The sequence below is a fragment of the Helianthus annuus genome, chromosome 5, assembly GCF_002127325.2.
Source record: "Helianthus annuus cultivar XRQ/B chromosome 5, HanXRQr2.0-SUNRISE, whole genome shotgun sequence".
Taxonomy (NCBI): Eukaryota; Viridiplantae; Streptophyta; class Magnoliopsida; order Asterales; family Asteraceae; genus Helianthus; species Helianthus annuus.
The window spans coordinates 87,690,474-87,762,562 of NC_035437.2; the positions used below are offsets into that span (position 1 = coordinate 87,690,474).

Here is a 72,089-nt window from a genome sequence, read left to right on the forward strand (position 1 = left end):
ATCTTCCATCTTCCAAGCAACTTGTTGATGATTAATCAATTTCTGGCAAATCCTGAAGCAATAATGACCATGATGCGCGGCTAATTCGCTTGTAACTTCTACTCGGATGAACTTTTACATTGTTTTGCATTAGTTCTTGTTTACGGATTCGTATAACTGGTACAGCTTGACCACTCGTGTTGGATTCTTGGTAAACGTTCATTGTGTTTGAATTATTTGTCGTTTATTAAGCGTATTGGCAACTTTCTTGCGTTGTTAGCGGGTTGGTAAATTGGCGGGTAGTTGATACAATTGAACGGGTTATTAGGTGGCATAGTGAATCTTAAAAACTATCCTTGATAATTAATCAGATTCATTAATTCCGAGGCCATGTCTATGTGGTGTTTTGAATCGGTAAGCAGGTTTTGATGTTAAACGGGTAATTGGGATTCTGGGTAGAGGTTACTCTTTCTCGTATTGATTACAACTTTATTAATTAGCTTCCTAGTTTTTATAATCAAATTCACAAAACCCCCAATCTAGTTAAGTTAGTTCTTAGATAGAAACGTGACACTGACCACAAATTCCCCGTGGATACGATACCCTACTTACGCTATCTACGTAGCTTATTTAGGTTTTTGATTGACCCTTACGACAGTCATCAAAATGGCGCCGCTGCCGGGGAATTCGTGCGCTTAGTGTTAGTTTAGTAGTAGTCGTTTCTTTTATTGTTTTTGAAAAAAAAAATCATAAAAACCCAAAAATATTTCTTTTTGTTTAGTTTTGTCTTGTTCGGTATTACGCTTTGTTTTCTTGTTTACTTGTGTGCAGGTGATCTTTTTTGCATGCATACTCGGTTTTCAGGAAAATCTTCTCCGCTCTTGTTTGATCCCGAAATTGAAAAGACCGCACGCCAGAATCAGCTTCTTCGTTCAGCTTTGAAAGGAAAAGCAATTCAAGACACCATGAATCCATCAGAAAACCAATCCACTCCACAACAGCAAACACCACAACAAACATCAACTACTGAACTGCCACCAATGCCACCGCCTCCATTCACATCTGAACCACAACAACAGTCCACACCCATTGCACCATCATCAAGCACAACCACCCAGCCAACCACTGCTCCAACTGGAGAATTTCATTTTATTGGTGGACCACTCTATTCTTTAGAAAGCCGATTACCACCACAGCCCGATCCTTTACGCACCGTGAATCAACCAAACCTGGTGCCACACCCGAACCGGTCGGGTGCTATGTTTGAGCAAGTGGAGCATAGGGCAAGAACAGAGACATGGGATGATGGATACGGAGACGATGAATGGGGGATAAACGATGGGTATATGGGGTATCCAGCTGGGTACCAAAATCAGCCAGTTAATCGCAATCAACCGATGTATCAGCAACAAAGACAGCCACGGGGAGTAGATGCTTATCAAACCCCGCCACAGGTTCATAGGGCACCGGTTGCACCTCGCCAAAGACAAAGAGATCCTCGTTTTCCGGATCCGAATATTCGAGGGGTTGAGAGCCACTTCAGGCCACACATTGCTGAGCATGCATCACCGATAGTGATGCCAGTCGCACCGGGTAATGTAGAACGCTCGTTTGAAGCAAAACCACATATTCTGAACATGTTACCTACCTTTCACGGGAAAGGTAATGAAGAGCCATATGCACACATAGCAGATTTTGAGGCAGTTTGTGGTATGATTGCGGGACACGGTTTCACGCCAGATCAGGTAAAGTTGGTATTGTTTCAGTTTTCATTAAAGGATGCTGCGAGGGATTGGTTTACATCGTTGCCATATGCTAGTGATGTGTGTAAAATGCAACATATAAAACACATCAATTAAGGCATAAAACTAACCCTTTTTAAGTACTAATGTTGGAAAAAGAGTGTTTTTGTCTTCCTTTTGTATTTTCAGGATGAAATGAGCTCAAAATCACAAAAGAAGCAAAAAGACCACTAATTCTACCATAAATACAAGAAAAGGAACAAAAGTGGACTGCCCGGACCCTCAACGGCACCTCCCAAGGCAAAAAGATGGAAACAGAGTCTGAACACGCCCCGTGTCCAGCGAACACGGGGGCGTGCCCAGGAAGCAGCAGAAAAGACAAACCAGTAGAAGCTTCCATTGCCCACCACGGGGCCGTGTCCAGCGAGCACGGGGGCGTGGTGAAAGTACAGCAGGCGCATTAATTGTAATTCGCAATTACAATTAATGAGGAGAGAGAGTGTCAGGCGGGCACGGGGCCGTGTCCAGCGGACACGGGGCCGTGTCCAGCCTTCTGTTCAGCCTATAAATAGAGGAGCTTGGCTTCATTCTCTCTCATCCCTTGGCACACCACCTCTCTCACACTTCATCCACCACCCACCACCACCATAACACCATCATCCACCACCATCATCCATTGTCCATCGTAGAGTGTGTGAGTCGTCTCGGGATCCAAGATTGATCGTAAGAGTTCTTGACAATCAAGGCCATGGTTGCCTAAGTCTCTTACATCACTTGGTGAAGACAAGTGTTTAGTATAATACTTTTTATTTTTAATCTTTTGCACTTTTTATTTGGTTTTGTATTAATGACTTTAATAACTAGTTACTTATGTTGAAGGTGATCTTTCCTTATCGTTTGTCCGTGGTGTCTTGGCGTTATTTTACTGTCTATATAAAATAAAAGATTTTCACCATTCATATCTCCACGGTCTATATGGAGGTATGTTGGCTACCTGGTCGGGGGTTAAGGGAACGGTTTGGTAAGGGTCTTGCCCTTGTTCAGCGTTTAGAGGTCCTGCTTGGGACCTGGGTCAAATTTAGTAGGATCTCCTTCAATGCCCATAGGTATTGGATGGCGGGGATCCAAACTCTTTGACCCCCTCATAAGTTAACTACTATTAATACTATAACCCGGCTATTTAGGACTGTATCCCTGCTGACTCAGACTACTTAGCCGAGGGTAACGTCGCCGCCAAAAGCGGGGCCTACCATAATTTGCATTAATAACTTAATTCGTTATCTTTCAATAATCCGACCCTTTAGGATTGTATCCTTGCTGACTCAAACTACTGGGTTGAGGGTAACGTCGCCTTCAAAAGAGGGGCCTACTACAATAACTAAGATAATCTCTTAAACAAGTGCAAAAGTGCGAAAATAATCAAAGGTTATACTAATACACGTGTCGGAACCAAGTGATTCATCTTGTCTATCTGTTTTTATTTTATTTTTATTTTCAGCATTTAGTTAGTTTTTATTTTTTTTAGTTTAAAACATTTTTCTAACCTTTTTGATTTGATTAGACGTTGAGGATAAACCGGTATTAAAAGCTCTTGTGTCCTTGGACGACCTCGGTATCTTACCAACACTATACTACGTCCACGATGGGTGCACTTGCCCATATGTGTGTTTAGTGTTAGTAAATATCGTGTTTTATAAATTTAAAACTTGGCTAAAAGTGTAAAAAGGGCTCAAATATATATCTAAAAACATATATACACTAACACGCATCAAGTTTTTGGCGCCGCTGCCGGGGACACAAGGATTTTTAAGAAAGTTAGGAATCAACGGCCTAATCATATTTTTATTTTTCTTTAATTTTTTAGGATTTTTTTCTTAGATTTTTAGCTTCTGCAGAGCTCAACACGGGGCCGTGCTTGCTGAACACGCCCCGTGCTCAATCATTGGAACTGGCAATCCTGTTTTAAGTCAGACAGTAAGCTGAACACGGGGCCGTGTCCACTCAACACGCCCCCGTGCCCAAGATTCAGTTGCTGAAAACAGAACCGTTAGATCCCGGCGGTTGGTAATTTCTGATACAAACATGAGTGATAGTAATTCTTTTTACTTTCGGCACTCTTATGGTTTGTGGTGTCGAATATGTGGAGGCGAACATGAGGAATTAAAATGTTTCTTCCTCACTTATAGGCCCCACTATATAGACCCACCGATTCCTTGTAACCTTAAGAGGGGCGAAAGTAAAAATAAGCACTATTTCTCCCTCGAATGCGCCCAGCCAGATATTCTAGGAGAAATGCTCCTTGACGAGCTATTTCAACTAGAAAAACTACTTCTTAATTGGTCAAAAGAACTTAGGAAGGATTTTTTAGATCCATCCCAAGATGATGACCATGAGGAAATGTTGGAACCGCATTCCGACAACCTCGTTGCTCCCGAAAATACCTTCTTACCTAGACAAGACGCGGACGATAGTCGTCCCTGTGCCGATTGTGCCGTGAAGGACTCCCCATCGACTTCGTTCGGTGCATACATAGACCTGAGCGATTCGGCATACACCTTCTTTAACGAGAGCCCGGGAAAGGGTTGGACTTGTCCACCTAGAATGAAAATAGGAATTACCCTCACCGACAACCTCTTGCGTTCTCGCCTTAGTATAGGACAATTACGGTATCTTAGGCACTATGGGGTTGTTCCAACAAGTCAAGAGCCACCCGATTTAGATTAGCTCCTTAGTAAAGACAAAACTTCATAAGACAGCTTTCCGACACGGGGCCGTGCCCGGCCAACACGCCCCCGTGTCCACCAAAAGATTCCCTTCTGATCAGAACGTCAGAATACGGACAAACTGTGTCAGAATTTTATCTGCACACGGGGCCGTGTCCAGCGGACACGGGGCCGTGTCCAGCAGGCTGTCGTTTTCTATAAATGCAGCCAAAAATCCTGCACATTTGGACCAACTTGGGGACAGAGATTTGAAGGAATCTTCTCTCAAACAATCCTAGGTAAGTCTAAAAGAAGTTTCCAACAACCCATCTTGTCCTTTCCTCTTCTAGACATTTCCTTCTTCTTCATCTTTCTTCAAGAACTACCATGAGAAGTTTGAATTTTCAATCTTTGTGGTAGGGAACAATGAGTTTTGATCATAGAATCTTGGTGAAAACATGTTATTTAACATTGTTTAAAGTTATTTACTGTCAAAAAGCTTGCATGAACTCAAAAAGTAACTTAAAAACCCAAGATTCCTTGCTCCAAAATTCTGCAGAAAGATGAACACGGGGCCGTGCTCAGTGAGCACGGGGCCGTGCCCAGAAACTGTTTCGTCCTATAAACTATTTTTGGTTTATTTTCCGTAGAATGGCGAGTGAGAACAGCGAAACATCATCCGTTCATTCCTCAAACAGCCGAAGGGGAAGGAGGCCCTCCGTTGAAGCTACACTTGTGCACTACGTGATAGCGCTAAGGGAAGCTCTCGACGAAATGACGTCAGTGGAGGAGGTCCTTATTGACCGTATTAACGATCTTACAATGGGACTTGAAAGCAGCTTCCAAGAAATTAACCTTTTGCACCAAAGGTTAAACATTTTGGTAGCACCCCCTATGGAACCAGTCCTTCCACAACAAGACTGGAACTTGGCACTCGGTGTTAACAACCCTACCGGGTGGGGAGACTTTCCCGCAGAACCTCCTATGGAAAACCCACAAGAGGTCCCAGCGGAAGTTGAAACTCCTCAAACCAATGCAAATGAGCCCTCTTTTCTCCTCCCAAGGGAGGTAGAGGAGTGGCTTGCCGACATATGAGGAGAACCGTACCCGAAAGGAGGAGTTCTACAAAGCCTTATCTAACCAAGACTAGTAACTTCTTGGAAATTTTGCTAAATTAAAATAAAACATAGGGCTAGAACTCCATAAGCTTAATATCTTTGTAGTTTTTATCTTTATGTAATATCTCTCTATGATTTGCAATGTTATGATGGTTTTTATGATTGACGGTTATAAAACACACTCGTGGTGGTAATGGATGAAAAAGGGAAGGAGAAAAAATGGAACCATGCACGAAGAACAGAGCAACCCGACAAAAATCTCCATTACAGAAGGCTCAACACGGGCCGTGCCCAACCAACACGGCCCCGTGCTGAGCCCCTGCAGAAAAATCACCCAGTTGAGGTAACTGGACACGGGCCGTGTTCAGCGGACACGCCCCCGTGTCCAGGCTTCTGTTTCAATTCTGAAAATTTTGTTACTGGCACTTGACCACGGGGCCGTGCCCGGTGAACACGGGGCCGTGTCCAGGATGCCAGTAACAAAAATCTTTGCTTTTTAACACACTTTTATACATTCTAATCAACCAAAAATATTATTTTTGGACACATTGAGGACAATGTGTAATTTAAGTGTGGGGGGATGCTAAAACCTTGAAATTTTGCAAAATCCTAAACACAAGCCTTACACAAAACTCTATTGGAACCGCTAAACACCCCAAATTTTTTTCAAAAACTTTTTCATTTTTATTTACTTGTCTTAGTTTAAGTTGGGAAGAACAAGTCTAAAAAGGTTATATTTTTACAAGTTTACAACCGATAGCGTCGTGATAAAAAAGGAACCAACATAAGAAAATTATGAAACGGCATAACAAGTCTAGTTTAAAATTCGATTATATATGCTTGGTCACATTAAAAACCCATTCCCACAAAAGTGAGTTTTGAGCCTTTATTGAGCATAAAAATACACATATTTAGATTAAATGCTCATTTTTCGTTTCTTGTGTGAATAGCCGCTCGGTCCTTACAAATCTAGAACTTGCCACGACGATACATTCCCGGTCCTTACCAACTTAAACCCAAGTAAGTAAATGATGGAGGCATTAGGACTAACTTTTTTTTCTTTCAAAACCATTATTTTTCATTTTTTTTAACCTACCCAAAATCCCCCTAGATAGCCCCTTTAAGCCTAAACCTTTCATTTCATTACCCCAAAAAAAAAAAAAAAAAAACATTTTTACCCACCAAAAACCTTTTTCATTTTTTTCACCCTTTATTTTAGTAACAAGCTCGGTTTTTCGTCAACTTGCCCTTTCATGTGACATCAAAAAAAAAAATAAAAAAAAAAATAATGATGATGAAGTCAAAAAACAAACAAAAGCTATAAAAAGCTTGTTTGGAGAAATACTTCAAAAATAATAAGTCACTAAAAACAAGGTATTTTACGAAAACCGACGCTTGCTACGATTTTCGCCTTTTTACTAACCACTAACCAACCACCCACCTTCAAACCCAAGCCTTCACCCAAAAAGTCCTCTTGATATTTACAAAGGTAAAAAGTTAAAAAGGAGGAGGATTGATTGCTTGGCAAGCCTATGGAAAGACGTAAGTTCCGTGCCGCTCTCGAGTGATTCACTAAAATATACACCTTCGGCCGAGTGTTGAGTGATCTACCGTGAGGTATGTGAACTTGTATATAAATGGAATTTTAATAAAACATGTTATGCCCGAATAAGTAATTTATCTTGTGAAAAGTTCAAAATAAATCATAACGAATAGGATTGTAAATAACTAAAAATAAAACCTATAAAAACCTTGGATTCCCGACACTCTAGGACAAGCTAAAAAAACTTCTCTTCTACCTATTCCATTTGGGAGTGTAAGCCACATTTAAAGAGTTTTGCTTGAGGACAAGCAAAAGTTCAAGTGTGGGGGTATTTGATGTGTGTAAAATGCAACATATAAAACACATCAATTAAGGCATAAAACTAACCCTTTTTAAGTACTAATGTTGGAAAAAGAGTGTTTTTGTCTTCCTTTTGTATTTTCAGGATGAAATGAGCTCAAAATCACAAAAGAAGCAAAAAGACCACTAATTCTACCATAAATACAAGAAAAGGAACAAAAGTGGACTGCCCGGACCCTCAACGGCACCTCCCAAGGCAAAAAGATGGAAACAGAGTCTGAACACGCCCCGTGTCCAGCGAACACGGGGGCGTGCCCAGGAAGCAGCAGAAAAGACAAACCAGTAGAAGCTTCCATTGCCCACCACGGGGCCGTGTCCAGCGAGCACGGGGGCGTGGTGAAAGTACAGCAGGCGCATTAATTGTAATTCGCAATTACAATTAATGAGGAGAGAGAGTGTCAGGCGGGCACGGGGCCGTGTCCAGCGGACACGGGGCCGTGTCCAGCCTTCTGTTCAGCCTATAAATAGAGGAGCTTGGCTTCATTCTCTCTCATCCCTTGGCACACCACCTCTCTCACACTTCATCCACCACCCACCACCACCATAACACCATCATCCACCACCATCATCCATTGTCCATCGTAGAGTGTGTGAGTCGTCTCGGGATCCAAGATTGATCGTAAGAGTTCTTGACAATCAAGGCCATGGTTGCCTAAGTCTCTTACATCACTTGGTGAAGACAAGTGTTTAGTATAATACTTTTTATTTTTAATCTTTTGCACTTTTTATTTGGTTTTGTATTAATGACTTTAATAACTAGTTACTTATGTTGAAGGTGATCTTTCCTTATCGTTTGTCCGTGGTGTCTTGGCGTTATTTTACTGTCTATATAAAATAAAAGATTTTCACCATTCATATCTCCACGGTCTATATGGAGGTATGTTGGCTACCTGGTCGGGGGTTAAGGGAACGGTTTGGTAAGGGTCTTGCCCTTGTTCAGCGTTTAGAGGTCCTGCTTGGGACCTGGGTCAAATTTAGTAGGATCTCCTTCAATGCCCATAGGTATTGGATGGCGGGGATCCAAACTCTTTGACCCCCTCATAAGTTAACTACTATTAATACTATAACCCGGCTATTTAGGACTGTATCCCTGCTGACTCAGACTACTTAGCCGAGGGTAACGTCGCCGCCAAAAGCGGGGCCTACCATAATTTGCATTAATAACTTAATTCATTATCTTTCAATAATCCGACCCTTTAGGATTGTATCCTTGCTGACTCAAACTACTGGGTTGAGGGTAACGTCGCCTTCAAAAGAGGGGCCTACTACAATAACTAAGATAATCTCTTAAACAAGTGCAAAAGTGCGAAAATAATCAAAGGTTATACTAATACACGTGTCGGAACCAAGTGATTCATCTTGTCTATCTGTTTTTATTTTATTTTTATTTTCAGCATTTAGTTAGTTTTTATTTTTTTTAGTTTAAAACATTTTTCTAACCTTTTTGATTTGATTAGACGTTGAGGATAAACCGGTATTAAAAGCTCTTGTGTCCTTGGACGACCTCGGTATCTTACCAACACTATACTACGTCCACGATGGGTGCACTTGCCCATATGTGTGTTTAGTGTTAGTAAATATCGTGTTTTATAAATTTAAAACTTGGCTAAAAGTGTAAAAAGGGCTCAAATATATATCTAAAAACATATATACACTAACACGCATCACTAGCATTTATACATGGCAAGAGCTGCAACAACAATTTTTGGATGAGTACTATACCCCGCAAAGAACTAAAACGGGGAGATTAGCAATTAGAGAGTTCCAACAATTACCGGGTGAGCTTCTTTACGAGGCATGGAAACGGTTCAATCAATTGATCCGTAATTGTCCTCATCACGGTATTCAAAGATGGGAGTTGATTACTGCATTCCACGATGGGATTTCCAATGAAGATAGACGGGATATTAAGGCTATCACTGGGGGTACATTTTTGAAAAATCATGTGGATGTAGATTGGGATTATTTGGATATTGTTGCAGCAGATTCGAAGAGGCAGGCACAGTCGGATAGGAATAAAAAGTATCCAATTGTGGCACCATCAAGTACAGGAGCCTCTAATGCAAGGGTTGCTCAGTTAGAGAGAGAAAAGGAGGCATTGGAACGCCAGTTAGCGAAATTTCAAGGTTTGGGCGAACGGGATGCAGTGCATGCGACGCAAACCTTTCCAGTTTGTGATTCATGTGGAGATTTGGGACATACGGTGGATGCATGTCCGGGTCAGTTTGTAGCGGCTGAGGAGGACGTGAACATGGTTTATAGAGAGCAAAGGAATTATGATATGAATTCAAACACATATCATCCAGGTTTGCGTAATCATCCAAATTTTCGGTATAGTAATACTAATCAATTGAATCCTCATTTTCAGGTACCGAATCAAGGAAGCCAGCCGTACCAGAACCGTCAATCGAATTATAATCAGAATTACCTTCAAGGAAATTACAACAAGGGCAACCAAAGAAGTTATCAACAACAACAGGAGCAAGGCAAGGCAAATACTTCAAACGAGGAGGTCTCCAATCGGGAGATTATGGAAATGTTGAAGCAAATGAAAAAAGACCAAGAAGTGCAAGCTAAATCTCATCAAGCATTGGAAAAGCAAGTCGCCCAACTGGCGACCGAGATGGCACAAGGGAGAAAAGATTCGAGTCGATTACCTAGTGATACCACGAAGAATCCACAGCATCAAGGGAGTTCGTCTAACGCCAGAATTAATCAGGTAAGTATTCTTCGTTCTGGGAAAGTTTATGATAATCAGGTTGGGACTCCTCCACAGTTTGTTGAAGGTGTTGTGGAGGAGGTTGATGAGGAAAACGAGTCCGACGCGGAGCCGGAACCTATTAGCCCTAAAAAGAATAAAAAAAGAAAATCTTGAAAATAATAGGGTGATAGATACTGAAACGGGTGATAAAAAGGAGAAGGGTATGGAGGGTAATACCGTACCATTTCCTAAGGCTTTAATTAATTCGGAAACAAAAGTCGTTAATAAACGGGGCCCACAACAGGACGAGATGTGGGAAGTTTTTAAACAAGTGAAAATTAATCTCCCGTTATTAGACGCAATCAAGCAGGTTCCGGCATATGCAAAATATTTGAAAGAGCTTTGCACCCAAAAACGGCACAACAAATTTCCGAAAAAGATAGCTTTAACCGAAAAAGTTAGTGCCGTTTTGTCGGGTGAGCTTCCACCAAAGCTCCGAGATCTAGGTGCTCCTCTAATCCCCATTCAAGTGGGTGAATTTAAGATGAGTCGAGCCTTGCTGGATTTGGGAGCAAGTGTTAGCATCTTACCGGGAAGTTTATACGATCAATACGACTTCGGACCATTGAAACAAGCCGACACCACCGTGGTGTTGGCCGACTTGATGTTGAAACTACCCCGGGGGATCTTACGTGATGTCATTGTCAAAGTTGACGAGTTTTATTACCCAGTTGACTTTTTGGTTTTAGACTACGTGCAAATTGAAAATACTAAACAACCTAATGTCATACTTGGTAGACCATTTTTAGCAACCGCTAATGCACTAATCGATTGTAGAAATGGTACGGTTGACATCACGTTTGGAAATCGTAAGGTCCGATTAAATGCTTTTGCCCGAGCATCTGATTCTCTAGTCAATGATGAATGCTTTATGGCGGACATTATTGACGGGTGTTATCCTCACGAAAGTGGGGAATGCACTATAGAGACGTGTTTTGTTTGTGACAGGGATTTGGCGGAAATAGAGGTGGAATTGGAATATGCGGAAGAAGAGTTGGAGGTGATGGCTGCCAAGGAATTGAAGCCGACTTGGACGCATCAAGTCGAGAATTTACCGGATCATATTGACACTCAATTGAAGCCATCACTTGAGTCACCTCCATAAGTCGAGTTGAAGACATTGCCAAAGCATTTGAAGTACGCTTTTGTGGGCGACAACAACACCCTACCGGTAATTATTGCTTCCAATTTGTCACTTGAACAGGAAAAAGCTTTGATGGAAGTGTTGATAGCCAACCGGGCTGCAATTGGGTGGACAATCGCAAATCTCAAGGGGATTAGTCCATCCATTGTTATGCACAAGATCATCACGGAGGAGGGAGCAAAACCGGCTCGAGATGCTCAACGAAGACTGAACCCAAACATGCGGGAAATTGTGAAAAAGGAAGTTTTAAAGTGGCTGGATGCAGGGATCATCTATCCCATATCGGACAGTACTTGGGTGAGTCCGACACAGACGGTGCCTAAAAAGGCGGGCATCCAGATTGTTACAGGTGAAGACGGTAAGGAAGTGGCCACCCGGCCGGTAACCGGGTGGAGAATTTGCATAGATTATAGAAAGTTGAATGCTGCAACTTCAAAGGATCACTTCCCACTTCCTTTTATTGATCAGATTGTGGAAAAGCTCGCAGGTCAGAAATTTTACTGTTTTCTTGATGGTTATTCAGGTTATAATCAGATTGCTATTCATCCTGATGATCAACAAAAGACTACGTTTACTTGTCCTTACGGTACTTTTGCGTTTAGGCGAATGCCGTTTGGACTGTGTAATGCCCCGGCCACCTTCCAAAGGTGTATGATGAGTATCTTTTCAGATATGGTCGGGGAGTCTTTGGAAATTTTTATGGATGATTTTTCAATCTTTGGCACATCTTTTGAGGCCTGTTTGGAACAATTGTCACGAGTGCTAAAAAGATGTGTTGAAACAAACCTGGTATTAAGTTGGGAAAAGAGCCATTTCATGGTTCAGGAAGGCATCGTGTTGGGACACGTTGTCTCGAGTAAGGGGATTGAAGTGGACCACGCCAAAATTCAAGTAATTTCAACCTTACCACCACCCACAAGTGTAAAAGGCGTCCGTTCCTTTCTTGGACACGCCGGTTTTTACAGACGGTTCATTAAAAACTTTTCAGTTATCACAAAACCGTTGTGTAATCATTTGTTAAAAGATGTCCCATTTGTTTTTGACAAGCATTGTAAAAGATCTTTTGAGACACTAAAACAAAAGTTAGTTGAAGCACCTATCTTACAATCCCCTGATTGGTCACTTCCTTTTGAAATAATGTGCGATGCTAGTGACTATGCAATAGGTGCAGTTTTGGGACAGAGAGTTGACAAGAAACTGGTGGCAATCTATTATGCGAGCAAGACTCTCGCGGATGCTCAGTTGAATTACACAACCACAAAAAAGGAGCTGCTTGCTGTTGTCTATGCTTTAGACAAGTTTAGATCTTATATTTGTGGTAGTAAAGTAATTGTGTTTTCTGATCACTCTGCAATTAGGTATCTCATGGAGAAAAAGGACGCAAAGCCGAGGCTTATTAGATGGATCCTTTTATTGCAAGAATTTGACTTGGAGATACGAGATAAGAAGGGAAGCGAAAATGTGGTGGCGGACCACCTGTCACGAGTGGTGAATGAGATTGAAGGACCTGAACATGACATTCTGGAAACTTTTCCAGATGAGCATTTACTTACTATTGATACTCAACCATGGTTTGCTAACTTTGCTAATTATGCTCATTCAGGTATCATTCCGGACCATTGGTCGAGATCTAGGAAGGCGCACTTTCTTTCACAAGCAAAGCAGTATATATGGGATGAACCGGATCTGTTTAAAGTTGGAGCTGATCAGATTATCCGGAAGTGTGTTGAGGATGAAGAAATTCCATCAGTTTTGTCATTGGTGCACGAGTCCGCATGTGGTGGACATTTCAGTGGACAGAAAACGGCACGAAAAGTGCTATCGTGTGGGCTATATTGGCCTACGGTGTTTAGGGATTTGTTTGAATATGCTAAGAATTGTTTACGATGTCAACAGATGGGTAGCATTTCGAAACGGGATGAGATGCCCATGCAGCCAATCCTCGTTGTCGATATCTTCGACATATGGGGAATTGACTTTATGGGCCCATTCCCGAATTCGTTTGGAAATCTTTACATCTTGGTGGCAGTGGATTATGTGTCCAAATGGGTTGAGGCCATTGCCACCAAGACTAATGATCATAAGGTTGTTTGCAAGTTCGTTCAATCGAACATTTTTTCGAGATTTGGTGTCCCTCGTGTGATCATAAGTGATGGGGGGTCTCATTTCAAGAATTTCAACTTTGGCAAACTCCTTAAGAGATATGGTGTTGATCATCGAATTGCCACTCCGTATCATCCTCAAACGAGTGGGCAAGTCGAAGTTTCTAATCGACAAATTAAAGAAATTTTACAAAAAACTGTGCGAGCCGACCGCAAGGATTGGTCCAATAAATTGGACGATGCTTTGTGGGCGTATCGTACAGCGTACAAAACACCGATTGGAACAACACCGTATCGATTGGTCTATGGAAAAGGATGTCACTTACCGGTTGAAATTGCACATCGTGCATTTTGGGCAGTTAAACAGATTAACATTGATTATGATACTGCAGGTAAGGAGAGACAATTGACATTGGGTGAACTGGAAGAGATAAGGAATGAAGCGTACGACTGTGCTGCTGCATATAAGGATAAGATGAAGAAAGTGCACGACGCGAAGATTAAGCCGAAAGTGTTTGCAGTTGGCCAGCTTGTGTGGTTATACAATTCCAGGTTGAAACTGTTCCCTGGAAAGCTGAAGAGTAAGTGGACAGGGCCTTATCGTGTGACGAAGGTCGGAAAACACGGTGATTTTGAGATTGAGGACTTTGATGATCATATCCGCCAGATGGTGAACGGCCACAGACTGAAGCCGTACTTCAATGCTCGAGAAATTAATGGTCCTGGGAAGAACGTGGAGGTGCTATACGTGAGCACAGTCTGCGAGTATGTTGAGTAATCGCACAGGTACGATCTGGCTGAAGATCTAAAACTTAGCGCTCTTAGGAGGCAGCCTAAGGCTCATTTGTAATTATTTTTCTTGCTTTCGTAGTTAGTTAGACTATTTTTAGTGAGTTTTCGAGTATAACCGTGCCGTTAATCAAGTGTGGGGATGCTCGGGTGGTTTGGTTAAGCTTTAGTGCAGTTGGGGGCAACGCACACTCGTTTGGGGGGTAGGGCAAGGTGATTTGCAAAGAGAAGAGATTTTATGATCACATAAAAATTACGGCCGGAAAATCAGTTTTGGGAACATTTTTGCACAATTTTCGGTTGTTTTCGGTATGGTTTCGGAGTATTTCAGGATATGAGATGATTCGGAAAAAGAAAACTATCAGAAAAGGAGCCCCAGGTACGTTTCTATTACTAAATCTTCATAAAAATTCGTTTGGGGGTGAAGGAAAGGAAAACAAGAAAAATTAGAAAAATTTTCTAAGGCATGGAAGCCATAAAAAAGGGTAAACTCACTGGAAAACATATTTCTTCGCGCCACGCGAGAACTTGACATTCCTGGCGCGCCACGCGAGGGTTCGTGTTTCCGGCCCCAATTTGTTTGACCTAAAGGTCAGTTATCTTCTCACAACTCATTCATTCCCTTTCTCCATAGTCGTTCTCTCTCACTTCAACTCTAACCGCCGGTGATAATCTCCGTCACTCACCACCTCCGGTTACCCACAGTCACCGGCAACCATCCTCACCTCACCTCCATTGCTGCCGAACCTCCGATTAAACCGAACCACCCACCACCGCCTCCTTCAGCGACCATCGACCATCGTCGCCGTCGGCGACCAACTCTTCATCTCCGATTGTTGTTCGCCTTTGAGAGATCACCCACCAGTTCCGATTAACCATAGAAGACGACCGGTCATCCACCAAGCTCGGTCTCAAATCTGATTGAGCAATAGATTCTTATTTGTCTTCTCAATTTCAGTGTTAAATCACGAACCAGGTACGCAAGCTCTGAACTTTTAACTGTTTACATAATATGTTGAATTCTATTCATGAGGGCGACAGTAGTTAGTGGTGTGTGTTCAAAAGGGGGTATTGAAGGTAATTAGTGGAAGATTTGCTTGAATACACAGAAAAGGGCATTAGACATGTCAAGATAGGCTGAGTTTAGGTCCAAGTTATGTTAATTGTGGGGCTGCTGTAATGTTGATTGACAATAGGTGTTGAATGTAATTGCGAGAAAGTTGTTTTTGAGTTGATAGAAAAAAAAAACAAATCAAAACTGGTATTTAGGTTGTTGTTCGGCTGAAATAGTGTGAAAGGCGACGTGGGATATGTTTAAACGATGCAAATAGAATGTGGAATCATTGAACGTGCAGGTGTAGTTGCAAATGGAAGTTGTTTGGCTAGTGGTTAAAAGATAAACATATAGTAGCATTTTTGTTGGGATGTACTGTGGTTAAGAGTTGAAGAGTTGTGAGAGTAGAAATTAGGCATGAGCGGATAGTTGGTGTGCACGCACTAGGTTGGGAAAATAAAGTGTGGAAAAAGGTTCGATGAAGTCGATGTGCTATTCGGTAAATGTTTGTTAGGCGTTGAGGTATTAGGAGCGGTTAGGGTGATGAGTAGTGTCGAAGCAAGTAAGTGAGCGCGGAGTCGAGCTAGGTGGTTTCGTCGGGGCATAGTGTGTATACATGTATATTAATATAAATTAAAAAAAAATATATAAAAAAAAACCATTGTTTGTTATTGACTTCGTAACCGCGAATGAAATGCTATACGGTTACGAATGTCACCGGCACTAGAATAACTTGAATTTTTGCATGTTTTCAGGATGTCGGACGAAGGTGCATCAAGCGCAGGAGGAAAACGCAAGCGCAAAGCAACGAAAAAGAATCAACCGGTCCAATATAGGATGCCAGAGGAGCGTCCGGAACCTAATGCAGTGGCAGTGCCTCTTGATCAGCGGGAGTTGCGAAATCACACACTGTTACAGTTCATGTTGGGCACCGACGAATATGAGAGATGCGAAAAGTTTTTGGAAATGGAGTTATTTCAGCACAGGACCGTGAATTGGGGAATGATTGATGCTATGGATCAGCGAGAGAGATTGGAAGGGTTGTTAGGACGTAGATGGTTAGAGGCGATACGGTGCGCAGAGCCACAGTATGCAGAACTCACTGTTGAGTTTCATTCGACTTTTAAGTACTCGCCTGAGTGGTTCATGCAACCATATACAGTTCAGTTTATGTTGGGGCGTCAACCGTTTAGAATGAGTGTTCCCCAGTTCGCAGAGGCGATTGGGTTTTACACCAGGGAGGAGTCAAGTGTAGTGGATTTTAGGAGATCGTTACGGGGAGTTACAGTTAATCGAGAGGATTATCATGTGACGGAAGCAGAGTTAGCTGAGTTTTGGCTGACGATAGCGGACTCAGAATGGTCGACACGTGCGGTGGCATCTTCGATTCGGGACCCGTTTGTTAGATATATTCATAGGATCATCGCATGCACAGTCATGGGTAGGAAGGGTGGAGAAGATAAGGTGAGTCAGAATGATTTGTTCTGTTTGTACTGCATTATGACTAGGAAAGAAGTGAATTTGGCGACAGTGATGTTAGCATCATTTGCACAGGGTCGTCGAAAGGGTGGTCAAGCCAGGTTGCCATTGGGTACTTATGTGACTAGGTTGGCAAGGCATTTGGGGGTTACTGATATATATGAGGAGCGTTTGTTGACTCCTGGTCCAGTTACAGTGGAGTTTGGGATTGAAGAGCTGCGTCGAGCGCAGATGATTTGTTTGGATGAGCCGCTTCGTTGGGAGGCGGTAAAGCAGGGTCCTCCTCACAGACAGAGAGTGCGTCTACAGTCCGAGCGTCCCCCGTCTGCGCACCCTCGTGCGTAACGTCAGGTACGTGCGCCTGCATCAGCACCAGTGACACTGGAGTCGTTGAGGGATATGTTGCTGGTTCAAAATGACGTCTTGAGATACATTATGGAGCGTCAGCACATAAAGGTGCCGGATTGGTTCCTACCACCACCGCAGGCTGCTGGGGGTGATGAGGAGTCTGGAGGGGATGACGAGTAGATGGTTCTAGCAGTATCAGCGCCGGTGATTTTGGTTATCTTTTGTATTTTTCCCTGTTATTTTGTTTTTAGCTGATGATGGTCTGTACTTAACTTGATATTTGACACATTTGGGGAAAAGTGTAAGGGTTAACCGGTTGGGCTGATATATATATATATATATATTATGCTATGATTATGTTGGTGATGTTGCTAGAATTAGTCATGAGTGGTATTTGGCTGGGAACTGTGGTTGGAGCACTAGTGCGCTTTGGAAGGCATGGAACTAGACAGATGCAGAGCGGCACGGAAACCAGGGGAGTCTGTTCCAATTGTTGTTGTTGTATTTTTTTTTATTTCTATTTTTATTTTCAGTTTGTTTGAGTCATAGTTTCCTTCTTCATTGAGGACAATGAAGGAAATAAGTGTGGGGAGGGGGAAACTATTGTCTAGTTTAGGTTGTCGTGTCATAGTTAGTTCGTTTAAAAAAAAATTGAAAAAATAGAAAATATCCCATTAAGGTTTTCGCACAAAATGGAAAATGATAGGTGTAATTAAATCAGTGGCCTTTCGATTACTATATATATGAGATAATAAAAAAATCGGTCACACGTCTAATTTAGGATATGTGGGTAGGCCCAGCCGGTTGAAAGGTTCCTTAGGCTTGATATAAATAACTTAAAATAGGAGTCTTGTGGGTTCCCGCCTTAGGAGCTATAGTGAAACTGAAACTGTGGAGGGTATAAGAGGTACGTCATAAGTAAGAAACTTATAAGTTTCTCCGATTAAACTGGCACACCTGTTTCTTTTTGTGAAAACAAATCCGAAACAGTGTGGCGCCCGAAAAAAAATATTATCATTCCATCCATCCATTCATCTGAGCACATGTAAAAAGAAAAAAAAAACGGGAGGTTTATGGCATTAACCATGGGGATGGTGACTCGTATGGCGTATGTCCGCTAAACTGATCGTATACAAAAGCATGTAAGCTCGCAATATCATCCATTCTTCCATCATAAAGTTTAATCGGACTAACATAAGAATTTTTTATATAAGACGGTAGATTTAATATCTTTTAATCTCATAAGCCTGAAGTGGGAATAGGTGGAATTGTAGTCTTTTGAGTGTGGGATCCATAGACAACTATATATTACTTGAACTTAACGGATCGAAAATAAGGGCTTGGAAACCGGCGGTTGGGTTTAAGTGGATCGTATATTCACAATCTTGGTTAACGTGTGGTTAGATTTGTCTAATAATATAATTGAATATATCGAAAGCCATTTGTTTTGATTGTGATTCCATTGCGAATAATTTTTTCGGGGACGAAAAAAAGATAAGCGTGGGGATGTGATGTGCGGGTGTAAACACGTCGTATTATGTATAGTTTGTGTCGGTTTTAAGCATTAGAGTGTGTTTATTCATAGTACTTTGTGTACTTATTGGTTGTCGGGTTTTTCAGGCTTAACAGCGCGTAAATGCAGTACAATGATCATACAAGCTGGAAAACGGGTGTTACAAGGCAATACGGAGTGAGGAAGCGGAAATGCTGGAAACCATGCTCCCTCGCGCCACGCGAGGGAGTCTATGCGAGGTGTCGCGTGGCGCGACAGGCGGAAGTCAACGATCAATCAGCATAAGCTTCTTCGCGCCACGCGAGGGAGTCTATGTGAGCTGTCACGTGGCGCGAAAGTGGTACAGCGCGGAAAATTGTGATTTTTAACCTAGTTCGAGAAAAAACGTGGGGAATTCATTACGCAGCCGCCGGACGACAATTGGGAGCACTTTTGGGCGATTACTTTCCATCATCTTCCATCTTCCAAGCAACTTGTTGATGATTAATCAATTTCTGGCAAATCCTGAAGCAACAATGACCATGATGCGCGGCTAATTCGCTTGTAACTTCTACTCGGATGAACTTTTACATTGTTTTGCATTAGTTCTTGTTTACGGATTCGTATAACTGGTACAGCTTGACCACTCGTGTTGGATTCTTGGTAAACGTTCATTGTGTTTGAATTATTTGTCGTTTATTAAGCGTATTGGCAACTTTCTTGCGTTGTTAGCGGGTTGGTAAATTGGCGGGTAGTTGATACAATTGAACGGGTTATTAGGTGGCATAGTGAATCTTAAAAACTATCCTTGATAATTAATCAGATTCATTAATTCCGAGGCCATGTCTATGTGGTGTTTTGAATCGGTAAGCAGGTTTTGATGTTAAACGGGTAATTGGGATTCCGGGTAGAGGTTACTCTTTCTCGTATTGATTACAACTTTATTAATTAGCTTCCTAGTTTTTATAATCAAATTCACAAAACCCCCAATCTAGTTAAGTTAGTTCTTAGATAGAAACGTGACACTGACCACAAATTCCCCGTGGATACGATACCCTACTTACGCTATCTACGTAGCTTATTTAGGTTTTTGATTGACCCTTACGACAGTCATCACCAGGCTAGTACGCGGGCCGCGTAAGCCCTTGTGTACATTTACGCGGGCCGCGAGAAAGTCGGATTACAGCCCTATAAATTGTGAGCATCGGCCTTCAGTTCCGATCGTTCAAACTTTCTTTTCTTTCTCTCAAAATTAAATAGTGGGCATTATACCCGAGTCTAAATACCCCCATAAATAGCGAGGTTCTCCTACGATGTAAGTATTATAACCCCTGGAGACGTATTAGATACTCTGCCCGATTGATCTAGGGTTCCGTAACGGCTGTCGTGGTTCTGCCCGACGTAGTCGTTGGAATGCCGTCTCGGGGAGGGTATTACTAATGTTAAAATGGGTTATTATACTAACACACGTGCATTTGTGTAATTTATAGATTATTCCCAGGAAATCCTTACTGATAACTCTAAGACAGCAATGTGAGTGATCCTTCTTTTTGTGTAAACCTTTTTGTGAGTAATCCTCTTTTTGTTAAACGTTTTTACAAAACCTCACTTAATTTAATATATTTGAAGTAGTTATTGAGTATTTGTAAGAATACAATTATAGTGGGTATGTTGGGGTTTTGTATACAAAATTTGTTACTGGCGTGGTAACATTCCACAAGTTGAGTATGACAGTACCACTGATGTTAATTGTTATATCTTGGAAACAAATGTAATTGCGGATGCGCCCTCAATACTGTAAAATGATTGGTATTTCAACTTGATTAAACTGGGATTCACTCACCAGTATTTCCCACTGACAAAATGTTTTTAAAACGCGTTTCAGGTAACAAAATGTGAAAGCCAAATAGAAGCCAGCTGGACAGCACTGAATGCTTGGAAAAGTGGCAATAAAGTTACCTAAAAAGAAATAGATGTTTTGTTAAATAAAATAGGATTTATTCCTATAAAAGTGTGTATACTGAAAACTTGGGTTTTACCCATGTGTTTAATGTTATAAAATGTGGTGGTTTACTCTGATAAAATATTTCCTAACTACGGTCCTGATGAAAATTTCCGCTGCCAAATTATACAATAACGTGATACCACCGACACTGGCTTGCGGCCGCCCGTTCCCGGGGATTTGGGATCGGGGGTTGCGACAGTTATGTAAAACTAGTGCCTTCGTACGAAGGCAGTGCCTTCGTACAAGGCCATGTCCCTTCATACGAAGGCAGTGCCTTCGTACGAAGCTGGCTTCGCACAGAACAGTCCAGTTCACAAACGTGGCTGTTTTTGGCATTCGGTTCTATGTTTTCGCCTGAATCGGATGTGTTTCCGAGTCCTATTCAAGTTGGTTTCGACTATACCTCGTTCCACTATTCAGTGAACAAAATACATGTCGTTTTTGGTCTAGTTTGGTGTAAAAATCAAGTTTAAAAGAGTTTTGAAGGGTTTTCACCTAGACTTAACACTTGTTGAGTGGGAAATCAACAGATTTCTAACTTGGGAAACCGAAGTTAGTCCCAATCCACTCGGTTGAGCGTAAATCAGTGATGAAAGAAGAAGTTTTGATGAAAAAGATGAAGGGTTTGTGCGAAAAGCAAGAATTGATGAAGAAAAGAAGAAGTTAAGTGAAAAGTTGATTGTTTTTATGTGAAAACAGAAGAGTTTAGATGAAAACGTAGTGATTCTTGTGAAAATCGAAGTGGAAAATGTTGTGTACTCATGTAAAAATGATAAATCTTACATGAAAACATTCGGACAGCAATTCGGCAGCGTTTCGAAGTAAAAGGCAGCAAGTTAGAATGAATGAGGAGAGGCTAGGTATTTATAGGAGAGGGCTGGTGGTCTTGTGCGAAGGCCCTGCCTTCGTACGAAGCCGGGTGTCTTCGTACGAGGCTACCGGTTTGGTGTAAAAGGTTTCCGTTTCGCGTACAGGATGCTCGTTAGGTATGTTTTGTTGCGTTAGTTAGTTCAAGTACTTTAAATATTTTAGCAAGGTATTAAGTATTGCGTTACGTTGCGTATTAGAGCCTCGATTCACATAGAGAATAATATATATAACTAGTGCTATAATATAATATATGTAAATAACTGCGTTTCGAGTTTGCGTTCCGTTTATGCGAGAGCGAGCGAGTAGTTTTAGCTACTTACTTGATGTAGTAGTGTAAGCGTTATATGTGTAAGCGTTGTGATATGGATATAGTGTGCTATAATAAGCGATATAGTGCGAAAATATGCGATGTAGCGTAGTATGCGATATAGTTTACATTATGATCCGAATCTCGGGTGCTAGGCGTAACGAGAGTAACGAGCGCAAAAGTGCGGGTTTTTACACCTTCAATATTACTATCACGTGGCAAAGTTCAAATTGAACTTTAACTTGACCAAAATGGTCATAACCGAAAGTCAAAGCAAAGGTCAATTTTCTTGACTTTTAGCTCATATCTAGCCAAATAATGAAAAAGACTAGGAGAAATACTTACAAATGTTTGAGAGGGAAGCTTAGAACGCAGAGGAGAACTCAAAGCAGAAGCAAGCTCCAAATGAGTAATTGAGTGAGAAAAAAAGAAAGGTGTGCTTGAAAATGAAGGATTTCAAGCCTATTTATAGTGATGGAGGATCAAGGAGATGATAACAAGTGTTTGATGAGGTGTTAGGATGTTGATTAGTGTCCTAAGAAGTGTCATAACCAGGTTGAATGTGGCAAAATTCGTGCAAGGTGGCAACAATAGAAGATAGGTGGCCAAACTTGATGACCAAGGCAAAAATTTGCATATGGGCATCCCTTACGGACCGTAACCAATAGCTTACGGTCCGTAAGGCACTCTAATTCCAAAATTTTTGCATCTTTGACAGTTTTGGCCCCTGGACTTGTATTATCACTTATAGCCATTTTTAACCATTCTAACACATTGTTTAGGTTATGTAAAGGGTATAAAGGCATATGTGACTTGGATTTTGTTTTGGAAATGTCGTGAATATCGTTTTGCTCGATAATATGATTACGTATTTCGTGAATAAAATATAGAATTTTATTAAACACGAAAACGATCGAAAATTCATAATCTTTTAAAATAGCTATTATTACATGTTTAATCGGGTTAGCCGTTAAACTGAAATGAGAAATGTAATGGATTTACCATAAGTGTTGTTTTGTTCATGACTCTTATTTATCTTGTTTTGTTCTTATATATTTACTAATTTTGACTTTTGGCTTGATTTTATTTTTTATAGAAAATTTCCGATCAAATGATTCACCAAATTTCTATATTTTGAAATATGATCATGAAAAACAGAGGTAAAACACCACATAACCTTTTATCATACAGTCACAAAAAGAGACGAAAGAATTTATAATCTAGTTTACCTTCTTATCTTTCTTCCGTTCTTGTGAAGTAAATTCCCGATGCTCTTATGATTTCTAAAATTAAAAAATTTTACACTCTAAAACTTACCAGGTATGCCGGCAACCAATTTTGTCTTTTGATCTTTTTTTTTTTTTTTTTCTATTTAACATATACCTTTATTTTTCTTTTGTAACTTTTTTTAATAGTCCTGTATTATATATTACCTTAAGTTAATGCACAACCATGCATGCATATGCAAAGGGTACAAGACTGCTAAAATCTTGCAAGTGCTAGAAATAATTTTTTTACAATTGTTAACTTTTATTTACAATAGTTCTCACACAAGCAAGCAAAGAGCATATAGAAGGAATCGCCTATCATCTCAAATTTGGACCAACAGAGCATCAATCAATCCAAGTTGCCTAGCCCCGTGCGGTTTTGGAACTAGTGATCGGCTTTTGAAGAGGCTTCAACGCCGCAATGATGTCAGCAAATGTTGGCCGTAATCTTGGATCTCTGTACAAGTAAGGAGCATCATTTTAAACTATTTTCTACAGCCCTATTTGCATGTCCAAGCACAGGTGGCAAGATGGGCGGGCTAAATTAATTTTTTATTAAAATAAGTTGTAAACAATTAGTGTGCTATAAATAGTCTAAATCTTTGAAAAAAAAAAAAAAACGACTTGTACGCATTAAAAGTAGACTTTGGGTGATTCTCAACACGTTTGACCCAGCATTCACCTTGTAGCTAGCTAGTATTCTTTAACATGACCCATTAAACCAACATGTAATAAAATGCAACCCATTTAAATTGGTAGAGGAATGGAATACTCACGTTTGCCAACATCTTGTAATAATATCAGCAATGGCGGGGTCCACGTCATCAGGAACTTCAAGACGGCGATGCTGAAACCCGACAGCACCAACAACTTGCATGGGGTTCATTCCACCCCACGGTTGTTGCAATGTGCATAGCTCCCATAAAATGACCCCAAAGCTGTAAACATCACACCTGCAGTGCAGTGCAGTGCCTCAATCATCATATACAAAACAAAAATACATTTTTTTTTCTTTTTTACATGAAACTAATTTATTTACATAGGAGAGTAAAAAATACCAACTTTTCATCTGAGGGCTCGTTTCGTAGGACCTCAGGAGCCATCCATTCTGCCTGAATAAATCATATGAGCCACATCAAATTGTCAATAAGGCATGCACGTTTAATGCATAAAACCTCATAAATCATTTTATGAAAAATATTGATTATTATGTTTGTAATCATATTTGCCACACTAATTATTTATAAAAAAAAAAAAAATATGCTAATATAAAAAGTTTTGGGAAAAATGTTCCGGGTCAACCAAAAACATACCCGTTACTAGTTATTCATGTTTCAGATTCATTTTCATGGTTATTTGCCTACATTTTTGTATAAATAGGGTGTTCTCTCTCAACCAAAGTATGAAAAACGATAACAAGTGTATTTATTGAGCATGAATTAAATAGTTGAAAGACGTATGTATGGTCAGGGAAGCACATACTGTCCCTGCAGTAGACCTTGATGAAAGGAATGTGCTGTGCTTCATTCTTGACAACCCAAAATCACAAACCTGATGACAGAACAGAATTGTTTCAATCGAGGGAAATCACGGTTTTAACTAAGGTTGGTATGGTACCTTCACAACCCAGTTTTTATCAACAAGGAGATTTGGAGACTTGAGATCACGGTGAACTATAACTGGCGTGCAGTTGTGCAGATAATTCATACCACGCGCCTGAAAGTTACATTTTACAACAGAATAAATCATGCAAGAAAAGGCATCAAGCTAGATCAAAAGGTTGCAGAAAATAGCAGCATACAGCATGAAGGGCTATCCTTAAACGTCGTCTAATATCCAGTTGATTGTTGGGCCGATGAATTAATCTATACAAACTACCTCTGCAAAAGATAGTATATGTTTCATTACTATGACTAAGAAATAAACAATACTCAAGTTGTAATAAGAAGCATGCAAAATGATATTTTATGTATTGAAGAGTGTAGCTAAGTTGAGAATAGGGTAAGGTTCATGCGAGAACCAATGTGAACACAACCAAAAATACCTAAAAAAACCCTCCAAAAATGATATTTTGGTTATGTTCACATTGGTTCTCACGGTTCTCGCAATAAAGGGTGCTTCCTAACGGATCCTTCTCCGTTGAGAATATTGGTATACCTAGGCAGAAATTCAGTGATGATTGAAAGATGTGGGGCACGTGTTACAGCCCCCATGAATAATACCACATTGGGATGCCGGACTCTTTTCATGATGCCCACCTTCACAACAAACAAACAACAAGCAGTAAGAACACTTATGCTTGCACTCATTCCATAACTAATACAGGGTCTCCATTCACTTGCATGATAGTTTAATTAAATTAACAAGAAGCAAATACAATGCTATTGATTATTGTGATATTTAGAATGATTATACCTCACTTTTGAACTCCTCAAGGGATTCAACCGTTACTTCCTGGTCTAGAAACTTTTTAACAGCAACTTCCTGCAATTGGAACCAGGATAATATCTTCAGCACCGAAGGAAGGCATATGCATGCATAAAACACATATGAAAATTAACTTACAGTTCCATGCCAATCACCACGATAAACCTCTCCATACGATCCTGCAACATGGAGATAGTTATAAATTTGCTTACTAATATTCAAATTTGGTCTCTTTGCTTTTTTCAATCACTAACTTTGATCATATGTGGCCTCGAACAATAAGTTCAGGGGTATGTTTGCAAATGTTAAAGGTCAACTTATATATATGTATTTTTTATTCTCAAATGTTAAAGGTCAGTTTATATAGATTCTTTTACGATGAAGAGTTACACTTTCAAACATTAGCGACCAGACGAACCAAATTGAAATGTTTGAATAAAATGGTATTGCCTCATAAATTATCGAACAGTGAACATTTGAAAATTAACAAGGTAGGTTAGTAGTACCCAATCCGATGCGTTCACCCAAGGTGATATCCTCCCATGAAATCTCACAATCTGATACATCCTCCAGGGAGACTTCTGAATTCAAAGTATCCTTACCTGCCACATCATTCTCACTCGCTTGTAATTGTAAATTACCAAATTCTCCTTCTCCATCCCTTCTTGGACGATCCACAAAACTAGGCAAACCGGTTGCTACCACTGCTGCAGCTGTCACTGTGGCTGCAGCTGCTACAGGTAGCGGATCATTTGTACTTCTTGTAGCAGCAACCACCTTTGATGACGCCACAACTGCAGCAGCTGCCGCCGCAGCAGCAGCCGCCGCTTGACTGGCTTGAGATTGTGATGTCCTGTGCTTAGAGTGTGCATGATGGGAAGGTAAAATAGGTAAGAAGCGAGGAGGATGGTCTCGTTCATCGTGAACTACAGTAAAGAGATTCGGAGGAGCAACAACACCACTTTCAAGCAACACATCATGCAGTTTCTGGGCTAATTGAGGATTTTCTTTTGCAGCATCAATCATGTATTGTGAGACATCTTTTACCTTCATTTTACGTGCTGCAGGGGAACTAACACCTTCTGTCCATGAAGGGGATCGTGCATGGCTGAAATTAATAGGCCTTAAACGGATTTCATCAGTTTTGTTCCCAAAGTTGGAGCATTCTTCAGATGTAGTAAGACCACTTTGGGAAGACGTTACACGATCCTCATCTCGGGACCATGGGCTTGACGGGAAGGAAGCTTCGTCATGGTCAACATGGGATGGAATAAGTGTTCCGGGGTCCGACATTAGATCAACAATGTATTCCCTGTGGTTCATATACTTAGCATCAATATAACTAACAAGTTTTGTATGTAATGTATTAGCATTAAGGGCACAACCTTCCATCGCCAGTTTTTATCAAGTTCATTGCCACGTCAGTAGATCCAGTGTATTGCTTCCCTTTCACCAAGCAGCAAGGGATACCAACACTATCAGCCAAAACCTATGAATACAAAAATACATCTTCAGCGACTTTTGACCCAAATCGACCCGTTCATGGGTCAAAATTGCCAAATCTATTTAAACAGATGCACCAACAATCTAGAGTTTACCTTGAAAAGCAATGCACGATGACGCGCCATCCCAATTTTCAATGAGCCAAGAGGCAACACCATGCTTCCGAAAGTTGCCTTGAATTTATGGCTGAAATTTTTCCATGCAAGCAACATCTTATCTGGATCCCCAACAGGCCCACCCATGTGATTAGAAACCAAAACAGCAAGTTTCTGTACCACATTTTGATCTGATTCTGATGACTTAATAATACCAATCTCCAGTGCACTTTTTTCAAGTTGTAACAGCTTATCATCCGTAGCCTTGTCGACCATGACTGCTTCCCAGGTGATGTCATCTGACACCGGGGTTCGTTGTAAATCCATAAGGGAAGGCATCTCTGATAATAAAGCTCTTGGTGAAGCCTCGTACAAATCATAGAATCCATCCAGGATCTTATCATCATAACTAAGAGCACTGTAATTCTGTTAAGTATGAACGATTCTAGGATATAAGAAAGGGTAGACCCCCAATATACATATACATATCTAAAATCTCAAACTTTAAAACCAAAATTAAATTGCAGTTATCAAAATTAAAACCAAGGCAGGGGAGGGCATGCAGTTCACTCATTTATTAACTAATCGCTACTACGAATTAACACTGCTGTTAGCTTAGTCACAAGAAACATAGAATCACAAACATTTGCATAAATGACTTCAAAAGTAAGATTACCCAATATCGATACGTAAGAACTTGAGCAGGACTATTGTGCTGCAGACAAGACCCCAGACTGATCTGCTTAACCGCTTCGATCTGCACGGCTTCAGGATCCTCCCGTGCACTCAACTCCAAAGCCAACTGAATCTGGTACCCCTCCTCTGCTTGTGCAGCATCAACTGCCATTGAAGTTACATCCTCCCTGTCTTCACCTTTCGCACTCGAAGAAGACGATGATGCACGATTCGCAACAAACCATCCAGAAACACTACTTGACAATGGGGATTTACTCTGTTCCTGCTCCACACCCCCACTCAACCGTTGATTCCCCTTTGGAGAACCCTTAGACCCGTCATCCGAAGCTTGATTCGGCATCATGTGCAGCTTTTTTAACAGATTCTTCATACTGATACCCTTATGGATTCCACTTTAAATAAAGATATCATAACAATGCCATAAATGTCTCCATTTTTTTAACCCAAACATAAATCTCTTCACCAAATTCAAGAAACCATACAAACCCACCTTCAGTTATCCCAATATCCAAAAACCCATCAAGGAAATCCAACAATTCGACAGTAATTACTTCAAAATACACGGATGCTTGCTAAAATTAGCAAACTTGTGCACATTTGTACATGTAAAATGGAAATTAGAGGTGAAATTGATATACCTGGTTGATTTGAGAGAGAAGAAAGAAAGAAAGAAAGCAAAAGTATAGGAAAAAGGGTATGGCAGAGACGACAATGAGCAACAAGTGGGAGCACGATGATGACCCACTTGAAGATGCAAACGTTTTTCAGATACTTTTATTTGCTGGAAATATAAATCAGAAAACAACTTGCTTTTCTTTTTCTAGTTTTGGATAACTTAGTTTACCAAATTATATCTATTTTTATTATTAATTTTAGTTTTAGAAACAACAATTTATTAGTGCTTGGATATGTACAAGACAAAATTCCAGTTACAATACATTAATATTTAAAAAAACACATTTCGTTTTTTTTTTAATTCGAGTAGCCTATTACTATATTTTTATTAAAAAAAATTATAGAAGTTTGAATACTTATTACGTGATTTTGAATACCCACTACATGACTATGTGATTTTTGAATACCCATTACATTATTACACATTCAATACAAAATTCATTAAGTGATTACAAATTCAATAAGATTTGTTATAACTAATGTTATCACAATTATACTTATTACATGATTACACATTCAATAATAAGAACTTGATTGTTTATGCTTTGTTACGTGATTAAATCTCTATTATACGGTATTATGTGGTTATTATAGGTTGATTTAGCTAATGTGTATATATCCTTAATATGTGACAATACTTAAAATATTATGTATGGCATGTTTTATTTTTACGTAATCACCCAGTAGGGTCTCACATAAATACTATAATGAAATCACATAATCACGAAATAGGTATTCAAAATCACATAGTCAACTATTGTATGTACTCATTTAGTGGGGTTTCACATAAAATAGATAAAAATACGCCATTGGTCCTTGTGGTTTCTGTCAAATTTCAATGTTGGCTAGTAATATTTTTTTGTTGCAAAATTAGATATAACGTTCTAATTTGTTACAATGTTGAGTACTAAGGCTAAACCTTGTCACAATGTTGAGTACTAAGGCCAAACTTTTTTAAATTTTTTTGTTAAGTTCTACGAAAATGAGAAAAATGCTCTTTAATAACTAGAGGGTCTATTTTTTAATTAATTATATTTGACTAAAACAATTTAAAGTAATGCTTTCTGTTTTATTTATATACTAGTAGGGAACCCGCGCGTTGCGGCGGATTCGACAATACTCGAATGGAACATAATACACATCAGGCAACTATACCATCTAGCTATAACTACTAATTAAACTTTTGATTTTGGCGTTTCGATCAAACCTTCATGATTGATTTACCAAACCTTCATCCGGGTCAACAAAATGCAACTGCATGATTAACTTCACCAATCCTTCCTCCATAACTCCGTTGTCCCCAAATATTTGTTCCATTCGTTGGTTCCCCATATCAATATTTTTAGCCAAAAACTCGTCTATGAGATTAACTATCAAAAACATTTTGCTTAGCAAAAAAATGTTATAGCTAAACTGGTTGGGTTTGGTTGATCTAGCAGGTTTGCGAAATAACTTCTTTTATCCTGTTTATATTCTTAAAATAAGTTTGTTTATGCCATAACTTAAAATGATTGGCTAATTTGTGGCAACATATAAAAATTAAAATATTTATAATGCAAAATATTAAAAAAATGGGTTAAATGTTACATTCAATCCAGCTAAAGGCGAAGAGAACGTGATAGAAGACGAGCTCTGGAATGAAGACACGACGTGAAGGCACTCAAAGGATAAAGATGATCGAGCTACCGACGACCCTTCATCAACACCACAAGGATCTAGAGATTAGAAGATCAAAAGATTCACGAGCATAACTCAATGGAGAGTTTATGTTAAGGGGGATATAGGTCGTGTGCGTGTCTACCAGCAAACTCATGTCATTTTCGGTTCACGTGTTGGACAGGATTTTCAAGTTCATGTCGGGTTCAACTCGCCAACTCACGAACACAACCCGTCGAGCTCCAAAAGCCATTTAACTGCTAACGTAATCCGTAAAGATCCAGCGGACCAGCTCCTAGCCATTTAACTTGCAAGTAGATATAAAATGATATATATCTCACCCTTGAATAGTCATTAGCCATGTCTTGTATAATGCAAATGCAACCAGAGTGGTGAAAGGTCAACTTCCATCGTCTGAATTTCGAGCGCAATAAGAAGATTTTAGTTACAATTTTAACTTTAGCATGCCTAACATGCGAAATAAACAAATTTTTGAGAGCCTGATCATTCTACTTGATTTTAGTTACAATTTAATAATCAAAGTGGTTGTCGAACTGACCACAATACCAATTCGACGTGTAGAACGATTAAGATTTCAAAGGCAATGCAAACTGGTATAAAAGAAAACGGTAAAATAAATGGATAAGTGATAAGTCAAACGAGTTAGAAGTTCGCTCAAAATTCAACACGCTAACTTTAGGGCTGTCCAAAAAGCTTGCAGCTCGGAGCTTGCTCAGATTTAGCTCGGAAAAAGCTCACTCGATATGGCTCGGTTTGAAAGTGAGCCGAGCCAGCTTGGCTCGGTTAGAAAGTGAGCCGGCTCGGCTCGCTTGGTAGCTCAGCTCGGCTTAGTTCGGATGATTTTCTTCATAATATATTTATTTTATATACATTATAATATATTACAAAAAAACTTGTTATTATTTTTATATATTTAGGCTTGTAATTTGATATCCATAGCATATTTGAATCTTAATTACCTTGCTAATGAACTAATATTATATTTCATTGAAATTATAAAACTTATTTTTTGTTGTTAAACATGATTTTAACTTGTAATGTATTAGGATAAACTTATTTTGAATATGTTTTTTTGAAGTATTGAATAATATTTTAGGCTACTGAATTTTGAGAGTTATGTATTATATATTTCTTTATAAAATTGAGCCAAACCAAGCCGAGCCGAGCCAGCTCAGTTTAAAACCAAGCCGAGCCCGAGCTTAGATTTTCAGCTTGGTTTCAAATCTGAGCCGAGCTGAGCCAGCTCGGTTTATAATTAAGCCGAGCTGAGCCAGCTCGGTTTATAATCGAGCCGAGCCCGAGGTTACCCTGGCTCGGCTCGGCTCGGCTCATGAACAGCCCTAGCCAACTTACTTATTTTACATGCTCTAATTAAAAACGTATAAATACTCACCAGCTGTGATCACTAAAATATTCCCAGATGTGTACCTAGTCAAAATCAAGGTGACCAAAAATAGATTGTGAGTGACGAGGTGTGACCCGCATCGGTCAACCCGACCCGGTTACAACCTATTATTTTAATATAAATATAAATGATTATTCTAGAACTTTCCATATCCACATGGAAGTTACACAACCAAATCTCCAACTTTTCGGGAAGATCATGTAAATCTCTAACTTATCGGAATATATCCTAGGTTAGAGGAAACCCTAATGGAAAACCTATAAATAAAGGTAAACGTATAAGGTATGATCATCTTGCTCTCATATAACTTTCTCTTCCCAATTTCCTTTTACTTCCACAAACCGAGACTTATTCTCACGCCAGAGGGTGGTTACAGGAATAACCCCATTCCTGTAACGAGTCCTAACGGTGTTTCTGTTTTGCAGCCAAGCGTTCGGGTCACTAATCATCGAAGTCCTAACCCATAATCACCACATAGGTCAGTGTTTCTTCATTGGCGCCATCCGTGGGACCTATTCAGTGACAGAACCTCATGGCAAGTGATCAGAACGTAGCAGATCAAACGATGATAAACAATAACCTGACGTTGGGGACGAGCCTCGGTGCCACCACACAGTCTTCCCCAGCTATTACAAGGTCGCTGGACCCAGAGTTCGAGGCAGAAGGACCACCGCCAGGTTTTGACAACATCACCACCGTCTCTTCCCAGACTGTGGTGACGAGTCCGTTTCTCTACATGCCCTCACAACTGCAATCAATGGAGTTAGGGGGAACTAACGGTAATATGTTCACCCCAGCGACAACTACTAATGCACAGGCTTCACGCCTCTCCTCCGTCCCTGTTATCACATCGGCAAGCCCCAGCACCATCACACCACAAACTAGCAGGCCTCAATACTATCAACCTCTGACTTCCAACTCGATGCCACCGCTATACTCTGCGGCGCTTACCGCAGCATTATCGACGCCGCCTCATCAGCCGGTTGTCATGCCGGCCGGAATCATGAACGCCCCCATCACACCAGGAAACCAAATATACTTCCCTGGGTATTGTTATGCACCCCCTTACGGATATTTACCCTCGTACGGGGGTTCGGCGTATCCGCTCCAGGGAACGACCCAAGGTAGCACTCAATCGTCGTACGCGGCTTACATGCCGCCTTGGTGGAGTGTCCCAACGCCACAACCGGTTTATACCCAGACTCCGCCTACGGCTGAGCCTGTGTATGACAGGGGAAACACGGTCAGGCCCCGGGTGTCTCCAATAGGAAACTCCAACCCTATAGTGGGAACTGCCCCGGGTATGGACGCCCCACCAGCACAGCCTATAAATGGGGAAGAAGACGAACTTACCAGACCGCACAAGCCGATAGACGCGACGTTCCGATCTAAATTCACTCGAAGAATCGCCGAGGCTCCTATCAAGGAAAAACCCAAGATGCCCCAAACGATTGGCAAGTATGATGGTCTCGCCGACCCGGATGATCATCTCAACTTATTCAAGAGCGCCGGCGAAGTGGCCTGTTGGTCCATGCCCTTATGGTGCAAAATGTTCGTACAAACGCTAGTGGGCGCGGCCCGAGTTTGGTGGGATAGCCTGCCCACAGGTGAAATAGACAGCTTTGAAGATTTAGAATCAAAGTTTATCTTACAGTTTAGCCAGCAGCGTAGACACACGAAAGATAGAAACGAGCTCCTCCACATCCGTCGACGAGATAATGAGACGGTAGAAAACTTTATCATCAGATTTAACAAGGAAAGCCTGGCGATCCCGGGCATGACGAATGATCTGGCATGTGGAGCTTTCCTTCAGGGGGTCAATGATGACGAGTTACTGAGAACGCTACATGGAAGGGACGGTGTACCCCCAACAATCGATGAAATACTTCGAATAGCCAAAGTATACGTCATACAAGAGAAGGCAGTAGCAGCTAGTCATGCAGCCAATAGGAAGAAAGAAGCCCTAAAGAACCAGGAGGAAAAAGATCACCGGGGATCTAAAGGCAAAAGTAGGGGAGACCGATACCAGAGAAACGACAAAGACGCGCGGTACGACAGACACCGAAACTCCTATTCAAGGAATGAGCCATCGAAACCTCGATCCGAATACCCCAACTTAAGCAAGACACCGGCTGAAATTTTAGCCTCAGAAAACCTCAGGTTTAACCCACCAAAACCATTGAAAGATAACCCTAACAAGGATACGAGTAAATACTGTGAGTACCACAAAGGGAGCGGGCATGACATCAACGATTGTTTTCAGCTTAAGAAACAGATCGAATATTTTGTAAAGTCGGGCAAATTGGCACACCTAGTAAGAGATATCAAGCAAGGCCCGCCTGTCATCAAGGAAGAAAGTGACAAGGCAGCAGGCAAGAGGCCGCGTGAATTGAACATGGTACACGCGGATATGGGAAGGGGCAAAACGGAGTTTCTCCACGCTCGAACCTTGGATGTTGGCAACAATGACCATAGAACCTCGTATGGAGGACTTGCACCTCACTACAGATGCCCTGATCATATCCGCGGCAGTAGGAGACTACCGCATGAGGCGAATCCTGGTCGACACCGGGAGCTCGGAAGACATTATCTATGAGCATTGCTTCAACAGAATGCAACCAGAAGATAGAAAGTTGCTTGAATCAGTACACGCCCCCATCAAAGGGTTCACAGGGGAAAAGGTTGACCCTATCGGTTAGATCACTTTCCCGGTAACTTTTGGGCAGTCACCTAAAGAAAGAACCATACTCCTGACCTTCCTTGTGGTCCGCGCTGAGTCATACCACAACATGATAATCGGAAGATTCACCCTGGGAAAATTGGATGCCATAGTCTCCACGGCAAGAGGTTTCATGAAGTTTCCTACACCGCGAGGTATTGCTACGGTGTTTCGTGACAAAGTTGGAGAAGTACTGAATACCAAAAGATGCCGCCAAGGGCCCACCGGAGCCACGGGCCCAGAAAGATGGGTACTAAGCACACGCCATCCGGACCAGATGGTCACAATCGGGGACACTTTGTCTCCAGAAGTTAGAAACGACCTGAAGCAACTGTTAAAAAGGAATGTGGACATCTTCGCTTTTGAGCATTCTGACATGACAGGAGTCCCTCGTAATAAAGCAGAACACAAACTTGCAATGCTCCCAGGCGTTAAGCCGGTCGCTCAGGGTAAACGTAGCATGGCCCCAGACCGACGGGCAGCAGTTGTCAAAGAAGTACGAAAATTAGTGGAAGCTGGAATCCTCAGGGAAACACAGTACCATACATGGATATCCAACCCGGTTATGGTAAAAAAGCCAGATGGCACATGGCGAATGTGTATTGATTTCAAAGATCTAAATAAGGCGTGCCCTAAAGACGCATACCCGCTGCCCGAGATTGATTTAAAGGTCGATTCCTTAGTACCCTACCGGTTCAAATGTTTCCTGGACGCTTACAAAGGGTACCACCAGATCAAGATGTCCAAAGAAGACGAAGAAAAAACAGCGTTTCATACCGATGTGGGCATTTTTTGTTATACAAAAATGCCTTTTGGTCTACGGAACGCCGGAGCTACCTATCAGAGACTCATGGACAAGGTGTTCGAGACACAAAGCGGACGAAATTTGGAGGTCTATGTCGATGACCTTGTAATCAAAAGCAGGGAAGAAAAGCAAATGTTAGCAGACATCGAAGAAACTTTTCAGCGGCTTAGAGAGTATAACATTAAATTAAACCCAAAGAAATGCTCTTTCGGGGTGGAAGAAGGGAAGTTCCTAGGGGTAGTAGTCACACGAGACGGCTTCAAAGCCAACCCAGAAAAGGTGGCCGCCATAACGCGGATGCCTTCCCCACGAACATTGAAGGAAGCTCAAGCCCTGAATGGGCGGTTGGTGGCAATCAACAGGTTCTTGGCAAGACATGCCGAGAAATCCCTGCCTTTCATAAAAACGTTGAAAGATTGCCTTAACAAGAAAAACTTCAAGTGGACCAACGAAGCGGAACAAGCTTTGCAAGACATGAAGCGCTTCATAGAAGGATTACCCATGCTCACAGCACCAAGGCCTAGCGAGGTGTTAAAGATGTATTTAGCGGCAGCTCATACAGCAGTAAGCGCTGTGCTCATGGTTGAACGGGATGGAAGACAAACACCGATATATTACATCAGTCGGGTATTAGCGGGACCCGAAACGCTGTATCCCATGTTGGATAAGCTGGTCCTTGCATTGGTACACGCCACACGGCGACTGAGAAGATATTTCCAGGCGCACCGTGTACAGGTCCTAACAAATTATCCACTGCAACAAGTCCTGCACAAGCCGGAGATTTCTGGCAGACTGGCCAAGTGGACAATTGAACTTGGCGCTTTGGACATCGAATATCAGAAACGAACAGCAGTTAAGGGGCAAGTAACTGCTGACTTTTTAGCCGAAATACCTGAAGGAGAAGCTATTTTAGACCCAGTCGTCCAGGACATCCCGGAGTCCAGTACCGCCCGGCAGACCTGGAAACTATACACTGATGGGTCATCTAGTGGAAAGGGATCTGGAGCCGGTTTAATGTTGATAAGCCCAGATGAGATCAGGCTGATGTATGCCTTACGCTTCGATTTCGAATGTTCTAACAATGAAGCGGAGTATGAGGCACTGCTAGCAGGTCTGAGAATGGCAAAATCTATGGGAGCGGCAAGGGTGGACGCGTATGTTGATTCGCTGCTGGTCAACAATCAAGTAAACAAAACGTACGAAGCCAAAGATGAATCAATGGCAAAATACTTGGCGAAAACAAAGGAACTCATGGATTCTTTTGACAACGTCACGCTCAATCACGTACATAGAGGCAAGAATCAGATAGCAAATGCTCTCAGTAAACTCGCCACCTCAGGTATGGAAAAGGAAGTCAAAGTTGAAACGCTGCAGACACGCTCAATTGAACCGCGGAATGTTTCTGCCGTTACAGCGGAAGAGACTTGCTGGTACACTCCGGTTCTACGTTTCCTTGAAACAGGGGAGCTACCTCCCGCCAAGGGCGAAGCACAGAAGATACAAACGAAAGCATTGCAATATGATATCAATAATGGAACCCTATACAGAAAATCTTACCTGGGCCCACTGCTGCGATGTGTCTCTCCAACAGAGGCAAAGTATCTCATCAGCGAAATCCATGCAGGTCTATGCGGCATACACGCTGGACCCCGGGCGGTGGTAGCCAAAATCCATAGTGCGGGATATTATTGGCCTGGGATGCACGAAGACGCCGTAATAGAACTACGGAAATGCCGCAGCTGCCAGAAATTCGCTCCTCAAACAATAAGGCCCAAGAACAGCCTAGTGCCGGTGACAGCAGCATGGCCTTTCCAGAAATGGGTCGTGGATATCGTAGGACCTTTCCCGCCGGCGCCCGGAAAGTTAAAGTACCTAATTGTGGCGGTTGATTACTTTACCAAGTGGGTGGAAGCTAAGCCTTTAGCCAAAATAACGGCAGATAATGCCAAAAAATTTCTTTGGGAACACATAGTATGCCGGTTTAGATTACCGCTGTACCTGGTAAGCGATAACGGAACACAATTCACAGACAGAATTTTCCAAGAATGGTGCACTAATCTCCACATCCAGCAAATCTTCACATCAGTAGCACACCCCCAAGGAAATGGCCAGGTAGACCGGACAAACAGAAGTTTGCTGGATGGCATTAAGAAACGACTAGGCCACGAGGGAAGCTCCTGGGTGGAAGATTTGCCAAACGTCCTCTAGGCACACAGAACAATGCCCAAAACCAGCAACAACGAGACCCCGTTTAGCCTAACATATGGAGCAGAAGCAATGATACCCGCTGAAGCGGGACTACCGTCACTACGCCGCCTCAATACAGGCAATGACAACGATAGATCTCTAAGGGAAGGCCTAGACTTATTGGAAGAAAAGCGCGAGGCAGCCGCCATCAGCGAAGCAAAATACAAGAAGGCGTTGGAAAAATATTATAACAAGCGAGTGGCCAAACAAAATTTCAAAACAGGAGATTATGTTATGCGTGACAATGAAGCGAGTAGGATGGAACCTTCGAGTAAGCTGGGCCCAAACTGGGAAGGCCCTTATGTCATCCAAGAAGATCTGGGCAAAGGGGCCTATCGCCTATCTCGGCTAGATGGCACACCAGTACCACGCAGTTGGAACATCTCTCAATTAAGGAAATGTTACTTGTAAGACCTTGCTCCTAACAGCAAGAGTTAACTATTTTTCTCATTTCACAATTGTAACTCACCCGCGGGGGTGTCCTTTCGTTTTACTTTAGTTCAATAAAAGACATTTACTTTTGTTTTTACCATAAGATAAAATCGCACAACGAGTGCACACAACGGTAAAACTACAAACAACACCCTTAAACACGAAATATTTTCAATAAGTCATAGGGTTAGATCATACAGCGCTTACGGCGGGTATCTTGGTAATAGATACACAAACCGCCACAAAACAGATAGGCATTCTTACATACACGTAACCTATCCTAACAAACCAAGTACTTGTCCCTGTCGCTAAAAGCCAACACATGGGAACCAAAAAATCAGAACATGTTCAAAAACATCTACTGATGGAAGTTGGGTGCCATCACCACTGCAGGGGTATGCAGCACCACACCACCATCAACAAAAGCAGCCGGATCAACAGCCAGGTTGCCAGATGATTCACCAACCATCATTGGAGCCACCACCCCCGAACCGTCCATCTGTTGCTTGGGATAACCACCAGAGCGACGATGGTACGTAATACGGCATCGCAGGTCATGATCCACCGGAATAAGACCTGTCAGAACGTTAGCTGCCAAAGATGGCATTCCAGGATCCATTGGCTGGGGGTCCTCGACAAAAACACTCTGGCATGCCCGGTTTGCCCGGGCCGGAGCAACATTGGGAAGTGGCCTTCTTCTTCGAAGCATCGACCTTGTCACCGGATGCTGCAACTGGAGTAAGCCATCTGCAGTATCCAGCACTCGGAAGATTTCGGAAAGACGTTGCCTATACCTTTTTCTCTCCATCCTGTCTAAGTACCAAATGAGGAAAAGGAAGGCAAATTTATAGAGAGATTAAAAAGACTTGACAGTGATGACGTTAGAAGCATTAATAGAAAATAATCATTACACGTCACAGAGCTATATTTTCAAAATACGGCGGTGTCAGAAATCATGGCATTAGCATTAAAATGGCTGTCAAATCAAAACAGACATGGGCACCAAACCCGAGTCAAATAGTGTCATTAGCAAAACCACAAAGTACATAACAAGCGAAACAAAACAAATCTATCATTCTTCTTCAGATTCCTCTGTGGGGTCCAGCATCAAACGCAGCGACTCCATACCATCTTCATTCACCTTATCCATCAAATCGCCATAACAGGGCAGCGGCTCGGTGTATGCCGCTTCAAGGGCATTTGACATGTCACTTTGGAGTTTGCTTTTGACAGCATGAAAGTCTGGAGGTATCTTGTCCAACTGGTGGCACTCCATATAGCCTTTATACACACCATCGTGATGTCCGGATTGATAAGCAGCAGCGGATAGACGATCAATCAGATTGGTAAAGGGGGGCGACTCGCGTAAATACTCAAACGCCCCCACCAGCCCATTAGTTATCAACCAGTTCCTGTCGCCGCGAACAGCCGCCAACTGGCTAGTCAAATCATCCACCTCGGCGTTAGATTGTGCCAACGCATTTTCAACCTCCTTCAGCTGGGAAGCGGACGATGTAGCCAGCTTATTATTCTGGGTAACAAGAACATCACAATGGCCCTGGAGCTCCTTAACCTTTCCCTCTCGCTCCTCTAGCTCCGCCTGAAGTAGCCGGATTTTGGTATGGGAGGCTTCTACTTCGGCGGTCAGACCTTGGTATCGTTCCTGAACCTGAGACACAAAATCAGTGTCAACACGGAACTTTTCCAATTGGGTCGATAATTCAAGTCTCACCTTTTGGGTCTCCGCTATGGCCTTGCGCTCCAACTCTTCTTGTATGTTCTTGGCTTGAGCCAGAACTCGGTCTTTTTCCGCCACATCACGGGCCCACGTTATCCTTTCTTCAGCAAGATGGGCAGTAACCCTCTTCAAATCCTCCTCAGCCTTGTTTTTCTCTGACAAAAACCTTGCTTCGTTCAACCCAGCGGTTTGAAGTTGACTCTCCAAGCGATGTTTATCATCCGTCAACTCTTGAACAGTAGCCCGTGCTTGGTGGAGTTGGGTGTTATCATGCATCCATCTACGACGAATTTCCATTAGCCTTCGCGGTAGGCTCACAGAATCAGATATCGAAGAATTCATCAGATCTTCATTGTTCAATCCCTCCAAGTACGCCGCCTCGGCCGGGGGATACGCCCGCTTAACCCAGTGTTGAATAACAGGGGGGAAAATCAGCCTTGAAGATTCAGCGATTTTCCATTGTGGCTGATAGAGTTTGTCTTGAGCATTGGGATCCCATCGAACGGTCGGTAAGAATAGGTCATCAATCAAACGGACACCATCATCAGCAATGCCGCTGCTTGACCCCCCAGCTTCACTAGCAGCAGCACCACCAAGGCTAGTCACCTTCTGTGCCACGGACACGGCGGTAACTTCTTTCTCAGCAACAGAAAAAATACTTATGGGCGAGTCGAACAAGGATGTACCAACGCCGCATGTCCGAGGTGCAACAACAGGGTCGACGGTCACAGGTACAGATAAGGTAGGAGTGGGAAGCGGCATGGCACAGCTAACAGCAGCGGTAACAGAAGCCTGGGTTTTGGACTCCGCGGCACCAGGCACCGGCAATGCCACAGTTGCCACAGGAGTTGATGCGGCAACCCCAGTTTGTACTCCCGCAGAGGTACCTGCACAATCAAACGAAACAATTTAGAAACACGAAGTTTTTAACCTACATCAGCAGGCCAGGTCAGTAGGTACATACTTATCGGGAGAGCATGAGCAGCTTGTACCGCCTCGAAGGCACTTAGGGTGGGAACAACGAACGTTTTCCTCTTTTTCAGGGCACGTCCAAGGCTCGTCATGCCGGCGGACAACGAAATACCCCGCCCAAGGGAGGCAGTTTCCTCAATAGAAGCAACAACAACATTAGTCGCCGTATGTTTCTTTCCGGTAAGCTTTATCCGAGCGGTTTTCTTCTCCAACACAGGAACACTGGTAGTTGAAGCAGCTGGTAGGGGGGAAATGTATGAAGCGGGGTCCGCTGGTACAGCGGGTAGAATAAACTGTTCAAGGTGCACCCCTAGCACGTCCAGCTCCCCTTCATCCAGCACGCGGTCAGCAGGCTTTAACGCTAGGTGCCGCGGAGGATCAACAAAATCAAACATACTCCATTCCCCTGCGGAATGTATATACGTCATTTTTGAAATTAAAGATAAATATGACCAAAGATAGTCAAACATACCTGCATCATCCCTTTGAAACGAGGGGTGCCGCCGGATATCACGCCATAACAAACTCATACCGGCCATCACCAGAGCACCTTCAGGGATAACTGTGCACTCGAAGGGACGGCCACACATTTTCGTGTACAGAGCGTTCAATACATACGCGTCCTCCGAAGGACCCTCGTCTTTGACCTTATCTTTTGGCCCCTTTTCCCTCCAATGCATTTCACCAGGGATAACAGAGGCATCAATGTAGAAAAACTTTTTCTTCCAATCTTTATCTCTAGAACTGGTAGGAATGTCCCTAAGGCAGGACACATCAGTATCTCTCCGGTCGAAGGTAAAGAAAGGGGATTTCCACACAAGCACGAAGAAAGCCCTAAACACAACCAGTTCCGGAATATGGCCTAGGGCAATACAGGCAAATTCGAACTGGCGAAGTTTCACCAGACCGAGGGGATGTAATTGAGAAATATGAATACGTTAAAAATCAAGCACTAATTTGAGAAACTTGGTAACGGGCAACCGGAAATTGCAGAACTTGAAGAAATCACTAAACAACGTGATTTTACCCGCTTTCAGGGGAAATGCAGTATCCGTTTTGGACGGCAGTATAGGGTTCCATTCGGCCCGGATACCGTAGTCTTGAACAAGGTTGTTGTACGACGTTACGCCCCACTTGCAGAACAGCACGTCGGTAGTGGCGGCAGCAGAAGAAGACGATTCACTAGGTTTTGAGGCCATTTTTCGGAAAGAATGATAAGAGAACGATTTGGGGGAGAGAGATTTGAACCCTCATATATAGAGGTGTTATTTATACGTAAAAGCAACCTTTCAAATTCAAAAAGACGTACGGATGGAAATACGTGTCCAAACAGGGTAAGAACAGTTGTCATCCCAATGATGACCCAACTGACACATCCTATCTTTTTGCCATCATTTCCCCAAAACATAACGGCACTAAGCCCAAACGTATTTGGCAATGAGCATAGTATAATAACTTTTCCTTTTTCTCTCTTAGTCCGAGCTAATGGATTTCTTTCCATGAACTCGGACTGGGGGAACATGACGAGGTGTGACCCGCATAGGTCAACCCGACCCGGTTACAACCTATTATTTTAATATAAATATAAATGATTATTCTAGAACTTTCCATATCCGCATGGAAGTTACACAACCAAATCTCCAACTTTTCGGGAAGATCATGTAAATCCCTAACTTATCGGAATATATCCTAGGTTAGAGGAAACCCTAATGGAAAACCTATAAATAAAGGTAAACGTATAAGGTATGATCCTCTTGCTCTCATAAAACTTTCTCTTCCCAATTTCCTTTTACTTCCACAAACCGAGACTTATTCTCACGCCGGAGGGTGGTTACAGGAATAACCCCATTCCTGTAACGAGTCCTAACGGTGTTTCTGTTTTGCAGCCAAGCGTTCGGGTCACTAATCATCGAAGTCCTAACCCATAATCACCACATAGGTCAGTGTTTCTTCAGTGAGCAAGAGAAGTGAGATATTATAAATTTATAAGTACAGTTAAAGCCAAAACCATATATTTTTGTTTTAAACTTCTCTGTGGCTATCCTTTTGAGTGATGAGACCTATTTTGTATGAAGCCTATATAACATTAAAAAGGTCAGCACATGGATGGATGCTTAGAAACAATATAGACTAACTTCACCTATATGAAATCTTGAGGAATGTTTAAAAAATGCAGCACAACACCTTTTACTTGTGTATGATTATTTCACTCTTGTCTCTTGAATCAATCACTTTCAAAGCAAGAGGGTACACCTCTACTGATAATGTCTTCTGGATACAAGGGATATCATCTGCCTTGGTAAAGTCGGCTCCCTGTGTACCTAGAGAATAAAGTTCATCTTGAACAAACAAAAGTGAAATACCGTAAACACGCAACTAATGACGTTCTTCGAACAATATGCACGTTGCCGCGGAGTCGACAATATGTGGTAAGTACATAATTCGCATCCGACAACCAGGTGGTTAGTACATCAATCAATGAGGTGGTACAACCGACCCGTTTACTAATGAACGGGTCAAATCATATTGAGAGAAGAACAGGTAAAATGGGTCAAAAATCGCCCAAAATATATTTTTAAGGTATAAAACTTTCAAATTACTTTTATTCAAAAATTATATTGTTACCGTACTAATATAACTTTGCATAAGATTTCGTAGAGGTATGCTTACTTCTGTAATTCTGCAAACTTAGAATTGAGCTTTTCTCGTTCCTTTGCATAAGATTTCGTAGAGGTATGCTTACAGGTAAAATGGGTCAAAAATTCCAATATTTTACACCACAAAAAGAAAAAATCAGAACTAATATGTGCCAAAAATAGTGATACTGTGATTATTTTAAAAAACCAAAATAACCTGTATGATGATGTGTGGAATGTGTTCTTTCTAGTATTAGTTTGAGGTGACTTGTAGTTCCTCTTCATCGCCAGCTCGCAAACAGGGAAAAGAATGTCAATCATTTCTTTCCGAATTTTAAAAACTGAATACATTACATATTTAAAAGACTGCTATCAAGAAAAAAAACTAAACTTGAATCGCCATAAGTTCATAATTTAAGAACATGTCAAACAGTGTGGTTCACATTGTAGTCTTATCTATTAGAAAATAAAATAATGCAAAATAAACATAGGCGCCTGATTCAATACTTATTCTCTTCCTTTTCCTAGCACCAACATCTGGGTCCGACTTTTCAATTTTCTTATTTTCATTAACAACTTCTGAACTCTATTTTTAACTTCTCTTTTGTTGACTTGATGTTTGGTAAATTGGTAATCTCAACCAATTTCTTACGTCTATTGAACCTCCTCGAAGGATCGGACCCCATTTGTTTCTCAATTTTCTTCTTCTTTGCCATCAGTAAGGAACCTGCAGATACATCAGTAACTTTGGGATCAAACTCAACATACAATTTTTATTATTCCCCATTCTTTTTCTCGATTGCCAAATTCAAAAGTAAACATATTATTTAAAATCAGATCAAACATCCCAGGCACATAACCATCAGATTCATCCAAAAAATAATTATCCAAAAAATAATTATATTTGAACAAACATGTCTATAAAGTGAAATAATCCTAATCCAGCTTTGATAATATTTGAGCAGGTAGGTCTACAAATATCTTGATAAAGTGAAATAATCCAACTTTGTGTGCTTTAATGTTTAATCTATTGATTATCTAACTACATTATCATAGTTTTCGAGTTTCACATCAAAATCATACAATAACATATCCCAATATCAAACATAAGTGCCTTCTATTATCAATAATTAAATAAAACACACCGCCTCATATTTCAGTTAAATTTTCAAAACCCAAGAACAAACAACTTACAGAAAAATAAAAAATTACATGGAAAAAATTATTGGTTACCTTATAACAGTTGATGTGGATGCTCTACCCGCAAAATTGAGAGAAAGAGGGCAAAATTAGGGTTTGAAAAGAAAACCAAATCAAAGAGCAAGAGAGGGATAGATTCACCTATGTTCTGCCACCTGCTACCAATCGTATAAACTAATTTCATGCTAACGAAATTGCTGCCGAAGAAGATGATAGTGATGGCTAAAATAACATACATACAAGGACAATAGCAAGATTATTCCCTAATCAACTGTATATGCAATCAAAGTATACCTTAATGTCGCTAATTTCTCGAAGAGTCAGCTCTCGAATCTTGCTCTTCCTCTTCTGCGTCTGGAGAACCATATGGGAGCCAAAGAAATCGGAGGCATCAACCCCGGCTGCCGCCAAAAGCCTACCAGAAACCACCAGCCGATCCCTATATCTCTCACTCTCGTTTACCTCTCTTTATTGGGAAGGGCAAAAGGGAACGATTATGATTCATCGGTTGGGGGATTGGGAGCGTCAACTACTGGAATTCTGCATTCAAATGGCAGATTAATGATATTTAATGGCTAATTTACAAAGAGATGGGTTGTGTAATTGACTTTGGTGTTGAAGAGAGAAAAGGGTAGAAAGGGAAAGAATTGTGAAAAATTAGGGGTTTTAACTTGACTTTTGATATCCCATCTTAAAATTTTAAAGAAAATTACTTTTTTATACATGGGAGATCTATTATATAGTAATATAGATAGATATAGATATTTTATAAAAATTGAATGGATTTAAAGTTTATTATTTATAAACTTTGAGATTATAAATAATATGCTAGTAAAATAAACTTTTTAACTTAATCTAAATAATAAACCAAGTTAACATTTGTTGGGTGGAGATAAAATAGGAAGTTTATTTCGCTAGGAAGGATAGGAAGCAATCATAACCGTCCAATTGCACAATCTACGGTCTAGATCAAAATCAAATTAAAAACTGTCATTTAAACACTCTCTCCGGGGTTTCAGGGGTATTATCGTCAAAATCCAAAATAACCGCCGTTGAATATACACAGAAATCCTTCGAAAAAAAGTGCATTACGTTTTACACTTCCATTGAACGATCAAACACACACAGAAATTTGAGAAAATCATACTCCATTGAACTTCATGGCGTCTTCGAGAGATAATTTGAAGGTTTACATTCGAGTTACTCAAAAGAAATCCGTCGCTAAAAACCCTAAATCATCAAAGAAGCAAAAAACATCATCAGCAGAAGAGAACATAGATGAACAAGAAAATATTAGCCGAAAATCACCAATGAAACAACAAAGAACTAGAAAACGAAAAGATATTTCAGACAATGGTAATTTTATCTATTTTTGCTCTTTAACTGAATTCAAGTTACGTTTTATGAAGTACAGTAGACCTAATATATGATATCCGTTCCGAAAAATAGTTAATGAGTTATATCTTCCCCTATCTTAACATTTTTGTTAGTAGAGACTACATTGCGTTTTATGTTAAAACTATGATCTAAGATGCTAATGCTTCTTATGGGATTTATATATTGTGAATTAATGCGTTTTACCTTAATAAAGTTGCATAAACAAAGAGATTATTATTATGAGAATTGTAATCGAATTTTAGAACATTGCATTTTATCTTTGAATTTGTTGAGATACATATGTTGTTAACTATTCCCTGTTAAATAATATGATTTAAAGTATTGCGTTTTATCTAAAACATGGGAATCACTGCTTTTTATCTTTATAGTGTTAGCTAATTCGATTTATCATAAATTTGTTAATTGACATTGTTAACTAATGCGTTTTATATTAATTTATCATAAAAAACAAAATGAGATTATGTAATGTTAATTTGCTGTGTTAAATAATATGATTTAAAGTATTGCGTTTTATCTAAAACATGGGAATCACTGCTTTTTATCTTTATAGTGTTAGCTAATACGTTTTATCATAAATTTGTTAATTGACATTGTTTCATTATTCTATTTGAAGTTAGAAAACAAGAGGAAAAACAAAAAAGGAGAAGAAAGAAAGTGGTGATAGAATCATCAGAAGAGACAGTTTCTGATTCCAATGATAAAAAATCTAGTCGAGCTATTGTTCTGCATACTTCCGAACAACAAGTAAATTCAGGTAACATAAAACGCGTTTAACAAATTTCAAGAAAAAAATATATGTTTTTAACACAATTCAATGTGTCAGATGATGATTTTGTTGATCCACAACCAAGAGTTAACCCGACAAAAAATCAAAAGAAGGAAAAGGCAGAATCAAAACCAAAGAGATCACAGAGGAAAGATAAAACAAAAGAACAACCAGAACAACAACCATATTATGATTACGACGGAAAAAAAATCAACATAAGATGTGCAGTCAATAATCTAAAAGATTATATTGAAAGTTTGTCAAAAGAGCAAAGGGATATTGTTAGAGAAATAGGGTTTGAGAGCATACTAAAATTCAATCTGCATTCAGTTCCACGCAAATTTGGATATTGGCTGGTAAAAAACTTTGATGGTGAAAATGATGAGATAAATACCGGAGATGAAAAGATTAAGATCACAGCTGAATTTATCCAAAAGGTACTTCAAATACCAAATGGAAAAACAGAGATTGAGGAAAAATTGAGACCAAAAGACACTGATCTTATAATTAAATTCTGGCGCGGTCAATTCAGCAAAGATATATTGAAGAGAATGTATGCGCACAACTTGATTGGTTATTTAAAATCAAGAAATGAGCTTGGAAGATTGTTCAAACTAAATTTCTTGGTTATATTTTTTACAATCATGGCAGAGGCAATGCAAAGTAGTAATGTTAATCAAAGATTCTTGCCATCAATGAAAAGTGACAAAAAAACCCAGGATTTTAATTGGTGTGAATATATTCTGTCGGTTTTAAGGCGTACAAGAAGACAATGGCCTGGAAATGAGAAGCTCTTCAATGGACCTATTGCATTGTTAGCGGTATGAAATCTGATCTTTCACTATTGCTGCATATATGCTGAATGCTTGTTTAGGCTGCTTGTTTATATTATTTGTTTGTTTAAAATTTTACTTTATAAAACGCAATTTATATTATAAAACCCAATGATCTTTCATTTTTGTTTCTTTATATTCTTTATTTGTTAAAACTTCTTTTCTAGTGTAAAACGCAATATTTTTGTAAAACGCAATATATTTAAAGTTACAAAACATTAGTTTTGTAAGTTGTTTACAATGATTTATATTTTAAAACTCATCAAAATTTGAATTGATTATATTTCTAAAACGCAATGATTCATACAGATACTATATGCTTACAAAAAACAAGGATTTGACGATGCTGAAAACACTGAAGTGTTCTCTCTTGATAAAATTGACTCTACAACATTACAAGAATTTGAAGATGATTTGGAAATTGCTGCGCAAAATGAGGGGAGATGTCTTGTGATGGAAAAAAAGAAAAAAGTCAAAAAGACTAAGCAAAAAAAGAAAGATGAAAAGGATGAATTTTATGTTTATCCAACTGAATCCGAGAATGAAAACGAAGGAATTTTTGAAAATGAATCTGAAGAAAATGATGAAGACGATGCTGAAGAACAACCAATCACATTACTTAAAGCTGCAACAGACTGGATTGATCAAGAAGAGAATCAAGAAAATGTTCAAAACAGCCCAATTAAAACCAATGAAACTGAGAAAACACAAACAGAAAGTGGAGGATCATGGGGGCAATTCTTCATTAAACCATCAATAGGAAATAAAGATAAAATGTGGGTAGACAGTCAAAGCCGACTGCGTAATTTCATGCCATCACAAAATCAAAGTGAAGGTCTTTCTGACATTCATTCAACAAAAAGTGGCGATGAAAATATGAAGAACATTGAAGATAAAAGATCACATGAAGAATATCTTGTGTCTGTTTTGGATAATCATTTAAAAGGATTTGAAGATATTTTCGAAAACATCCAATCACGCATAGATGAGCTTATCGAAGAATATCCAAACAGTGAAGCTCTTCATAACAAAGTAAACGAATGGGTTTCATTGATGGAAAAATTAAACCATCAAGCAAAAAAGCACAAGAAAGTTAATATTGATTCAAATACGATGGAAACACCATCAAGATTTCTAAATTTGAGCCAAAATGAAGACACTAAAAATCAAATCATTTCAACTCCATTGATTATAAAACGCAATGATGATGATGATGCAAAACGCAATGAGGATAACACAGCTGTAGTCCAGTCCTCCAATCCAGAAAAAAACAGTAACAATGACCCTGCATCTATTCTGCAAACACACATGGAAAAACCTTCAATGGAACAATCATCATTTAGCGAAGAAACTCCATCATTAATGTTGGAGATGATCAAAAGGACAGATGAAGAAGAAAAAAAATCAAATCAAAAGAAAATTCAGGATAATGAGGTACCATCCTTTGATTTGAAAATTTCTCAGTTGTCTTCAAATGTTGATGAAAGTGAAGTTGAAGTTGATGCTACTCCTCACGCTGCACAAACTGAAATTCAAGCGGAATCTGAAAATAGATCAATCGAAAAAGATGTTCAAATTACTGGAATACAAACAATGTTTGAGAGAATTGAAGAACAGGATAATACTGAAAAGCAAATCAGTGATCTAATTCAAAACACATCATTCCTCAACCCACAAGAAGATCCGTATAAAACACCTGCAAAATCAGTTCATCAAGAACAAACAACAACAGATATAAGCAAAACAGAAGAAATAATAACAAAGATGGTACGACCTGATCGAGAGAAAAATATACCAGAAGTATTTTGTTCACCGTACTATCTAAGACAAGTAGCAATGAAGGAAGCAAGAACGGCACACGAAAACAACATATCGGGATACGCTTTCCATGCAGAAGGAGAAATGATGTAAAAATTCATTTATATAGACTAAAAAAAATAAAAAAAAATTATAATTTATTATTAATTTTTTTTTTTGCAGGGATACTCTCTTTGAAATCAAAGAACATGTATTTCTATATAGATATGCTGTTGAAACAATGAGGCCAGGTGTTGGTGCACTTACGTCTGCTGACTACGTCTTACATCGAGTCTTGAAGTTGAACAGATCGGACATGGCACGGATATCTAGAAATAGTGGTTTTGTATAGGTCCGCTTTTATGTACACTTCTAGGTCCGCTTATGTGTCAGTATTGTTCAGGATCGCTTATAGGGTATGTCGTTGGATCGCTTATGTGTCACGTTGTAGGACCGCTTATACGTACATGTATGTATAAGCGGACCAGCATGTCTATAAATAGGTCCGTAGGAGCGATCAGAAACACATAGTTGAAGGTGTTTGTTCCGGTATGCTGCCGAAGTGCTGTCAAATCTTGTAATCGAGTTCAATATCAATAAAACAGCAAGTTTAAAGTGAATACAGCTTGAATAGCACCGGATTATTAGTTTCCGCCTCTTAATTCGGATACGAACTTCTCTGAACGACTCAAACAGGGCCGAGAACGATCCTACAATTGGTATCAGAGCTCAGGAGGATGAGTTCTTGCCATTTTAGCTGCATTTCTTCTGATTTTCTACACTTTCTTCACATTTTTCAAAATTTTTATGGTAAAACAAGCTCAAAATCACACAGTGCACTCGGAATCATGAATTAACAAACCCTTGAAGTTTTCAGATCTAAAATCGACCTAGAAAGTTGATTTTTAGGGGGTTCACTTTTACATACTCGCACAAAAAGTGACGTCATCAACCAGGACCGCTCCAAAATATCTGTCTGGTTCGCTCCTAGGAACATTTTTGGTTAGGTTCGCTCGAAAAATTTCAGCTTGGTCCGCTCTTAGCGACAGTTTCTGGTCCGCTCATTGGACACATCATCCGGTCCGCTCCAAAGACATCAGATTGGTCCGCTCATTCGTCAATCAACTGGTCCGCTTATCTGTTCACCCGGTTCGCTCATACAACAGTTGGTCTGGTTCGCTTAAACGGCACTTAGTTTGGTTCGCTTATCTGATCAGTTTAAGAGATTTGCTTTTGGAACAGTTCGCTTATTTGAACAGTTTGTCAAAGTTAGAAAATTGTTGTGAATTTGTGAACAATTTGTAAACGATGGATACTGAATTTTATAACGCTTTTGCTACTCCAACCTCGATTACTCAAAGTGCTTTGATCGACAATGAAACCGGAACGTCTCAAAGACCACCTAAACTCATGGATATTGATGATTATAACGTGTGGTCGGAACGGTTCGGAAATTGGGTTGAAGCTTATCATTTAGATGCGTGGGAACACACTGAAGAGCCATATGTCAAACCCACAAAGAATGATGTTGTAAATGGTACTCCATTGACACTTAGAGAGATGAGTACAACAGATAAAAAGAAATATCGAGATGAAAAGCTTATGGTGAGTCTGCTTCAGCAAGCTATAAAAGAAGATATCTTGATACTGCTTCAACATGACGGAACTGCATATTCAATGTGGACAGAATTGGAAGCAAAGTTTACGGGAAGTGATGATATGTTAAAGAACAAAATGTCTCTCATGAAGAAAGAATTTGATTTGTTTCGGGGATTGAAAAATGAAAACACCAAGCAAATTATTGATAGATATTGTAACTTGGTGAGAAATATGACAAAGTTAGGTGTTAAGAAAGATACTGATGAATTAATTGAAAAACTTGCAGATGCGCTTCCATATGAAACATGGGGAACATTTTTGATGATGCTGAAGTCCAACAAAGCAGAATATAAAAAGATGACACTAGGAGACTTCATAAAGCATCTGGAAGCTCAAGAGATGGAGAAGAGGAAGATCGCTAGGATGAAGAATTACGATGGAGAACAGGATATCAGTCTGTACTACAAGCATGGTGTTACTGATTCAACAAAGTTTTCTCCTAAGATTGAAACTGCTTATAGTGTTAAAGATTCTCCTGAGAAGAAGGCATCTCAAGGATCAAGCAACAGCACTAGATTTTCATCTTTCGATCCTAACATCTCTGTAACAAAGAATGGTAGAAAACTTCAGTGTAACATTGTGTTAAGCCTTGAAAATGATCAAGACTACACTGAAGAGATTGCTAAAAATCAAATGTCTTTGTTAGGGATGATTTTAGAATCTTATAGTTGTTTTGTTGCAGGAAAGATCGGAAATCCAATGCTCACGAAAGAGGATTACGATCAAATTGATGCTGAGGAAATGGAATTGATGGACATTAAATGGTGTATGGCGAGTGTAATGAGACGTGCTGAAAAGTTTAAACAAATTACAGGCCATGATGATTTTCGTGATGCAAACATTTCAGCTTTAGGTTTTGATAAATCTAAAGTTACATGTTTTCGTTGTAGGGAGAAAGGGCATTTCAAGAGGGAGTGCAAAAACCGTGAAGCTACCAGTGCCCAGAACCCTTTCGGAAACAACGACTATCACAAGAAGGCCATTTATCATCAAATCACACCACCAGCACAGCAGCAGGCACAAACAGCTCATGGGAGAGATGTGATGGATAATTCGAAAAGAGCATGTGTTGTTAGTCAGGGAAAATATGATGATTTTACCTGGGAAAAGTATCTTCCGAAAGACAGCAAAGTGTGTTTGGCTGAACAAGATGATGAGAAGTTGGCTGAAGGTTTTACATGGGATGATTTTTGTCCAGATCAAAATCTTATGGCTAAAGAGATGTCCAAAAACACTTCTCATGCTTTCTTTGCTAATGCTTATGATTTGAAATGTGCAGAAAGGTGCAGAAAAGTCATGGAAGCTGCTGAAGAAAAACGAAGAAGGAACAGAGAAGAAGCAGAAGAGGAAGAGAGATTGAAGGAAGAAGCGAAAGCTGAGAAAAGAAGAAGAGCTGAGTTTTTACAACTGAGCAGAAATGTTAAAGAAGTTCCAGAATATGAAGTGAAGATTGATGCAGAACGAGTTGAAGTTTCTGAAAAGTGCTTAAACTGTGATTCGTTAATCAAACAAAACAACGAGCTGTTGCACAATATTCACAAGTTGAAAGAATCGTATGATACTATGAACAGAGAAATCAACAAATATACAGATTCTGATGGTGAACAAGCTGAAGCTATGAATACTTTGAAAATAGCTTATCTGAGACAGCTTGATACGGCAAACTATAACATAAAGAAATGTGCAGATCTCGAGCTGGAATTGGCAACACAAAAGATAGAAACTGAGAAAGTCAAGAAATTATTAGATAGTTACTCATGTTCTACTTTTGTGGTTGACAGGATTTATCCGGTGGTGAAAGATTTGAAGACGTTCAAAGAAGAGGAGACATCGGATGAAGAAAAGTGTGTGACAAATGTTGAAGAAAAGGTGAAAGTTTCTGGTAAGAAACCGAGTGTATCCTACAATAGATGTCCGCCCCCGGTCGAAAATGGATATTCACCTCGAAAACCAAATTCAGAAAGAGTCAATAAAGCGATCAATTTGAAATGGGAGTCTGGGTCGTCGGATAACTTACAAGAAAGTATTGATGTCACATATACGTCATCAGATACTGATCATGAGTCAAAGTTGATAAAAAGTATGGTCGATCAGGTGTTAGACACAGATGACAATGAGGAATCAAAACCGAAGTCAAAACCTGAGTCAAAGTCTGGGTCCAGTGTGTCAAAGCCAACAGTCAAAAAGGACAAACGGGTTTATGATAAAGAATTTTTACTTTCAAAGTCTAATTTGAATGATGAATCGGTCAAAGTGGCATATACTTTGAAAGGTTCTGACAAATTATATTCAGATGAAAGTTTTCCAATAAGAAGTGTCAGACTTGAAATGATTCAAAAGGTTTTCAAAATAACAGAAATTAATATTTCTGAAATAAAAGATTTAAATCTTAACGGAAAACCCAAACAATACACTTCAAGAGATCAACAGAGAATCAACAAGAAAATGGGTTACAATTGTGGTTATAGTTTCCAAAAGAAACCAAACCATAATCGTAATTACAAAAAGAAAGGTCTTGGTTTTGTTCCACAGAAAAACTATAAAAATGAAAAAGTTTATAAACCAAAAACAATGTTTGTTGCAGGAAAAACAACAAAAGCTGAAAAAGAAAAATCATTCAGAAATCAGACAAATCAAGAATTCCTTGCTAAGAAGCAAGAGGACATGAAAAAGAAGGAAGATCCAAAGAAGGTTGAAAAGAGATCTTGTTTTCAGTGTAAAGCTGTGGGTCATGTTGCGAAAGATTGTCCAAAGACATTTCGACCAAAACAAGAAGTCTCAAGAAAAATGAAAGAAAAAATTGTTGAGAAGACTGAACTGTCAACTCGGAAGTTCACAGGTTTTGAGAATTCGACTTATGAAAAAGGAGAATCTTCAAAGAATGCTTCCAAAAGAATAGACAATGCCACAAATCAGAAATGGATTGTAAAAGGTTCAGGTAAAAAGTCTGGTGATGAATCTGATTCCATAAAGTCAGAGGAGCCACATGTTGAGAAAAAGGTAGAAAAGAAAGTTCCGAAAGTGGACGATGTGAATTGATGTTGAAAAAACTTTTAACGGAAATGTAAAACGCATCTTTGGAAAAATGGTCAGTGGTAAGGCTCAAAGCATTAAAGATTTTTATGCTTCCAAAGGATGGGTTTACAAGTCGGTTGAAAGGAAAGATGAAAACGATGAGGTTACACCCAAGGAAGGTCAGGCTTGGGTGGATATATTTTTTCAAGAATAAAAACCTGACTTGCCGGAGATCCCAAGATGGTATTGTGGATCATGAATCGGCATCTTTCTAAATCTGTTTGTGAGGTTTTTGCAGGATTTGCCGGAACTTCCAGGTTTGTAAGCGAGGAGTGGGAGTCGGCATCTTGAAAATTCACCCAAAAGATGGTAATTGGTTGAAAAACAGGTTTGATAAGCTTAATTGTTAAATCTACTAGTGGTTGTATGTTTAAGGTTATTATAAGTGGTTCAGAATGAGAACTAGTTGATCCTACAAGTGGTTAAATCAAGGTCATTAAATTGAACTTGATTTAATTATCATTCATAAAATTGGTAAACAATGTGATGATTTTGCTGCCCCATTTTTACAAAAGGTAAAAGCAACTAAACTTATTTTCCAGAAAAACCATTCTGATTAAAACAAACTTAAGTGTTTTGAAATCATTATGGGAAAATAGTTTGTTGTGAGGGGGAGTTCTGATTGTTTAAGCCAAACGGATGGAGAATTGAAGTGTTTCGATATCAGTTGTCATGTTCTGTACAGTTTGTTTTCAATTTTTTTTGATGTATTTGAATTTTAGGGGGAGTAAGAATTTTTTTTAGATTTTAGAAAATCCAAAAACATCAGAAAATTTGAAAAAGTCAAAAACATGATAAAATCAAAAATGAGTTTTTGTTGCATAAAAGAGGAAATGATAGTACATCAGTGAACTATCACAGCACGCTAAAGAATTGGAATGTTTAAAAGTGATAAACAATCTTACTGCGGATGTGTCAGTAGGTTTTCGCACATTTAGTAAATGGAAACGAGATATAAACCTAAATCAAACTTGCTTGATTCGTGGGTAACTATTCTTGGATATATGGGTAACCCCCGAAATCTTGTTTGAAAGGTCCCGTATTCTGAGATACTAGGTCTTTATGCTCAGTGATATCTGGGGTATTATTCCGGGACTTCTGATGTATGGAAATACTGACCTAGTCCCCGAATAATACTTTCTGCTAAAAGCTTTGTAATACAAGCTCTCCCTCAGCAATCTGATTAAACAATAAAATTGATAATCTTTGCTGTTGTAAAAAAGATCCTCTAAAGGGGACCCACCAAAAGTCGAGCCGTCATCTCTCTGCTGAACGGAAGTTCTGACCTGAGCTCTCACAGTTTCGCATTTACCCCTTTACAGATATCATCTGTGGTATATTCACCTGTAAGACTGAATATTTGGGATCTGGATACGGGAGTATATTCAAGTGGAGTGATACACAATTAAGTTTTAGTTTCTAAAACATTAATATCGTATCTCGAATCATTTGAAATTTGTGTGAAAATTTAAGTGGACAAACATACTGACAATCTAGGTAAATTGTTTAGAGCTCAATATGTAATCAAGCTTAACGGTGTTAGTGATATGTTTCAAAAACTGATATGATCCTCTTGCATGAACTCACAAAAAATATTGTCTGTAAATATTTCATTTCTGCATTTACTTTCTTTCAGAAAATCCAAAAAGATTTTTGATGTGTTTTAGCATAAATTTTGAAAAATCAAAAAGATTTTCGACAACTGGTGTTGAGATGCTGATTTTCAAAATTCAAAGTGCTAAACTTAAAGAACTGGTTTGGGGAATGTTTGTGTGTAAATGGTAAAGTTGTTTTGATAAGAACCAGTAATAAATTTTTGAATGCAAAATCATTATTGTTTTGATTTGACATAGTTTCTGAATTGTTGAAAAGTTTTAATCTTTGTAGAAACTTATAGTTTGGTAGAGATTGTGCAGGACTTGAGCCAGATATTGATCCTGAGAGAGAATGGAGCCAGGTATCGATCTGGAATCTGATGGGAGCCTGTTTACGATCTTAGAACTAGTGAAAGTTTGAATTCCAGACTACGATCCCAGCTGTATGAGAGGGGGAGTCTGAAGACACCGTGTCAACATTCAAGAGAGAAGAGTTTGTTGATGATGAAGAAAGAGAACGAGGATTCTTGGAATGACAGATATTTCAGAGGCAGATTGTCGACTGATGAAGATTGTAGATAGACATGTGCGAAGACTCCGTCAACATCCGAGGGGGAGTCTGTTGGTGCACTTACGTCTGCTGACTACGTCTTACATCGAGTCTTGAAGTTGAACAGATCGGACATGGCACGGATATCTAGAAATAGTGGTTTTGTATAGGTCCGCTTTTATGTACACTTCTAGGTCCGCTTATGTGTCAGTATTGTTCAGGATCGCTTATAGGGTATGTAGTTGGATCGCTATGTGTCACGTTGTAGGACCGCTTATACGTACATGTATGTATAAGCGGACCAGCATGTCTATAAATAGGTCCGTAGGAGCGATCAGAAACACATAGTTGAAGGTGTTTGTTCCGGTATGCTGCCGAAGTGCTGTCAAATCTTGTAATCGAGTTCAATATCAATAAAACAGCAAGTTTAAAGTGAATACAGCTTGAATAGCACTGGATTATTAGTTTCCGCCTCTTAATTCGGATACGAACTTCTCTGAACGACTCAAACAGGGCCGAGAACGATCCTACACCAGGATTGGAAATCACCGGAGAAGTAATCAATTGTTGGTCTTATATTTTGAATGAAGAAGAAAAAAGAAGATTAAAAGACAACAAAACTTCAAGATTTTTCTGTACTATTCGAATGCTGGTATGATATATAAAACTCAGTTCTTCTGTTTTCGTATAATGAAGTATTTTGAAGTTTGATTGAATGAAGTTTTATAATTTATTTCTTTAATAAAACGCAATGCTTACTTTGTTTGTATGAAGTTTTATAAAACGCAGCTTAATGTTTTATTACCTTCATAAAACGCAGCTGTATATTTATTAACTTCATAAAACGCAATAATATGTTAATTTGTTTAATTTTACGCAGACTTTTCCATTGAATGATAAGGAAGAAACAAATAAAGATAAGATGATAGAAGCATTCACAATGAACATAGAAAAAATTCTTCAAGGTGCAAAGCTAAAAAGCATAAAGGATTTTCAAATTATCCTTGTCCCGATTCTCCATATACAGCATTTCTTTGTGATCTCCTTCAATCTTGAAGAGAAACAAATATTCATCATTGACAACAGTGCCAAAGAAGAAACAAATAAAGCTAAATATGGGGATGTGCCTGAAAATACAGTAAGTATTCTTACTTATACTTTTAAAATACATATATAAACCACCTAATCTTTTTGTTTTGTTTTTTTTTTCTGTAGAGGAATGCTTTGGCAGCTTACCTTAAATCTGTTGGACATGAAAAAGCAGATGATATAAAGAAAATAACCCCTGTTAGAATGCAGATGAAATGGAGGATACAATATAATGGAATTGACTGTGGTATATTCACTATGCGTCATATGGAATGTTATCATGGAGAACCGGTCGAAAAACGGGATTGTGGGTTTAACGTGGAGTATGAAGAACCTGCAAGGGGTAAAAACAAAAAACCAGTCAACAAGCAGACCGCACAACTTGAAGATTTAAGAAGGAAGTTCATCGCGAAGATATTATTGCATGAAATCAACGAACAAAGAGATTATGTTATTGAGGACTCAAAGAAGTTTCGAGACCTCAGTGCGAAACTTAAAAAACAATCCTATGACACTAGTTTAGATAGGATTAAAGACAGGCTTTCTAATGCTGGTTTACTTTGATTTTGAAATGCTACTTATTTTCAAAACGCAATGTTTTGATTTTGATCTTGCTAGTTACTTTGATTTAGAAATGCTACTTATTATAAAACGCAATGTTTTTTCATATAACACAATATTTTGATGATATTTTTAAAATGCACTTATTTGTTTGTTATTTTATAACGCAATATGTATCCTTTAAAATTATTTAAACATTATTTTGAAAAAAATTTATAAAATATATATACAATTTATAAAACGCATCATTTTAAAAGTATGCTATAACTCAACATTGTCAATTTTAATTTTAATATGTTTTGATTATAAAACGCAATGTTTTTTCTAATTATTCATTTCCAAACATATAACGCAATATAATTTATAACGCAATGCATTTTTTTTAAATTTTTTATAACACAAAAAACATAATTACAATAAGGACAATAAAAAAATAATATATTATAATCTTCTTAAACGAAATGCTATAAAAAATAAAATAATATACAAAGAAAAGCCTTAAAATACTGTGTATGATAGAAATTTATACAGTTGATTAGACCAAAAGCCTTAAAATGCCTTAAAAAGCCTTTTGGATTCCTGATAGCCAATACTGTGTATGATTGAACATTCAATTCAAAGAAAAAAATAAAAAATAATCATTTTTATTATTAAAAACAGTTGATTCAAATTCCTCTAGCAATATATAAGAACATAAACCCTAAACTATTTTCACATTGCTCTCATCATACACCAAAAATACACCAAATACCCAACACACACAAACCCTAAAAATGGCTAATGCACAACTATCAGTTTGGTGGGTTAAAAGAGGCAATTTCGTTCTTCAATTCCTTGATGGAAAAAAAATAAAATACCATTCCGTTGCTTCTGTTCTTCATAACTGCAATGAAGATGTTTTGAAAAAAATGAACGAAATAGGTATACCACCTTCTTGTTACACAAATCAATCAGCCGCACTGTTCAGAATTCTACACAAGAGATATGGTGATCCAAATCAAACTGCAACTGAAGATGCCCAGGTTACATCTTGGGAGTTCATTGAGGAAACTTTCAAAGTTTCAGTGACTTGGGACGATGGTGAAGTGGAGATGTATGACCCAAAGGACATATCTACCAATGAGGATCTAGAGTTTTTGAAGCAGTTATCTGAAATACCAATCATCAACAACTCTGGTAGCAAATTTGCAGAGAAGCTCCAAAACGCAGTAGTCTCACAGGTTGAACTTTGGGTTGAATCTGAAAGTGATGAGGAAATCCCTGATGGAAGCTTAGGGTTCTCATCCGATAAAGAAACAAACTTTGATCCATGAAGCTGATAATGCTAGTAATTTTTCTTTAATTATGTGTTTTGAAAACATCATGTTTGTGGGTTTAAAAACTATCATCATCTATATAACGCAATGTTTATTATATCCACTTGCATTTCTTGTTTAATTTTGTGTATGATCTGTGTGATAATAAAACGCAATAATGAACAAATACCATTTAAAGTATATTGTATTGTTCTATGTATAAAACGGAATAACCAAAAAAAGCCGATAAGTGATTTGGAAATACCATATAAAGTATATGGTAAAGATCAAATATATTGTTGTTATCATAAAACGCAATTAACCAAAACAAACTGATATTTATAAAGGATATCTCAAAAACGTAGTAACAAAAAGAGATGAAACCTATACATCATAAAACGCTTTTTTTACTTATTGATATCTGATTTCGAAAGAATTTGTATACATAATTACATTCCATTGCTAGAACCTATAGCATTAGAAGAAACCTTATCTTTACATGTTCGACTGTTATGTCCTTTTCCACCACAAACACGGCACGATTTCTGGATCTTTGATGATTTCTGAATTGCAATCTCACGATTAGACTTGATCCTTTTTTGTACACCGCATCCTTTGGTCCTTGTTTTGATGGGGACACGAATCATAGAATTAGATTTCTCTATGTTCCCTCCAATATCAGCAAATCTTTCTTTGCGAGTAGGAGGCGGCGCAGCAACCATAACCTCATCCGCTTTATCAATATAACTTTTAATATGATCCCTGTAACGACACAATTCATCTAAATCGCCAACCAGCCTATTAACCACGTACTCATTTGCAACAACAATCTCTCTATAAACTTTATCAATCTCATTATTCCTACCAATTTCATCAAATTGATATTGGAATGATTTGATCCCATTGAAACGACATCTCTCGTCCATCTTCTATGAACATATCTTCTAGGAAACTCACTAATATCCTCATACCGTAATACGTAAAATATATGGCGGCACAATATACCAAATTGTTCAAACCGTTTGCAAGAACAATTTATACTTAAACCATCTTCTTCTTTGCTGTATTGAACCTGTAAATAAGATTAAAAAGATATATAAAATTAGTGAAATGTAATATAAAACGCAATGAATAATAAATATAATACAGATATAACCATATGATCATATAATGTTAAAACGCAATTAAAGATGAAATATAAAACGCAATAGATATTTAAACAATATAAATTTAAAAAATTACCTTGAAAAAAGATGTGCATGGCTGTCTGAAATCCTTTATTTCAAAATATTGAACATCACCCACAGTATCAACAGACTTTGACATACACTTTGTAATAGCAGCATCAATTTCAATTTGAATATCCTTAAAAATTGTTTGGGTGTATATTTCTGATGCTTGTTTCTCCAATACAAAGTCACTCCACGGTTTACACTCAATATACCTTGTATCATGATCATTCCTCCTATGCTCATGCCTTTGAATATCCATTGCAGTCTCAAAATGAGTGAAAAATTCAACAAGTGTACATCTTGGATTGCAAATCTAACCAAAGAAGTAATTCTCGCTTTCACATCTTGACGTAGTACGCATAAGCCCAGCCAAATCCTCTCCATGGTAATAAGCAGGAATCCAATCAAATCGAAGATCGTACATGTCTTTTAACCACTCATGATTTTCCAATCCAAAAGTAGACATTATTGAATGCCACTCAGTTTCAAAATCTTCTGGAATAATAGTATCATTCCAAACAACATGAGTCATTCTTGTATTAAAATCAGTGTTTGCTGACAAAACAGGACCAACCTGAATAAAAAATTATAAAATCATTAAACATAAAACGCAATAACTTAAAAAGCATTGATTGTAAAACGCAATTGTTTTGTAATTCTATTGTTAAAAATGTTGGATTTTATTGTATAATACATAAAACGCAGTAATAAAACAATTATAAAATTGCAGTTTGTTATATCATAAAACACAGTTAATACCTTTGTCTTTAATTTCTCCCATATATGCCACATACATAACCTACGCCTACTTCTTGGAAGTACATCCTTAATAGCTCTCTTCATTGCAGCATCTTGATCAGTAACAACAACTTTAGGCTCACTTCCAAAAGCATTAACAAAGCATCTTAAAAGCCATCTATACGAATCTGCAGTCTCCGAACCAAGTAATGCACCACCAAATGTGACATTCCTAAAATGATTATCAATACCAGTAAATGGTACAAAAACCAAATCATACCTGAATAAAAAAAATTAAAAAAGCATTAGAAAATTTAGAAGAGGATATATAACGCAATAGAATTTATATAACGCAATAAATCAAAAAAACTTACTTGTTTGATTTATAAGTAGCATCAAAACCAAATATGTCACCAAACACTGTATATTTTTTTTTTGATTGCTCATCAGCCCAGAAAAGCCCTCTCAATCTTCTATCTTCACCAATAACATAATCACATGTGAAACCAGGACAACATTCTTTCTTCCTAATAAGGCGCCTAACTACCATTTCTGCATCATACTCTCCGATGTAAAGATTCAAATCCCTTCTATAATTCTTACAATCAACTTTACTAGCTCCAACTTCACCAAAACCACCATAGATTGTTTTCATAATATTGAATGCTTTAACAGGTCCAATATTGATTGCAGACAATCCAGATATAAAACTTTCTTTCACATAATCGATACTTCTGGCAGCCGGCAAGAAATGAATATCTTCATCTTCAACAAAGATATGATTATGTTCTTCTTCAAAGAAGTAGATTTTAAACATATTATTGTCCTCTAATAATAGTTTCACATGAGCATTGCATCCAACTCTTTTTGAACCTCTATTACGTCTAACAATCTTTTTACTATTCTCAACTGAACCAGAATCTATTGCTTTGGAAACATGAAATCCTTCTTTTGAACAGACAATATATCTTATTTTTACTAAACCACCAACATTTTTCCAAGAGGTATTTTTTCTTGCAGAAAAACCTGCAGCAAGTGCATATCTCTGATAAAATGCAAATGCCTCATCAAATGACTTAAAAAGCATTCCAACAGCGGGTGTAAGAGATCCACTGACTTTAGGTTTGAAAAACTTTCTTCCACTGTTTATGCATACACGTTCCTCCCACTTGGAAATGTTATCTGAAACAATTAAAAAGAATATAAAACGCAATACCTCTTACAGAATAATGTTTTTAGTGATAAGCCTAAAAATATGTTCAGTAAAACGCATCATGTGATCTGAAACACTTTACAAAAAATCATAAAACGCATTACAACCTATATAATAATGTGTTTACTGTTAAATCTCAAAGTATGTATATAATAATTTAGAAATACAGACCTTTAAGGTTTGTATAAGAAGTATTATGAGTAAAAGCATAAAACACAATACATTCAGTAAAACGCATCCAATGATGAACAAACAAAAATTGTACAACAATAACAGTTATAGCTAATATTTAGCTTTATATTACATAAATCTTAAACTACAAGTTTGTATGCATATAATTTAATTAATATCATAAAACGCAACTATTAACTAAAACGCAATAAAATGATGAAGAAACAAAACAAACAAATTATGATAAATTATACAACAATAACAATTAAACTTATGAAATATCAAATACTAATTATAGAAACACGAATTATAAAACGTAAAACAATGAAATTTGGACAAAAAATACAAAAAATAACTCAAAATTGAAGCTAAACATACCAGCAGAGTCGGACGAAGACATTGAAGTTATCGAATTGACAAACGAAAGAAGATTAATGTTTGAAAAGAGTTGAATTTGCGATCGATGGCGATTTAGGGATATGGAATCTTCAATTCTGTTATGAGAGTGATGAACTAAGAAAAGAAGTAACAGAATCTATAAATTAGAACGAAGATATGATAATGTAAAAAGACGAAAAAGCCCACGCGTCCAAAAATTTAAAAATAGATGATGAACGGCTGAGATTGCTTCCTATCCTTCCTAGCGAAAATTAACTTCCTATTTGATCTTTACCCTCATAAAAATAACTAAAACAAATTTCTGATCTAGGAATATAAGAATTTTGTAAGTTGAAATAAATATGGGGCTTTGGTTCTGTATAATAAAACAAATACTCTTTCTCTATTTGTTTTTTTAATTGTTTGAACCTCATATTTACAAAAATGTCACCGTCTAATTTTGAGAGATCAATGGATGAGATTCTCCCATACACTTTACACTTCACATGTTTTGTACAGAAACTCTTCTCCAATTTATTAATCACGTTTCATGAAATATTATTATTAGTTCTTACTAGTATTATTATTACTATTAATACTAAATATAACTGATTCTGACTTTTTGTTTGTCATAAAGTATGTTAGGGATTTAACTAATAAAGTGATTAGTCATGGCATTATACCCTGATGGCATCTTAAAGGGTGGAATAAGGTTTAGGGACCATTAGGTCCTGTGTTCGATTCCCACAAAGGGGGATTTTTTCAGATTTATTGGGTTTCCTCCTGAATTGGTATATAGGCATTATTCCTAGTGGAGAGCATTTTTGTCAATTTCCATGAGACAGAAATCTCAGGGTACAGGCACCCACCCTTCCAGTTTGCACGTGTTCACATTATTTAGACCAACTTTGACGGGATTTTGAAAACTTAAAGGGTTCAAAACCATATCATAAATCATCCTAGAACAGATGATTAGTTTTCAAAGCGGGATAGAAATTTATGTTCTTATTGTGCTTGTCACCTAAGAATAAGTGACGGTATTGTTTTAAAACTAAACACAAGAAAACTTGTGTTAGGGTCCTAGGAAGGTTATAGTCTAGGTCAAAGCATTACTAATAACCTAATTCCCTATAACCATTGGCTCTGATACCAACTTTTCTGTCACACCCCGACCACGTGGAACAACAAAACGTGGCGGAAACGTCGGGGAGTGTTGTAACAGAATCATTATTTCATAACACATGGAAATTGAAATATTGTTTTATTGATTAAATGAACTCATTGTTTTAATACAATCAAATAAGTACAACTATGATCTTCCAAGTTTTAAAGTTGCTAAGGCACGAGTCCATCCTAAATGTAGCATGTATCAACAATCATCTCAAGACAGCACCTGAAACATGTGTAAAAATAGGTACGTCAGCATAAAAATGCCTGTGAGACACATAGGTTTTGTGAATATAGGATTCATGACTTATAAGTTTAGAAAGAGTTGTTCAACAAAAGTCAGTCATGATCCTTGTAAAATGTTTTGTTTTATAAATCATTCGAAAGGTGATGGTAAAGTAGATGATACGTAAAAGAGTAATGTAAGGTTAATTGAATAACCAAGTAAAAATGAATTTGTATAAGATAAGTTGTTGTAAAACAATGTTTTATGAAAAGTATGTTATTTGTATAAAATGTTATATGACTTAAATTAAAATGATTCAAATAACGCTACGATATGTAATACCATACAAACACTTATATATAGGAAGTACCAGCGGCGTATCCACCATGCTTGTATCATATTACACACGCCTCGTTACTTAAGTCACTTACGCAAACCAAACCACCAATATAGAATGTTCATGTTTAAACCAATAGTCCAATGTTATTGTATAACTCAAGTGAAATATAAACCATGTAATGTATAAACAAAAGTTATGTATGGTAAGTAAAATGAGATTTCTTAAACCACAAGTAAAAATGTACAAAACAAAGTGTTTGAATAAATCAAAAGTTATGCTTTGTAAAATAATGTAAGGTTAAACGAATAACCTTATAGTAGCATATTAAAAGTATACTTTGGATTTGTAAATAACATATTAAAAATATGTTTTGGTTTGTTGATAAAATATATATGTTGGTTCTGTATAATACCACACATGAGAGTATATCAAACTATACTTTTTGGGAGTATATCAAAATATACTTTAAAGGAGTGATTTAAGAATTCATTCAGACCTAGTGCATCAAACTACACCTTTGAGACTATAAGGATACCACAAAGGAAATCCCTATTTGGATGGAGAAACAAATTGGTTTCAGACATTCCATGACAACAGGACTGGGGTGTCTAGTTCCTATAGCGCTATATCATACTACCAATCGGTCTGGTGAATGTATAAAATAAGTACAATCCAACAATTAATTTTATAATCTTTGAAAAATTAGTGTTTAAACCATAAATAATCATTCAGTTTGTCAAAAGATAAGTACTAACATGTATAATCAATTTATACTTTGAAATCATGAACATAAAAAAATAGGTACACTTGCTTCACCCCAAAACATTGAAAACAGTAAAAGAGGGGACTATGTACTCACTTGAGATTGCCTTGAAGTCCTTGTATAACAACCAAACAATGCTAGAGATCACGGATATCAAACGGCACCTAATATAGGTAACTATGTTAATATACCGGACCTAAATCGGAGGATTGGATAGGATGAGGGTTCGTAAACCAAACGAGTATGGAGACTCGTGTAATATGGTTTAACAAAGCCCTCATACAAAAATGAAACCTAACCTAAGTGCTTACGACCCATTACGACCCGTTTAGGTAGCTTATGCTATCTTAACGCGTCGTTCGCGTAAAATGCGTTTGGAGCGCCTAACGTCGTGACCATAAGGTATAACCTCGGAAGGTTATTGCCTATAAAACTATGGTCACCTAATGCGTTTGGTCGGATCCTAATGATCGACCAAATGGGTCAGGTTCGAAAGTATAAGCGATTGTTTAGATCGCTTACCTTACGACCCTATATAAGCACTATACTAAAAGTGACGAGCTAAGCATGTTAACACATGCTTAACTAAGTTTAGAAAACAGGTTTGGTATCAAAACAAACGGTTTTGATACCCACGAGTAGTTTGGTTACAAAATACGCAAGAATGCGCATTTTGGCCGAAACTACGACTCGTCACTAAGCCTAGATAACATGGTAATCAGTAGGTATAGTCACTATGGACTATAACCACCGTGATCACGCTCACGTTATGAAGTTCCAACGAACTTCGTGTTGACCATAAGCTGGTCAACGCAGAAAGTCAAACAAAGTTTGACTTTAGCACTCGAAAAGCGATAAAAGAACGAAAGAACACTTACGAAGGGTCCCCGAAAGCTAATCTTGATCCAGGAGCTCAGGTATGAAGCAATGGCATCAACTTATAGCTCTTTGATCAGATTTGTGGGTTTAAACAAGAATGGGGGGGGGTATTTATAGGATATGCAAAACCGTTAGGATCGTTTCTTGAATATCGTGCCTTGATCTCATTCGTACACTTGTCAAAATGTTGTGGTACCAAAATGTGACCCCAACCCTAGAGATTGTGAAGAGGCATTGCCCCTTGGATGCTTGAAAGGCCATTTTCAGCAAGAAAAACGAGTTTCTTCATCTTCAGAGCTGACGCGGGCCGCGTAAAGGTTGCCCCTAGGCTTACGCGGGCCGCCTGGAGGTTCTGATCTGAAGCCAAGTTTCAAAAATGACAGTTTAGGTCCCTGTTGTGGTTTGGGGCCATTTCCGACATGTTTATGGCCTGTTAAGCCATCTTTAAGGCCCTAAGATGATGCTTAAACATTGAGGATATGAAACATGCTCAAAAATATACCGGATCTCGGTTCGTTTGGTCGTACGATCGCGATGTTCGGTTAATTACGACGGAATGCGCATAAGCGCGAAAAACGATCCAAATGCGAGACGAATGGATTTTTCTCATGCCAAACACTAAGGCATAATATTATCATGCTTACATAAATTTTTGGATGTCCCGATTTATTCAGAACGTAAGTTATGCGCGAAAGTGTAAACTTGCGCACTTTTTGATGCTTTTAGTCCCTGAATGACCCAAAAGTTTATTTTAGCACACCGAACCCCTCAAAGCCTATTTCTAAGCTATGTGAAGGATATTTATGGTATGTTTAACTCATGGTCATGTTCTGGAATGTCTGTTACAGTTCAAATCGGCATACTTTCGCAGTTTGTCGAATTTAGTCCCTGTAAGCGATTTAACTTGATTTTGTCATACCAAAGCCTTCAAAACTTATTTCTAAGTTATGTAAAGGTTATTTAAGGTATGTTTAGCCTATTTCACTATCTCGGAGTGTTCGTTGCATTAAACTGATTATATTTACGCATCAGTGCGCGTATAACCTTCCAGAAAGCGATTTAGAGCCGAAATCGAACAAGAATTGATATGTGTAAATGATACACATATTTGTACAAATCCCAAGTATGAAATACAATATCTCATTGGTTTGGTATTTGTTTGATAGTCGCACTGACACAGGTGTCACATTTCGAACCCGATATGGCCATTATGAATTCGTTGTTATGCCTTTTGGTCTAACTAACGCACCCGCGGTCTTTATGGATCTGATGAATCGCGTGTGTAAGCCCTTCTTAGACTGTTTTGTCATCGTGTTCATTGACGATGTCTTGATCTATTCCAAATCGAAGACCGAACACGCGCAACATCTACGTTTGGTTCTCGAGCTACTTCAGGGGAACCAACTCTATGCCAAGTTCTCCAAGTGCGAATTCTGGTTAGAGGAGGTAAAGTTTCTGGGTCACATCGTGAATAGTCAGGGAATACACGTCGATCCCGCGAAGATTGAAGCTGTCAAAAGTTGGATTACGCCTAAGAACCCGTCTGAAGTTCGTTCTTTTCTCGGACTAGCGGGCTATTATCGACGATTTATAAAGGGATTCTCCATGATCGATGTGCCACTTACCGCTCTTACTCATAAAGACAAGCCTTTTATGTGGGGAACCGCACAAGAGTCTGCCTTTCAAACCCTCAAGCACATGCTGTGCAACGCTCCTATTCTCACGCTGCCCAACGGAAACGACGATTTCATTGTCTACTATGATGCTTCCAACCTTGGTCTTGGTTGTGTTCTCATGCAGCGAGACAAGGTTATAGCTTACGCATCTCGTCAGCTCAAGATCCACGAGAAGAACTATACAACCCATGACCTCGAGCTAGGCGCGGTTGTCTTTGCATTGTAGATTTGGCGACACTACCTGTATGGCACTAAGTGTACAATCTACACTGATCACAGGAGTTTACAACACATCTTCAATCAGAGGGAACTTAATATGCGTCAACGCCGATGGGTAGAACTCCTCAACGATTACGACTGTGAGATTCGTTACCACCCAGGCAAGGCGAATGTGGTTGCCGACGCGCTCAGCAGAAAGAGTTTTGTGCTCAGTATCCGAAACGTTCAAGCCCAGCATAATCTCGAAGCCCTCATCCGCGAAGCCCAGCATGCGTGTTTTAATGAACGCACCTTGAAGAAAGAAAGGATCTACCACGATGGAGCTCAGCTTGTAAGCAAGGCAGATGGGATATTCTATTACCTGGATCGAATCTGGATTCCTAGACGAACTGATCTGCGAAAGATTATCATGAATGAAGCCTACAAATCTCGATATTCTATTCATCCCGGTGCTGATAAGATGTACCAGGACATGCGCTATAAGTACTGGTGGCCGGGCATGAAACGGGATATCGCTCTTTACGTTGGAAGTTGCTTAACCTGCGCAAGAGTCAAGGCTGAACATCAAAGACCTTCTGGCTTACTCGAACAACCGTCGATACCTATATGGAAGTGGGAGAGTATAGCTATGGATTTCATAACGAAACTCCCGCCCACGCCATTAGGTCAGGACAGTATTTGGGTTATAGTTGATCGTCTGACCAAATCAGCCCACTTCTTGCCAATACAAGAAGACTACAAGGTGGAACGACTAGCCCAAATCTACACCGACGAGATCATTTGCAATCATGGTACGCCTCGAGACATCATCTCTGACCGTGATGCTCGGTTTACTTCTCGATTGTGGGAAACTTTTCAAGCGGCTCTTGGTACGTCGCTTAATCTGAGTACTGCATTCCATCCACAAACCGACGGACAGACTGAAAGAACGATCCGTACTCTTGAAGACATGCTTCTGGCATGTGTCATAGATTTTGGTGGTAGCTGGAACAAACACCTGCCACTAGTCGAATTCTCGTATAATAACAGCTATCATGCCAGCATCCAAATGGCACCCTTCGAGGCCTTATATGGAAGGAGATGTCGTTCACCTATTGTGTGGCACGAGATCGGTCATTCGCAATTAACCGGTCCCGAGATACTACAAGAAACGACTGACAAAATCCTCCAGATTAGAGACAACTTGGTAAAAGCTCGAAGTAGGCAGAAAAGTTACGCCGATGGAAGACGCAAGCCCCTTGAATTTGACGTTGGCGACTACGTACTCCTAAAGGTATCCCCTTGGAAGGGTGTAGTCAGATTCGGTATGAAAGGGAAACTAGCGCCTCGATATGTTGGACCTTTTAAGATTCTGGAAAGAATCGGAAAAATCGCCTACAGACTAGAACTACCGGAGGAACTCAGTAACGTCCACCCGACTTTCCATGTGTCTAACCTCCGAAAATGCCTTGCTGATCATGATCTAATCGTACCACTCGACGATCTTCAGGTCAACGAAACCTTACACTTCGTGGAAAAGCCTGTCGAAATCATGGATCGCCAAACCAAGCAACTCAGGCGCTCACGCATCCCTATCGTGAAAGTCCGATGGGAAGGCAAGCGAGGCGCGGAGTTCACTTGGGAACTCGAAACCGACATGAAGGCCAAGTACCTGCAGTTGTTTAAATAGATCTGAAGCATCAAATTGGTAAATCACGGTGATGCGCAGCTCTCAGCCTAATTTCGGGACGAAATTCTCTAAACAAGGGGAGGCTGCAACACCCCGTGTTTTCGAATGTCAAAGTCAAAGTCCAAGTCAACTTTGACTTCTTTGACTATTAATGTTTCTTTTGCTTCTGTATTATGTGAAGTAAGTGTTGTCTAAATGAAATGATCGAATGTTTAACCAAAGCGACCGATTTACGACTGTGAATAGTAGGAAGTAACAATGCGATAAAGTTAACTAATCAGTAATCAAACCGATCTAACTATCATCGAACTCGAAACTCGAATTACGCAAATTTTGGTATGGTTATACGTGTGTGTGTGCCTTATGTGTTACCTGTGCGTGTTTACTTTATGATTTGTGTGGTGATCAATCGAAACTCGAATCGAAACTCGAATCGAAACTCAAAAAGCAATCAAACTCAATCGAAACCGACATCAAAACGCGAATTACAGATGATTGTATGTTAGATATAGTAGTGGGACTGAAAGTAATTTGACTAGGAACTCTATCGTATTCGTATCATTGTCCATCGAAATCGAAATATCGAAAATGTCGCGAAACACTCGAAAAGGGTTGCTGATCGAACAGGAAGCACCCTGATCGAACAGGCCAGCCGATCGAGCAGGCCATTCGATCGGAGGTCCTGGTCGATCGGTTGACAATTTCCTCTTTTGGAGCCTATAAATAGCCCTGTCATTGTTACTCTTTCTACTTTTGGAAAGCTCTGACCGAACCAGCCCTTGTTCTTCACCTTTTCTCAGATTTCTCTCAACTCCGGTAAGTTTTCACTCTAATTCTTGTACGTTTTTTATCATTACACGATTCTACACCTTTCTATCTTTCAAAACTTGAATTCTAACCGTGAAATCACCAAGATCTAAGTGTTCTTGGATGATGTCATCATGGTGTTCTTGAAGAACATCATACCTTGGCCTCATTCAACCATGAATAGCTTATATCTAACTGATTTCCACATAAACAAACTAAGATTTGCAAGAATCTTAACATTTTCGGGTTAAACATCAAACTACCGTTCCGAACGATTCACCGACCGGACTTGGGTGATTCCTATCCGAACCGGTAAAGCAAGTAAGAACCCACGTTCCATGGTTTAACTCGCTGTCAAAATACCTTGAAATCATATCAAAATAATCAAAACAGCCAAGTGGTAGACGAAAGGCCGACCAGGTCAGAATTGCTGGCCGAACGAACAGCCCAGCCGATCGGACATACCAGCCGGTCGACCGGGCCAGCCGATCGGCTAGCACATGGTCCCACACTTTCAAACTTCATGAAGTATGCTATTGACGAGGTGATGTTCGATCGAATATGCTACTCGATTGGTAAACATTACTCTTCGGATCATGAGATACTATGCTTCAACACTTAATCGATTTTACAACTCGTTCGTAGTATGGAGTGCCACCCGATCGAGCATGCTTTTCGATCGAGTGACATCCTGCTGAGGATCACTTCTGAAGTTCCTAACCGGTCGGTTAAGCCGGCCTTATCGAAACAAATCACCTCTGCATGGTGTTTGGTTAACCAATCCATCCCCACGATAATGTCGAAACTCCCAAGTTGCATCGGCGTGAGGTCAATAGGAAAAAGATGGTTATCGAGGTTCAATTGACAACCACGAAGAATAGATTCGAGTACGAGTGGTTTACCAGTAGCAACTTCGATAGATAAGGGTATCCTCAGTTTAGTTCTAGGTATCATGTAACACCTCGAAATTTTGTGTCCAATAATGTATTGACACGTGTCGTAGGTTTACACGTGGTATTAAATACTAAATAAGGGACTAAAGTTGACAAACCTTGAAAGTATGTAAATTCGAGGGTTAAAAATGTCAACGAGGGGTAAATATACTGTATAGTAACCCTAATTGATGCTCCTACCTTCAAACGAATGAATCATGGATCGTACGGAGCGAAATGCGGAAGAAAGTGAGAGATTACAAACTACAGGGGTTAAATGTGTCAACATGTTTAATTTATACCTCTGAGTGACCCTTTGACGAACCCGAGACTTTATAACAGTAAAATACGCTCACTAGAATATACGATATAAATTTCGCGAAGTTCCGTTTTAAAACGAGAAAGTTATGATCAAATTCGTATGCGAGGGGTTAAAAGCGTCAACAATAAAAGTTAAGGCCTTCCAGATAGTAATTAAACTAACCAGGGACTTAACAATGCGGGTAATAGTCACGAGGCCCTTATTTGTAAATAATCGAGGCCCAAATCGCAAAGTTACCCCTTCGAAACCGAAAGGTCAGGCTAATCATGACAAAAGATTTGAAAATCTTGAATTACAGGCCTCAGGCGGCCCGCATTAGCGAAACGAGGAAGTTCAGGCGGGCCGCGAGCCATCTGTAGATACGGTTACTGACATTAGGATTCAGGCGGCCCGCGTGAGCCTAGCCTGAATCTTAATGCGGGCCGCGTGAGAGTCCCAGATGCAGAAAA

The 72,089-nt window shown here is 39.3% G+C and overlaps 5 protein-coding genes across 9 annotated transcripts; 2 read left to right on the forward strand and 3 right to left on the reverse strand.

Annotated features, from left to right (window-relative positions):
• The first annotated feature begins 10,368 nt into the window (after positions 1–10,368).
• LOC110943287 lies at positions 10,369–11,310 on the forward strand. The gene has a single exon (XM_022185035.1). It carries the CDS (start codon positions 10,369–10,371, stop codon positions 11,308–11,310), a length of 942 nt encoding a protein of 313 aa, XP_022040727.1.
• An 11,948-nt stretch (positions 11,311–23,258) lies between these two features.
• On the reverse strand, positions 23,259–28,545 carry LOC110940727 (probable serine/threonine-protein kinase SIS8). Of its 5 annotated transcripts, none has more exons than XR_002593485.2 (13): positions 27,765–28,545; positions 27,089–27,514; positions 26,876–26,979; positions 25,997–26,802; positions 25,629–25,669; positions 25,479–25,547; positions 25,221–25,321; positions 24,865–24,943; positions 24,681–24,779; positions 24,562–24,614; positions 24,126–24,175; positions 23,840–24,016; positions 23,259–23,520 (listed from the first exon to the last, which is right to left on the reverse strand). XR_002593485.2 is itself a non-coding variant. In XM_022182287.2 (13 exons), the coding sequence occupies exons 1-13, from the start codon at positions 28,152–28,154 to the stop codon at positions 23,427–23,429; spliced, it is 2,493 nt and encodes an 830-aa protein (XP_022037979.1). In that variant the 5' UTR covers positions 28,155–28,545; the 3' UTR covers positions 23,259–23,426. The 5 variants fall into 5 exon arrangements, 3 of the variants coding, with proteins under 3 accessions (XP_022037979.1, XP_022037978.1, XP_035846101.1); XM_022182287.2 differs by having other exon boundaries at positions 24,122–24,175; XM_022182286.2 differs by having other exon boundaries at positions 24,546–24,614.
• Positions 28,546–34,330: 5,785 nt separating this feature from the next.
• LOC110943288 lies at positions 34,331–37,273 on the forward strand. The gene has a single exon (XM_022185037.1). The coding sequence runs from the start codon at positions 34,331–34,333 to the stop codon at positions 37,271–37,273; it is 2,943 nt and encodes a 980-aa protein (XP_022040729.1).
• A 21,727-nt stretch (positions 37,274–59,000) lies between these two features.
• LOC110943289 (protein FAR1-RELATED SEQUENCE 2-like) lies at positions 59,001–60,399 on the reverse strand. The gene is made up of 5 exons (XM_022185038.1): positions 60,151–60,399; positions 59,880–59,980; positions 59,362–59,769; positions 59,174–59,240; positions 59,001–59,063 (listed from the first exon to the last, which is right to left on the reverse strand). Exons 1-5 carry the CDS (start codon positions 60,397–60,399, stop codon positions 59,001–59,003), a joined length of 888 nt encoding a protein of 295 aa, XP_022040730.1.
• Positions 60,161–63,157, reverse strand: LOC110943290 (protein FAR1-RELATED SEQUENCE 5-like). Its single transcript, XM_022185039.2, has 4 exons — positions 62,641–63,157; positions 61,253–62,060; positions 60,900–61,158; positions 60,161–60,714 (listed from the first exon to the last, which is right to left on the reverse strand). The coding sequence occupies exons 1-4, from the start codon at positions 62,660–62,662 to the stop codon at positions 60,454–60,456; spliced, it is 1,350 nt and encodes a 449-aa protein (XP_022040731.2). The 5' UTR covers positions 62,663–63,157; the 3' UTR covers positions 60,161–60,453.
• Positions 63,158–72,089: the final 8,932 nt, after the last annotated feature.

Coding starts and splice junctions, on each gene's coding strand:
- LOC110943287 (XM_022185035.1), top strand. CDS start 10,369: ATGGAGGGTAATACCGTACCATTTCCTAAGGCTTTAATTAATTCGGAA.
- LOC110940727 (XM_022182286.2), bottom strand. CDS start 28,154: ATGAAGAATCTGTTAAAAAAGCTGCACATGATGCCGAATCAAGCTTCG. Junction 25,670..25,996: donor GGGTGAACGCATCGGATTGG/GTACTACTAACC, acceptor TCCATGTTGCAG/GATCGTATGGAGAGGTTTAT. Junction 25,548..25,628: donor GTGGTGATTGGCATGGAACT/GTAAGTTAATTT, acceptor TTCCAATTGCAG/GAAGTTGCTGTTAAAAAGTT.
- LOC110943288 (XM_022185037.1), top strand. CDS start 34,331: ATGATAATCGGAAGATTCACCCTGGGAAAATTGGATGCCATAGTCTCC.
- LOC110943289 (XM_022185038.1), bottom strand. CDS start 60,399: ATGGATATTCAAAGGCATGAGCATAGGAGGAATGATCATGATACAAGG. Junction 59,770..59,879: donor CATATATTTTACGTATTACG/GTATGAGGATAT, acceptor TGAAATTGGTAG/GAATAATGAGATTGATAAAG. Junction 59,241..59,361: donor ATAGGTTCTAGCAATGGAAT/GTAATTATGTAT, acceptor TATAAATATCAG/TTTGTTTTGGTTAATTGCGT.
- LOC110943290 (XM_022185039.2), bottom strand. CDS start 62,662: ATGTCTTCGTCCGACTCTGCTG. Junction 62,061..62,640: donor GTCTTCGTCCGACTCTGCTG/GTATGTTTAGCT, acceptor TAATTGTTTCAG/ATAACATTTCCAAGTGGGAG. Junction 60,715..60,899: donor GGGAGAAATTAAAGACAAAG/GTATTAACTGTG, acceptor TTTTTTATTCAG/GTTGGTCCTGTTTTGTCAGC.